This window comes from Nothobranchius furzeri, chromosome 14, assembly GCF_043380555.1.
Source record: "Nothobranchius furzeri strain GRZ-AD chromosome 14, NfurGRZ-RIMD1, whole genome shotgun sequence".
Taxonomy (NCBI): domain Eukaryota; kingdom Metazoa; phylum Chordata; class Actinopteri; order Cyprinodontiformes; family Nothobranchiidae; genus Nothobranchius; species Nothobranchius furzeri.
The window spans coordinates 55,307,108-55,378,614 of record NC_091754.1 but is presented as its reverse complement, the minus strand read 5'-3'; the positions used below and the strand labels follow the sequence as shown (position 1 = coordinate 55,378,614).

The following is a 71,507-nucleotide window of genomic DNA, read 5'->3' as shown; positions in this document are numbered from 1 at the left end:
GATACTATTCAGATCACCTTCAACACTCAGTCACACACCCAGGGCCGTTTCAAGACATTTTGGGGGCCAAGGCAAACTGCCACCCCCCCCCCCCTCCCCCCATCACGGGGCTCCCCAGAAGCCTCAGTGTAATTCCTACCCTCTCCAGGAGTATTAGTTATACAGTGTTTATAAAAGCCCCTCAGGCATTACTGACATGTTCTAATATTATCAGATGAAAAACTAAATTATCAGACATGCTGTCTCATCTGCTGCTTTTCTAAACTTGCAAAAAGTAACAAAACTATTTGAAAGCCACTATTTGTGGATTCTCTGAAAGTTTCCATGGAGTGTGTGACAACTTATTTTTTCAGTCATTTTTGGAAATAGTGATCAATTTTGATTAATTCACAGCCTATGTTTAATTACATTTAAAAATTAGTTGTTTGACATCCCCAGTTATAATAAATGTCTACAGATGAGATCAAACAAAACAGATGAGAATTGCCCTTAAGCTGTTTAACTGGACCAAGCATTTTTGGTCAAAGATAGATGTAGCTTAGGGTCTCTGTCTATACACCTTATAAGACAATTTAGGTGATGGCATGTTGTTTTTCTGCTATTGAACTGTTTTCTAATAATGTTGTGTTAAATAAAGTGAAGGAAGGAGAGAAATAACATTTCCCTAGCAGCTTTTAAAAATTTCCCCATGTAATCCGATTAATCGATTAATCGTGTCGAGACCCCATCCGATTAATCGATTATCCAAATAATCGTTTGTTGCAGCCCTAGAGGAGAGTGCTGTAGCCTTTTAGCTGGAAGCTAACCGGAGCCTGGGGCTAACACTAGCGACATGAAGGTGGGTTGGTTCACCGGCACGTGTCGGAGTCGGCCCGGTAAAAATGATTAACGACACAGAGCGGAGTCACGTTCACATTTGAAAGCAGCGCTGATTCCAGAAACCTCAGCACAAAGTGCGTTCGTTGCTCTGAGCCAGCATGACGAACAAGGGAACGGCGCCATTAACTCTGGGTGTTGCTTTCCATCCTAAGGGTCTATGTAGGGGGCGGGCGTATTACGTGAACGGGACCATCTGATTGGCTGCATATCAGAAGGACTACATTTGATTGGTCAAATAATACTTCCGTGTAAAAAACAGAGCTGGTATACAAAAAGCTGATGTATGACACGGATGGAAATGTTTGAACCAAACATTTATCGCCGTTTTTGACGTGCTTTGCGATGGGCCTATCGCACGTCCTGTTATCGCGATGAAGATAATTTTTCGATATATTGTGCAGCACTACAACAAAGTATATGAAGTTACATTCCTAAAGAATCTGTCCCCTCTTGAGCTCCATAATGCTTTCTGGAAGATGCAGCTCCAGAGCATTTTTGGTGAGCTTTGTATTGCTTTGAGAATTTTCAGCACTCTCCCAGCAACAGTTGCTGGGGGTGAACGGGCTTTCAGCAAGTTGAAGCTGGTTAAAAACTACCTGAGATCAACAATGGCCCAGGACAGACTGAACAGCCTTGCCATATTTACATGTTCTGTACATCTTCTGTTCTTAAGGCTGCCTATATAATAAGAACCAGAAGCCAGTGTCAACTTTATTTTCATTTTGCATAAAAACAACAATTATTTTCGTTTCCAATGTGCCTTCTCGTTACAGAAGTAATGTAGCCTATTTGAATTCATTCTGAGTGTAAAGTTGTCTCCTGTTAAAGAATAAATATTTTGAAATCAAATTTGCACGTGTCAGGGTTCAAATTGTTACTTCATGAACTAGATGTACCTTAAAGGGATATTCCACCCCTAAGTACAATTGTGTCTGTCATGTTACCCAGAGGTATATAAGTGATAAAAAGCATTTTGTAACCAGCCCAGTCGTTCTCCTGATCTGGCAACTGTCAGTTGGCTTTAGTTTAGCTTAAAAAATGTAAGTGAATGGGAACAACAAGCCTTTTGTAGATCAGTAGAATGATCAAGTTCAAGTCCATGTGTTTAAACCCGTCATTTCTTTTATTTATCTGCCCATAAACCACCATTCTGTAAGGAAGCACACGGATAAGAAACAAGTCTGCCTTTACAAAGAGCATTAAAAAAATTCTTAAAGATCTTTCCAAAGGTACAATTGAGGAGACCGTGTGTAATTAATTTTTCTGCCACCTATTGAACTACTCAGGAACTGACACGGGAATGGATCGGTAGAATCAACAATGGCATTGATATAGATGCAAACTTATCAGTTCACACCCCTTGTGCATAGTGAGGCACCTTCATGGGCATGCCTAGCCTGTAGGTGGCAGTAGATCAACAAATCATCCACATGTTTGTGGAAAAACCTTCTCTGGATATGCAATAGCTAGGTGGCGGGAAATAACCAACCTTAACGTTGTCCTTCGACTGTGATCTTGTGGAGAAGTAATCGCTCGTAAAGACAAGCACATGACTGCTAACACAGGTAGTGCATGTGATGTCAGAACATTTTTGTTGTGGGCAGTGACGTTACGAAGCCTTAAACCAAGAATATTTATGTGCCTGAGCAAATGCTGACAATAGAGAATTCGCCACTTTGGTCGAAGTGTTTTGAAAAAAAATCGTTTTTGGTGGCGTATCGTATCTCTATCGTATGGAGGACAGAAAAATATCCGTTTTGTGGGATCCTCCGCTACATGTCAACAGCTTTTCTAAGCCAACTCGGAATATTTGCAGGTCTTTTACTTGATTCAAAGTTAATTCAGCGTAACTTGAGCTGTGTTATTGCAGCTTTGACCAAAACAATCACAACTGAATTCAACCTGAAGGTGACCAATTCCAAAGAAAACTAATTATGACAGTTGGGCACAAGCTTAAACAATGATTAAAACTTTATTTTGGAGCGATTTCAGCTGATTTAAATCAACATAGTTGCTTTAGTCTGAAATCTCTACCGACCAATTTTTGAAGAGTGTTGTTGCATCACAGTGAGCTCAGCTAACTTAAACACTTCATCTCTTCTTTAACTTCCTGTCATGATGCGTTTGTGGAAGTGAAGAAAAAGGAACTCGTTACGTCAGTTCCTTCTTTTCTCAGATGTATTCAGCTGATTAATGGAAGATTGGTACCAATAAAGCCGTCACTTCTACACTTTTTTAATTTTTTATAGCAATTTTAAGAATCTTGGTCATGCACAAGAGAAGACGCTTTGAATGCACCGTCTCTCTCAAACACTTTCAATGTGAACCTCCAGATTATCTCAATCATAAACATTTAATTTATTTAAAATTTAGATTTCGTAAGCAATGCAAAATGGGGAATTTACGCATTTCTTGTATCTAAGTAAGTAGTCTTTATATTTTTGTTAATTTATTTATTATTTACCGTATTTATGTAAAAATAAATGACATTTAAGAAATGTTGATTCTAGGGGAAAATCAGGACATTTATATTAAAAGATATTTTTTTTCAATTATACAACCTTTTAAAATTTCCATATAAGTTTGACTTCATAAAAGATCAAATAGCTTACCATTAAAAATGTATGCAAGTTTCATAAAAAGGTCTAGAACTTCACATTTTGGTTTTAGGTTTTCTCAAATTATTGTAAAATATGAATCCAATGAAAGATCCAGACTTTTACATTTATGTTAGACGTTTATTAAACAAAAAGAAAATAAATCTCAAGTCTTACATTTGGGTGAATTTGGCCTTTAAATTAAGTTTTTCATTCAAAAACATAAATTTAAGTAATACATTCAGTAGTAACTCAGGAAAAGGTATGGTGGTGTTGCCTCATTGACTCATGTTCATCGAAAATGAGACTATTCAGATTATTTACCTGTGAAAGGACATTCACTAATCAGATTTAACAAGATCAAGCTGTTAACACTTCCTGCTGCCGGTCCAACAGCTCAGTGACCTCCCTTGACCCTGGGAGTTCTAGGTCAAACATCTGACCTCCTAAACAAGCCGCCCAGGCACCTCCACCAGAGTCCTCTTCGCCAGCGTGTCCTCCTAATGGAGCAAAGTCCTGAGAGGAGGGACTGCTCCCTGTAGGAACTGCCTCAGCACTTTTTAGACACACACCAAACGTGCTTAATATCACACTGTCACCAAAAAGCTGGAGGGGCAGGGCAGACATTTGCTTTTGAGCTTTATTCTAGTTTTCTATCGAAGCTGAAACACTAAAGAGATAAAACACAAGTCCGTTTGAGGTCATTTTGTGAAAAAAAATGACGATTTCTCTCAGTCTTTGTTTGAATCTTGACCTCATGTCTGTAGACATCAAGGTAATCACGCAAGACGCCCTCACCCCCCTCTCTTTTATTACCGTACATGTAAATAGGAGAACTTGGTTGCAGCTGTAAATAAAGTCTGCTCTGCAATCACGGCCGTCCTCAGACCGGCACCAACATGCCACAACATGACAAGCAACCAGAAGGCCACCCACATCACGACCGGCATGTTGGAAGCATGCTCGCTGACAAGCGTGGGTAGGAACTGCAGATGAAGTGCTGAAGCTAGCCACAACAAACCCCCCCACCCCCCCATCTTCTGTCACCACAAGCCTTTAGAGCAACACAAGAGCAGAGCAGCAGAAAAGGAACGCATGAGGCGCGTCCCAACAGAAAACGCTCTACGTAAGAGTGCCTTTCCTTTAGCTGACATCTACAAAATAAGGGCAGCATTAAGGGCGGGGGGCCGTTACACAACCGTGCAAACATACTGATACCAAGAGGGCCTGGGAGGCTCTTTTTTGAACTGAACATACTAAATCCCTGAACTGCTGCACTTTGTATCTGATTCTAAACACTTTGCCCGAAAGCAGCAAAATCCTAATTCTGGTTTTAATTCTTAAAGCAGATTAAACCCTAGAAAAGCCTTAACCCTCTCAGGCTCAAAATACGTATTGATAAAAAAGACGAACGACTAAGTCCTTCAGGGGTACTTCCGAGTTAAAAAATGCCCATGAAATACGTATGTGGAGTAACCAGGTAGGTGGGTTTTAACGTTGCAAATCTGCAACGCCGGCCTCCAGAGGGTTAAAAAGCATCAGAAGATGCTCAAAAACCTGGAAAAATGTTCCAAAACATGCCCGCGGTTTAGAAGGACAGGCATTTACGAGTGTAGCAGGTTAAACCAGATTCCACTGGCTGACTCAGCTTCACGTAAAGTCCAATAACGTTCTCTGGGAGTGGATTAGGACTACAACGCAGGTGGCTGTGATTTTCCAAAAGCAACAAAATGTGTCTTAGGATCGAAACGGCCTCTAATTCAATCAGAACGTTGAATAGAAGAGAGAGGTAGGAGGCGAGACAACCACAAACTAGCTTAAAAATGTAGCGTTAATGTTAGTTACCGCGGGGGCGTTTTAGGCTAAAGTCATCAAATTAAAAAAGCTTAATTTAGATATAAAAATTCAATTCAATTCAAAAATACTTTACTAATCCCAGAGGGAAATTGATTTCTGTAGTAGCTCAGAATAATAATAATAATCAAGTCATTGTAGCTTAGTTACTACATACTAGAATCAACACTGTTTGCCATCAGCTTTGTTAGATTCTGAGAAAAGATCCAAACAAGCTAACAATGAAGCTTCTACCATATATAACAGGGATGTGTATTTTTGAAATTCTGGCAACACGATACATATCACGATACAGGGGAGACGATAAGATATATCACGATATATTGCGATACATTCAGTCAGACGTTACAAGCAATTTTTGTTACTGAATTTATTGTAAGAATGTTCAATAAACAGTCCAAACTGATAGGTAACATGTTTAACATGAGGTATCTGAACCATGATGGAGGGATTTACAGTTCAATGGTGGAAACAAAACCCGTTGCACACTGCTGCCAACTAGCGGGTGGTGATTGAATTGCACAAAACGAAAAGAAAATACACAAAAGTTTGCATGTTAATTATTTCAAGAATTAGATACACGGCTTTTGAATATCGATGTAATAATCGCAGGAAAAAATATCACAATATATTGCCATATCGATATTTCCGATATACGGCTGTTGAATATCGATATAATATTTTTGGGAAAAAATCACGATACATTGCCATATCGATATTTTCTTACATCCCTAATATATAAATATCTAGGATATTATATATTCGATAGAAGTTCATATGCCAACGAGCTTGGTCTATTTTTAATCCAAAGATTAATGTTTAAGATAATTAAATTTAATAGCAAAACTGTATTTATTGAATCAGAAGTTTAAAGGAATCTTTGCTTTTTCAATAACCAAAAGTATACACCATTCTGTGTTTCATTTCAAAGAAGAGTCAGGTTTTTTTTAAGTTAAGAATTTATTACTAACACTTTTAAAAATATGACAATTTGAAATGACAATTTGATATTAAAACTTGATATTAAAGCAAACCTGTGACTGAATGGAAGCTAAAATGAAAATGCGAGTTTTTGGATGCGTGAATGAATATCAGAAGGTTTCTTTCAGTGAGAGAAGCATTTCTGGGTGGAAAGTTGGTTTTGCAGCTAACTGAGTCGCTTCTTAGGAAGAACAGCATACAGACGCAATCTGTCAAAAGGGTCTACCTCACCCAGATCAGGAGACCCTCTTCTGGATCCAAGATGTCAGGTGGAGATGGTTTCCTCCGGGCACAAGGTTGGTAGAAGGACCTTAGTGCGACCAAATCGGTCCTGAGATGTCTCCATGGGTCACTCGACTGGTGAAACTATTTGCGTCTCAAAATCAATAACTCTGAAGGAGTTTTGCGTCAGCTGGTTACAGGTGCGTTTATTCAAAGCAAGTCTATCGGCGTGACAGAATGCTTAGTGAGGCTAAGGGGCCGACCCTCTTCCTCTGGTGGGTTCAAGAACTGAACTTTTGCTGCGGGATTCGGTTTTAACAAAACCCTCAGAACACGCCCTCTCAGCGTCAGAAAGCTTGGTCATGAGGTAATGTGAGATGGTTTTACCCTTTACCCTGGATCCCTTCTGAATGAGGCTGGTTAACGTGCAAGATGACCTTCTGGTTTACTGAACACACATTACGGATCATCAACAATAATCATTATTATACCCAAAGCATAATAAGTCATTTCAGTAATTAAAATACATTTATACTGAATCAAGAGATTATTTATGATGGTTGCAATAACAGTAATAAAGCCAAAAGTTTATTAAAATTATTACTTAAAATTATTATTGTGAAGCTTGAAGTGTCCTTCATCTTGGGACGGAAAAGCAGCAGATAAAGATGGTTTCAGCAGACATCACGGCTCCTGGTGTGGTTAATCTGTGTGGCAAAGTTACAGAACGACCCAGCGTGACCCAGCTGGGAAAATGTGACCTTTGTCACAAATTAGAGGCCATTCATGAAGCTACATCATCAAAGAGTTGTTGTATATTACAATGGCTGTTGGCAGGAAGGATCTCCAGTAGCGGTCAGTGTTGCAGTCAAACTGAAGAAGCCTCTGACTGAAGACACTCTTCCGTTGTCGGACAGTCTTGTGAAGAGAATGCTCAGGGTTGTCCATCATTTTCTTGATTTTCTGGAGAATCCTTCTTTGCATTATCTCCTCCAGCGGTTCCGAAACTGCCGATACTCTGGCTGAGTCCTTGAAAGAGCTTGGAGCTCCTCCATCTTGTTGGCCAGTGATCTCACATTGCCCATTATGATCGATGGAAGAGATGGTTTGAATTTCCTCTTTCTCTGTCTCCATTTTGCTCCCACTCTTCACCCATGCTTCTTGAATTTTAGCTCATTTGGGATTTGTGGCTTCAGTTGAGGTATTATTTCAGCCTTTCCAATGTTAATCAACTGCTCCCGATTGTAAACCAGCTTGTTGCCATGGTTACACATCACAACAAATGCTCAAAAAGTGAAAATAGCTAAAAAATAGTAAAAATCCTCCAAGCTTCACAGCACCAGAAACAGAAAAGTCAAGTGTCCAAAAAAATAGTTTTTCTTGAGAAACTAGAAGAAAAAATGCCCAAGAAAAAAAATGCAAAACTTACATATAGTCAACAGAGCTACTCCAACAAGCAGCCGCCCAGAGTAGCGCAGTTCCGAAAAAAAAAATCTGATTAGATTTTTCTCAGAAGAAATTGACCACATTTTATGTTATTGTCATGGTATTACAAAAATATGCTACAATTAAGCAAAAAATGACACTTACAAACTGATTAACGGTAGTATCATAGCTGTTGTATGTGTTCACTGTTGTCAATTTGTACTGGTAATATTAACATTACTTAGTAGCAGTATTTATTCATTATTTTACTCATCTTTTTGAAAGTCGTGAACACCGAGTTCATCACCTGCCGTTTATTAGTCTTCTTTAAAGAGCAAGTCAACCCCTACCAGAGTCTAACTCCACTCCCACTTCATGTTTGAAAAATGCAACAAATGCTGTTGCCTGGCAGACCGAGAGGGCGGAGCCGCTAACAAATACACACACACACAGGCTCACGACAGCATTGTGACATCATAATGTACCAGTTTACATCATAGCATACTTCTTAGCCAATAGCGGTGGCAGATTTAAGTAAAAATACAGTGCAGAGTTTTTACCTGACAACGGCACAACAATGCCAGTTTTAGGCAGAATATTTAAATTTGAACTAAGATGCACTGAAGTGCCAAATTATTGACGACACGTGTCTGCAGCACGATTAGACACTCGTTTATTTAGTTTATCAGCAAAAAAAAGTCTATTTGGGGGTGACTTGCTCTTTAAAGTTTGGGCGTTTTGACGACTTTATCGACCATCGACGATAGCTGAGCTCTTGTTCAATGCCACTGAATTTTTCTTGCAAATAGAACACTTTCAGGTCAAATCCATACCGTACCATACCATAGTTTATTTATATAGCGCATTTAAAACGCAGCATGGGAGCTGCCCAAAGTGCTGCAGAGGCTGGACCAAATCACGACCAATCAAAGCAACAAAAACAGAGGATAAACATACCGATCAATAACAAATGAGCATCTTTATGCAACTCCAAGTACAAATACATATTACCACAAGGTGTGCACCAGCACCAAAGATTGGACATGAACAAGATGATAAGTGTAAAACTAGGGGGGTCTGGAAAATTGTGCGCAGAGGAGTGGGTTTCAATTAGCAACAGGAGGGGGAGAGGGACAACACAGCAAGAGAAACACAGAGGGACCGGACTGACAGTTTTGAGCTAAACTGCGGGAAAAGTGTGGGTGTTTAACCTCCTCATTACACCCACATCACCCAGGGGTGCAGTGCCCATGGTGTTTCATTCACGGACCGTTTCACCATGAGAGCGAGGAAGGGGGTAATAGTGCACGGAACGTTGATTTCATAGCTGTGGCGCTACAATTTATACAAACTTAGGCTACATCAGCCTATGTAGGGAAACACTGATGTCATCTGGAAGAAGAAATCGGCCATCGTCATTTGTTGGATTGACACATATTGGTTGGAAAGCTTCCAACCCCAGTCTGCTGGATAAAAACACGATGCTCCTAATGAATTAATGTTTATGTCCTGGCTGAGTGGGCGGGGCAAACAAGTATTTTAATTGTAGAGTTTTACTATGGGGTTGTGCGGCCATTTATTAAGATTCTAGGGCCAATTTGAGCCCCAAGAAAGTCTCATACGCTATATAGACTCAATGAATGAACATTTTCTACTCTACCCAAATAAATATTTGTTCTAGGTCCCCTTTAAAAACAAATAGTGACTCTAGAAGTATAAAACCCTCCAGTGTTTTCTCACTGCCATCGCCTACCATCTGGGACAATTGTAAACTAGCTGCAACATTTAAATAGCCCTGAATATAAATTTCACAACCTGAGAAAAAAAAGTTATATTGTCCATTAACGCTGACTTTATGCCAAACCTCTTCGCCTTACGATCAGCCTGAGTTTTAAACCAATGAGAGAAGAGAGGCGAGTGTGTGTGTGACGCTGCTCTGAGAACAGGAGCCCTTTAATCACGAGCATTCCACTTACCCACATGGCACCCGTCGCCACGGCTTAGACCCCCACCCCGACCCCTCCGTCTTCAAACCCTTCACTGAATCTGTTGGCTTCCAACCAGAGTCCACCAGTGTCTCCCCCACAACCACCACCACCACCACCCCTCACACCAACACTCAACGGTTCCTCGCCAGTGAAGCATGCCACCAAAGCACAGCTCCCTTTCCCCAGGATTTATAATCCCAAAGGCCCCGGCAAAAAAAAAAAAAAAAAAAAAAATGCAGTTGAAAGAGCTCTTTATAAAGCCGAGGGCAGTCAGAGGCTCACCTCTGGATGCTCACCGTTAGCCTTCAGCCATCAGAAGCAGGATGAAAACATCTCAACAAGCTACTTGCCAAAACTACACATTTGCATCCACTGTGATTAGGACAAGGGACGCATTCATTATGATCAAATTATTATGTCATAACCTGATTACACGAGGCTACAGACGGCACAAACCGAACATTACTGACGCCGAGTGCTTCTACAACAAGCTAGAAAGCCAAATTACAACAATTCTGTCAATTTAGTGCAGCCTTCTACCAGGTTGTCCACTAAATAGGTATTAAGCGGGATGAAAGGGACTAATATAATCTTAGTTCACATCAAGTTTGTAGTTCATTTACGATCTGGCGGCTATAGCCTCTACAATTATTGCCCATTTTATTTTTAAACAACCGCATGTTAAAATGTTCATTTAACTCAACACCTTAAACCAAAAGGTCAAAGGTAAACATAAAAATGTATTGCCAATTTTTATAAATAAATAAATAAATATATTAATAGTCTATTTGTAATGAAAATTTGTTCTTTTTAAGTGATATTTCACATAAATCTGGAATTGTTCCAATATAAGCTCAATCACAATGCTAAAAATGTGACTTTTTACATTTTAATTTTGGTCAAGCAGAATACAATCTGACATTTTTCCTGGTCAGTTACCTTTCTATAGCTAATCGATGCTAACAACAACAGAACTTCGTAAATGATTGCTTCCAAATTCATGATTTTCTCTTAGAATAAATGCTTTTCCTTAAATTTTTTAGAAATTAATTGATCTCAGATTTAGATCGGTATCGGCTACTGAAACGTAGAAGTCCCACCCATGTAAAATAAAATTAAAGATATATAACTTCATAACGTGATCATTTAATTGTTCTAACAACATAATTTTCACTTGTGAGCAATATAACATCACATTCTTATGATATACACATGTATCACATCAATATGATTATACTGCATGTACGTGACATCATGATATATCATGAAAATTATAATGTTAGAACAATAAAGATATTAAGTCATTACATGACAAGGTGAAACTTTTTGTTTTGTGCGGGTGGCAGCTCACCTCAGAAGGTGAAAATCGGTAATCGTATTGGTCCTTCAAAAACAGAATCGGTGCATTTACAACTGGAATTTACACAGAATGTTAACTGTTTATAGATTAACTCCTTCACTGTAATTGTATTATATAAAATCTGAGAATGGATTCAAGTTCCACAGTTTGTCAAATGAAACTGTAGCGGAATAAAGAGCTCGGACATGTTTGTGTAGAACCGGGGAAGTGGAGAGCTGTCGGCGAGGAAGAAGGTCGTCAGTCACGGACATGGCGACATGTTAACGACCCTCTCTCCACCTCAATGAAACCCCCGTTTCAAAGACGAGAGCGTTTTGGTTTAGAGGTTATTGTAATAAAAACAAAACAAACTCAAGGCTAACCAGTCAGTTCTCCTTCAACAACCTGTTCCTACACAAATTCTCCTCAGAGACAGCCTGTCCTCTTATATTGTCCCTTCATCACAGCTACTTTCATTAAAAGCTAGCAAGGAGTAACAATGGGACCCTCGGTCGGTCGCGCGCTGCAGCGTCCACATTCAGCTAGCATTAGCTTTCCGGATCCAGAGCTTCACATGTCACGGTCAACTGCCGTCCCTCAACCGCGCTGCTGAGCTCGACCACCGACAAAAACATCTCCGCAATGACAAATCGCCCACTCTCTCTCACAAACACATACACACACACTGCGCCTTCCTCTCAATAGCTGCCTCGTTTTCTGATCCCGCGGAGCCCCAAAACGAGCTCCGTCGCTGTAAAGGTGACATGAACCGGCCTTACCTTAGTTACGGTAGCCCGTCGGTGGTGTTAGGAGGCAGCACAACGACTTCCAACCCGGCGGAGGACCGATCGAAGCGGACCGAAGGTTGAATTCCAGGCAGGCTCGCCACCTTCTGCGCTCGCTCAGCTCTCAGCGAGAGACACGGTTAGGGACCGTGTGCGTGTTATCAACCCTCACGAAAACGTACACCAACACAACGTCGTCGTCATGGTGCTGAAGACAGAGGCGGATCTAACAAGAAATTTTTAGGGTGGTACACCAAATTGGTCCCCATGGTAATTGTGTGAGAGTTTAGCGTGTGACTGCGCAATATGTTGCTCCTTCATTTCTTTTATTAACAACAATGTGTGTGTGTGTGTGTGTGTGTGTGTGTGTGTGTGTGTGTGTGTGTGTGTGTGTGTGTGTGTGTGTGTGTGTGTGTGTGTGTGTGTGTCTGCTGCTCACCATTAAAAAGAAAAGATTATATCTCCAGTTTTTTGTGAATACAGCAGCAGGGGAATTAACCTAGAAAATAAAATTTTAAAATAAATTTTGAAAAAGCATTTCAAATCACTGAAGTGTATTTTTCAGAAACGTTAGTGTTTATCAAATTTGAGTCAATTTTTACACATTGTTTTCTATTTTAAAAAGAATAAAGGAGCAATTCAATGGATTTTGTGTTGCAAAACCTATAACGCATTTAAAATATTGCATGTACAGTTGATAATTGTATCACAACATTGATCTTTTTACTTCTATATATCAGTAGAAACAGTTTTACCGTCACCCAAATAAGCTTTCAACAAATCTAAATTCAATAAATTATCAATCATGATCAAGAATTATCAAAATAAATCAATGCAGATCACACTTTTCTTTTGATTAACCTCTACTCTAGATCTAATAAATATAAATAATAGCATATAGTTACCAGAAACCACTAATTAAATAAATAGTAAAATATGGGTAAAAGAGAACAGGAGACGGGGAGATCCCTAACTGGACACCTTCATTTGGAAACAAAAACCTTGTGTTTACTGCCACCTGCTGGTCGGCACGTGAACACTTCCACAGAATCTGAAGAAGTCAGCTTTTGCTGCCCTATTCCAGTCATGACTGTAATGAATGGTGTGTGTTTTTATGCAGAGACCCTGAATTAATTTAAACATCAGAACCAAGAATCACGATGATAAAGTATTGATTTGTGTTAGTTTAGGTATAAATAGACACAATTGTTAATCAGCATTAACCAATCACGATGAAGCTTTTTAAGACTCCTTTGTGTAATATTTTGCCAACACAGTGGAAAGCTAAACGCTGTTTGTTTACAGAATTAGCCCTCATCCTCCCTTGGAGGTGGCCGTCCCTCTCTCTTGCGTATGAACACACATTTTATTTTTGTATGAGGCAATTTCCAGAAAAACAAACCATGCAACACCTATTCTGAGAAAATATGTTTTATTACAAATAAGGAAAACAGTATACACAGTGGTTTGTGGTATAAATATACAGTTGTTTTTGATGATTTACAGACATATTTTTAGCAGAGTCTTTTTAATCACATAATATATTACATATTATCATTATTGCACGCAGTCATAAAGAACAGGAAAAAATACTTAACATGGAAAAAAATACCACTGACAATAAATGAATAAACACATATTTCACTGTAGAAATGAAAATAAAGTTAAGGTGAGTTTGATTCCCACTAAGGCACTCATGATCAGAGGACCTCTCTTCCATCAGTGTGCACAATACCAAAAAATAAAATAAAGTAAGAGAGTTGGTTCTTTTAGGGGCGCTCAAGATTTACCTTTTATTTTTAAGTTGATTTATCAGATTAAAGCTGCATCGAGTAATGATGACATCTTGTGGTTAAATTTGAGTACTGCAGTCTATGTATAAAAACAAAGGAGCCCACTCCCCTTCCTGTGGCCATGGCTGTTGCTGGTTAGGGCTCAGCGCCGGAAGACTCTATATGATGAAGAGTCATGCGCAGTAAGCTGATAAGTAGATAAATAAATAGCTCTGCGTTAACTCTAGTCTTCTTTATTTGATGTGAGAATAAAAGTAAAATACTGATTCTTAGGGTTAGAAGAAATAACTTCTGGGTCATTCCTTTTACTGGCTAGCATCCTGTCCACAAGTCTGATGCTGATTGCTGGCCAGTGTTGAATTACAAAACACCAGAGCAGTGGTTGTGTTGACGACTTGGCAACCCCATGGGCTCACATGATTGGCTCTGGAACCAGGATGTATAGAGGCAAGGCAGATAGTAAACAAAGGGTGTTTCTCAATGCCAAGTAACCTTGCCTTGATGTCTTGGTCCCGCCCCGGTTGCCTAGGAGATAGGTCATCAGGAAGGCCTGTTCCAATGTTCATGTTCTACTGAGGCGTCTGTTCTCCGTTTGTTAGCCGTTTAGCTAGCTGGGCAAGGATACACGTGAGGTGTCTTGTAGCCTAGCCTTGGTCAAAAATTTCCCAGAATACATCGCAGTATTTTAAAAAGGATGGTGGATCAGAAGCCGGCATCTACTTCGGCGGCAAATTTCAAGTTTAAATGTAAGTCAACTAATTTAAAATGTTTATTAGATCTAAGAAGTTATCTATGGTTGGTTAGTTAGCTTAGTAGTTGCAGTTTCGGTGGCTAGCAGGTAGTAACTCGCTTATGTATTTAATTTAACAAATATACACACAATTTAAAAAGTAAAAGACTCGTTACATATTTATATTGAAACTTATACGTATAATACATAACGCTATCTCCCATGTCACTTGACGTTACGTGACTGCCACAAAAGCCACGGTCACGTGATGCAAGTCTGTTCCATTTAACCTTTTCTTTGACCAGGGAAGGACAGTGTTCTTGTAAGCAAGGAGCCTAGCCTCGCAAGACATCGCCTTGCGAGGCTAGTAGGCGCCTTGACATTAAGAAACACCCACAGACTACGTCTACGTCCCTCTTCAGCATTTTTAAAGGTAGAAAAGCTGACAACCCCCCATCTAGCTTCATAGGAAGTCTGTTTCAAAAGAACCTTTCCTCCAACTTGATTGAGACATTAGACTGTTTTGTGATTATTTCACTGCAGAATTTGTACTAATTAAACGTTTAATTGTGTGATATTTTATATCCAATATGTAATAACTGCTGATTTTGATGATATCAACATCAGCTATAAACTGTAGTTTAACAAATTAATCCTGTAATCCCAATGGGACCAATTCAAGATGTTAATCCAATGTGTCAAAATACAACAAAAGGGCCAAAGGTCAAACTAGTTTGTCTGAAACAGATTCTCATCATTTCATTAACAATAACAGCAAACAGAACAAACCCTTCAATGACAATGGACAAAAGAAAACACAGTAAAGCTAAATAGTCAAGCCTCACATTACACATGGCAGTATTAACAGCACTCTACCAAAGGATTGTTTTGTTCCCTCTAAGGGGGTTTGCTTTTACAAAATGAAATAATTTTTCTGGCATTTTACAGAATTAGCCCTGGCATTTTAAATATATCTTATCTTATCAAATTTCTTCTTCTAAATATGAACTCAAAATAGTCTAAAAATACATATTAAATATGAGGCGATAAATATTTTATTCTCACTGTGATTCCAATTAAAATAAAATTTCTGCCAGTCTACAAACGGTTTAGCTCGCTTTAACTGCCATATTTATGAGCCCCTCATGGCGATGCACCTAAAATTATGTCATGAGAAAGATTTAAAATAGCCTCCCTGCAAAAGTAGTTAGCTTGCTGTTTATTTTAGCTTTAGCAACAACACTGGATTAGTGAACATTTGGAAATTAGCTAGATATATATACTGTATATAGACATATGTTACTATAAACATTGTTTAAAGTCAATAAATATAATTTAATTACACTATTTTGGATAGATTGGTGTTTTAAAAGCAACGCTTGCCTTGCTAGCTTAAACCCGTGTCTTTATTACTAAAAAAGAACAAATGTTTTAAGATTTTCCATAATATTTTCTGAAAAATACTGTCATTAAAACTGTTTTGAGGACTCTGCTATTGTACAACACATTTAAAATGGATTAATTCTGTTATTAATCACTGCTATTCCGCCTGGTTTAAGCCTATTTAGCACATTAGCGTTACAAACATCATATCAAGTGTGAAGAGTGTATTTACTGTACTTTTAAAAGATGATTTATTACAAATCAAAGAAAAACAGATGCTGTTCTTGCCGGTATGTTCAGCTCATTTGCCAAGTCTCTTAGCCACATCTTTGTAAGCTAGCTCGATTTCCACATCGGCTGCGCTCGTGTTGGAGAACTCGTCGCGGTTGTAGGCGTTACCAAGGTATCGCCACACCCCTCTGAATTCAGATGGGATGTCGTAGTTTCTGAATTTCTTTGCAACCACCTGCCAACACAAGTTAAGAGCTCTGAAGGCCAAATTTGAAGATCAGACCAAAATAAACCAATAAGAGGCGGTGTACCTTGACAACATGAAGTTTAGGGAGAAGGTTGCAATCAGCCAGCGTCAGCTCGTCACCATCCAGGTATTTACGGATGGATTCTCCCTCACCACTGAGGCATCCTGACTGAACTTCATCAGGGAGAGGAGTCTTCAAGTACTCATCCAACTTAGCCAAAGCTTTGTTTAGTGTTTTCTCCAATGCTGGAACACATGGATTATTTACAGCTCACAAGACCATAATCCAACAGGTTACAAACATTTTGTTCTCACCTCGATTTTTTTCTGGCCTCGTATTTTTGACGTAAGCAGAGAATTTGGCGAATATATCATTCCCTGCTATGTTAGACTCACGGTTCTTTGCTGCAAGTCTGGGATACCTGAAAAAACAGAATTCAGGATCAGGATTTGGTCCAGTCCACCTGATTTTTTTAAGTATGTGTGCTAGGGATGCATGATTAATGATCAACTATCAGTATTGGATGATTTTAGTAATTTTTTAACATATTGGTGTTGGTCCGATATGTGAAACTGGGCCGATATTAACAAACAATATTTTTTTTCCATCGAGTAGCCATTTGTGTATCAGTTTCAGAAGAGGGTGATAATGCATAATTGTTTGGTTATATGACGGGGACAGTAATCATCTCAGAAGTGTACATCTGTGTAGTGTTAGTTTACGATAATAATATGTTATCGTCTCGTCTCGTCTTCCTCCGCTTATCCGGGTCCGGGTCGCGGGGGCAGCATCCCAACTAGGGAGCTCCAGGCCGTCCTCTCCCCGGCCTTGTCCACCAGCTCCTCCGGCAGGACCCCAAGGCGTTCCCGGACCAGATTGGAGATGTAACCTCTCCAACGTGTCCTGGGTCGACCCGGGGGCCTTCTGCCGGCAGGACATGCCCGAAACACCTCCCCAGGGAGGCGTCCAGGAGGCATCCTGACCAGATGCCCAAACCACCTCAACTGGCTCCTTTCGATCCGGAGGAGCAGCGGTTCTACTCCGAGTCCCTCCCGAATGTCCGAGCTCCTCACCCTATCTCTAAGGCTGAGCCCGGCCACCCTACGGAGGAAACTCATTTCGGCCGCTTGTATCCGCGATCTCGTTCTTTCAGTCATTACCCAAAGCTCATGACCATAGGTGAGGATTGGGACGTAGATCGACCGGTAAATCGAGAGCCTGGCTTTCTGGCTCAGCTCCCTCTTCCCCACGACAGATCGGCTCAGCGTCCGCATCACTGCAGACGCCGATCCAATCCGCCTGTCGATCTCCCGATCCCTCCTACCCTCACTCGTGAACAAGACCCCGAGATACTTAAACTCCTCCACTTGAGATAGGACCTCTCCCCCGACCCGGAGGTGGCACGCCACCCTTTATAAATAAAAAATCTTTCTTAAACTTGGGTCTTTATTGGCAATAATCTGGCCAAATATCTTGCGACAGCTTAAGTCAGACAATATTTGTGACATTTTTGACTGAACATAATTGAAAAACAGGCCGGATGCCTCCAAGTGTTATCGCACAAAAAAATGTATAGCAAATGTTTGCGTGGAAATAAAAAAAAGCATGTGCTGCTTTTAAATATCGATTCAGTGTCATTACACAAAATATCACAATATTTCAGTGAATTGAAATTTTCTTACATTCCTTCTTATATTAATGTAATATTGGTAAATATAGGCTGTCGGGTTTAACAGCGATATTATTATTGGATATCAATATCGGCCCATATTTTCATATAGGTGCATCCCTAATGTGTGCTCATGTGCTCATGGCCTACTTTGGTGGAGCCAGCATCTCCTCTAGGTATTCCTCTATTTTGTTGACATCAGTGAGAACGTTGCCCTGGAAGGTGAGGAATGGCGGATGTGTCCCTGGAGCCAGATTGTGAAGATCAGCTGGTTTTCTGTTCAGATACAAAACATTTTCTAAATACGCAATCAATGATAAACTCAATAAATTAAAATTTCTGGCATTATTACACGCAGAATGTAGATATTTTTAGGCCGTAACTCAACCACTATTTTTTGAAAGTCGCTTCTGGTCCAAAACATGCATTTAAAAAAACAGTTTTAATCAGATTTAAATTAGCAATTTTATATTCATCATTATAATTTTGGTATATTATTATACAGAGTTCAGAGTAGAATTTTTTTTTTTGGGTGTGCTCCATCTAGCTAACATTACTTCGATCTTAAGACCTCCTTCCTTATTGTTTTCGAACTGGTTTCAGTGGTTCTTTAGCCATGAACTTGAGCATCTCCGCATCTGCTGACCAGAAACTACACTGAATAGTTTTGAGGCTCAGGTAGGTTCAACAAGCAGTAGGAAGGAGAAGTGGATGGTTTGAATGTTATAAACCAGCTCAGTGGCCTAGTGTTATGAGTCCCTCCTGAGACTGGGAGATTGTGGGTTCAAATCCACGGTCGGGTCATATCAAAAACTTGACAAATGTAACCCAATGCCCTCCCCGCTTGACGCTCAGCTTTAAGAGGTTGGATTGGGGGGTTAAACCATCAAATAGGTCCAGAGCGCAGCCTTGTCTGCAGCTCACCGCTCGCCCAGGGGATGGGTCAAACGCGGAGAAATGCATTCACCAGTGTGTGATAACTAATGGGACTGTAACTTTTAATGCAATACAGAATTTGACAAATACATTTGCTTTTAACCATTGAACAAAGTTTATCTTTAAGTCTAGGCAAAGTTGAGAAACAATTGGTCTCTAAATTAAAAAAAGTTTCTTCGATATTTGTTTAGATGAAATGTAAAGTCTAGAATGAAAGCTCTAGGTAGGACAGGTCATCATTACCGTTTGAGGTCAACGGTAGTCACGTTAAAGACCACGCCTTTCAGCCAAAGGATCATGAAGAGGCGCTGGGAGAAAGGACAGTTTCCAATGCTTTCACCATCACTTCCAGCCTGTAGACACACACACACACACACACACACACACACACACACACACACGTCACAGTTACGGTTTAGAATTAGGGACACTGAAGATAAAAGAAAGCAGCAGCAGAACATAAGGCTTCTACAATAGATATAAGACCATTATAATCATGTTCTGGTCAATGTGGTTTGTGGGGACATGTGACCTTAATGCACATCAATGGGGCATTCAGAAACAGAGAGTTTCATGTAGGTGCTGAGAATATAAATCTAAAGCTTTGCCAGATGCGATTACAAGTCAGAGTTAGTGGCTTGCTTGTTTGTGTGTCTGCATGTGTGAAGCTGCAACAGGACACTGTAATGAGACACCAGTTCAACATGAATAATACACAGAGCTTCCATTAGCCGCTTCACTGCACATTTGAACCTCTGGTTCTGAAACGGTAAACGTGTGTATGAGCTTAAAAAATAATGTAACTTTCTATTTTGCAGCTACAATCACTCTAAGGAAACATGCTAATTTTACATAAAGCAGTTTTCAAATCAAGTTTTTTTTTTTCATTTAGGGATCGGAGCCTATCTATGAAATTCCTAAAGAAGCTAACATTGATTTCTTTTGCATGGAAAAAAAAGTAAAGAATTTTATGCATAATTTTAGTCATTTTGATACAAATTTATAGCTGCAATCTGGAGTTTTCCCCGTTTCAGGAATTTCCTATAAATGTTAATTCAGCTAGAGTTCTAAATCTATATAAAATTTGCAAAAACAACACAGACGACATACTCTTTAAACGGAGTGTCAACGACCAACCTCACTCCTGTTGTTAATATATTTGCTTTGGTTTCTAGTAGAAATGAATGCCTTGTCAGTCGCACACTGGGGAATAAAAGTTCCGGTGCACCCGTTTCAGCATGGAGAAGTCAGCTGAAGGAAAAAGTGGCAGAAGACGGTAGGCTTAGGACTCCTATTGCCTGAAAAATGAACATCTCTCCTCCGATTGGCTAACAGTAATCAGTCAACTCTACCACTGATTCTGTTTGCTCTGATGTTTTATTTCCACAAATATCACAAGTCTGAAGGAGTTCTGCTGTGTGGTGGAGTTACAAATGCAAACGGTTAGCTTCTACTAGCCAAGACGTTCTCTGCTGTTTTCTGAACGCTAAACCAACCTCAGCCTTCCTTGTCGTGAGCCAAGATGGGTGAATCCATGAATGTTAAGTGACAGTGTGATGTAGATCTGTCAGGATTTTCAGATCCTAGCGTTTTACCGTCAATTTTCTATCAGAAGCTAATGCGGGAGAGAGGCGTAGGAGACTATTTTCATGTTCAGCCTGCACGATGAACTCATTGACCAATTAAATTAATAAAAATCTTGTTTTTCAGCCAAGTTGACCTTTTAAGTCAGGTTTTCCAAACAGCCCTTAACTCACCCGATCCAGTCATGTACCCTTTAACTTCCACAGTAAGAAAAACACATTTCTAATATTAAATCAAGGCTAATGCAGCTTGTAGTACAATGTAAGTCAGTATTCCTATAAAAATAACAAGATTAACAGGTGAACTTCACATGTCTTTTTAAAACAAACATAACATAAAAACTGAAATATTTACCGTAGTACAAATTTCAATAAAGCTCCTGCTGAAAATGACAAAATGGTTTCAAATGGAGTCAAAACTGAGATGTTTTCCATATTTCTACATCTCATTTTATCTGCACATATAAGCATCACGTTTTGCCCAGCAAACTAATGCACACGTTCAAAGTTTGCTCATTAATAAGCAACATGTTTCTACATAATTTAGACAATCAATAAATAACTATTTTAAGATGCTGCTCTTAATACTGAAGGGACCCCAGAAATAATTCAGTGGGAAAGAGAAGGGGAGAGATTGCCAGTACACGTGGGTATCAGGTTATCACACGGAAAATCTGCACCCAACAACAACAACAACAAGGCATGCACGCTCTTAAAGGAGCCGCTCTGGACACACGCCGCTTGCTGATCATTTCAGAGGTTTGAGCCACCTTTTCCACTTGCAAACATCAAAGCAACATTTCTAGACAACACGCATGACTTTAAAATAAAAACAGTCATGCAGAGTTTTGAAAGTAAACAAGACCTTGTGATCAGTACATACAAAAATACCTCAAAAGCTCACCTTGACAAATAGTTCAATATCAGGGTCCTTGTCCTCCTCAGCAGCAGAATCCGTCATGGTTGGAGGAACAACCCTCTGCTCGTCAGCGTGTGTTTGAACCAGTTCAGATGTGAGCTTGTGTCTCGTGTGAGCTGTCTCAGTTTGCAGCTGATTCTCGTCCAGATCCAATCGGCTCCGTCCCAAAGCAGCTCTGAGGGTGAATGCCAGGGGGTGGAGTGGACCATGTGAGGGGTGCCTAAGTAGTAATGTGGACGCAATCACTGGTCACCTAAGGTGGCTTTGCCCTTCTCACCTTTTACAACTCTGACTCGTGTCTGAATGATTTTACATCACAAAGTCATTTTCACCATCTTAGACTGACCAAAACCCAAGGATCCCATGTTTGCTGGGTATTGCACACCATATTTATTTGGAGTTGTATTAATCGATAATTCTCCTTGAAGAAAGACCATAATCAGCATTTCTTTGTAGTCTGTAGTTGCAGTTTTGGCTGTAACACAGCACTTCTAAAGTCAAAACTACGTCCATGGTTGCACATGACAGCAGGACGTATTGCATGTTCTCTTGCCACCCAACCACTTGTGCATGTGCACAAAGATGTCAACAGAGATCCTCCTGTAGCAGCACAGTAGTGGTAAACAGCGGCGAGAGAAAAGCAGGAGTAAAGGCAGGTTGTGCCCAATGGCTGAATCACTGGATGACAACAATGCGGCAGCACAGTACATTTTGTTTGTACTCTACTCTTTGATGGTGTTACACGTCAGAGTCTTGTTGAGGCCTGTGGCAATTATTTTATCAGAAGACCGCATCCACGGTTTTGGCGACTCTGGAAGGGGGATTGCCCAGGTTGGTCACAGCTCAGCTAAGCTGGGATGTCGTTTACACGTAGAGAATTCGGTTTTCTAAACGCATTATGTGGGTACGTTATCTCGATTAGGACTAATCCAGTTTGGTTCAACTTCAGCCGGAATAAGGTGTTCACATGTGCAGCGCACCAGGCTAAAGACCAGAAGTGACAGATCATCTGGTGCTGTGGCCCCCCAGACTCTGGAACTCTCTCCCCCTGAGCCTGAGATCAGTGGACTCAGTGGTCTCCTTTAAAAAGCAGCTGAAAACTCACCTGATCAGACTGGCTTGGTGTGACCTTCATCATCACCCTCTCCTTGTCCTGCTCTTTCTACCAAATCCACCGTTCCCGAGATCCATTGATTTCCTTCTTTTCTATTCATGTTCTGTAATTTTTCTTTAATTTTTCACCTTCCTTACATCAGTAGGTCCCTTTTTAATGATTAATTTTATTTATAATTTTGTTTTCTTCTAACTTTAACCATGTTTTTGAATAATTTTTTGAAGGTATTTTTTTTTGTATTTAGAATTTTTTTTGTTCTTGTGAAGCGCTTTCTGATTTTTAACTGGAGAGGCGCTATATAAAAGATCCTTTTCGTTCTTACATGCATTTCAAAAGTGTTGTATTGCTATACGCTAACCAGAAAAATGCCTAAATGAAAGGGTGCATGTCGCCCCCTACTGCACAGGAGTGGAACAATCTTTATTTGAGAGGTTGGTTTCTAATGCACATGTAAACTAGGATAAAGACTCCCAGCTTATTACAGTAAGACCAACCTGGATCAATCGTTGGTCAGTATGCATGTAACAGCCATAACTGTAGCTTATATCAACCAGTTTGGGAAAGTGTGTGTGAATTTTTAAATGACGGACTGCAGTGTTAAGCTTGGTTTATGCTTGACGCATTCACTTTCCGCGCGGTGATGCGGCTCGCGGCTGGAACGCGCTTCACAACTCGCAGCGTTTATGGTTTGTGCGGCTTGTCTCTGCGGTGAGCCAATATTCTCCCAAACTGAACGGGGCAGCATGGAGCTCTACAGCATGCATCCAACACTACACCATAGTAGAAGTAGAAATTACTGTTTATAACATGTTATTTCAGCATTTTTAACAGCGTTCTCGTCTTTTCCGACAGTGCGAGCTATTTCTCTCCAAGAATTATTAACAACATGTTGATCACGGTGATCTCTGAGAGCTGAATCATACAAATGTCTGTATTTATGAACCTCTGCCGTGCTGGTCCGCCATGTTTTTCCGCGTCCGTCCGTCCGCGTGGTTAGAAATTTTCCGAGGTGCGCGTTGCGGAAATCTTGGGCCTTGCGGAGACGCGGTGGAGGGGCGTGGTTGTTAAAATGACGCAAAATGACGCAACTTTTCCGCGCGGACCTCGCGGACGCGTCAAGCATAAACCAACCTTTAATCGCTTTGGAGTCCTCTGACTAACAATGCCTTACACAAATACAGGGGTTTAGAGAAGAACCTGTTAAAGACCATCCACTTCCTGGCAGATGTTTCAATTTCTAGTAGAGTCGACATCCGGTCCAACGAATATAAGTCTACTTCTCAACTTATTTTCACCAGTTATTTAGAAAAGTAATAAAATAAAAAAAAATAAAGTCACATGGAACTGGCCTGATTCTTCATCAAGTGAAGATATTAATATACTATCATTGTGTTGACCAAGATTTTACAACTCTGTGCCCCCGGGCTAGCTATTCTTAGCTAGCAATTTTCAGCGGGTAGTAAAGTTCAGTTTAGCAGTAAATGTGTAAGAATCATGTGAAATTATTACTTTTGTCCTGTGAACAATGATGTCTTTAATTCCACTGCAATGTCCAATGCTTGAATGTTTGTGTCAAAGTTCGAGCTTCGTTGTCCCTCATTGGAACTGGACAATAGAGATGAATTTGTAGACTATGCCTACTTATCTTATCTATAAATGGACAGATCGTTGGATAAGTCAGTTTTACAAGGCCACGCGACAGCAGCCGCCTTCCAACCATCTGAGTGAGAACATTCTTGCCAGCTCAACTCCACTTATATTTAGAAACAGTGACTACCCACTCCACCATCAGCTCATCCCATCAACAACACAAACACAGCAGCTGCATGAAACAAAGAACAACAGATTAGAAGTCCAGAGTTTTTTCACTCACCAAAAGGTGGTTTATTGACAAGTGGATTTCTTCTAAAGCGTGACTTTAGGTCAATCATCCTCAGGTGATTGCCTTCTCAGAGGCTGATGATGAAGATGAGGATGTGTTTATCTACGAATTTTACAGTATATATTGTATGTTTAGATTTCTCTCTTCTTTTATTTTATTTTTTTTTTGCTAATGTCTGATTGTTTTTACTTCATTTTTAACTCAGGAGATGCAGTGATGTTGATGGGTTTACATTAAAGGTAACAACTTTTTCATATTTTTAAATAATTTTATAAATGAACCTTTACAGAGTTAATGAAACATCCCTCAGACCCCCACCGCCCTCTGTGGCCAGAATACCGCATTTGCAACTTCAGAGTGGCGGTCCGGTCTGTTGGACAAGCGCTACAGCGCTAGCGCTGCAGTCTGCTTCCAGGACATTTCCTACATGGTTTAGATCATGAACACAGCTGATTTGTTTAATTTAGTGATGAACGACTCCTGTAGACACTAATAAAGGTTTGGGAGACATTTAGGCTTTTAGATTAAGGTGTTAAAAAATGAAGTGAGTAGATAGGTTTTGATTTTGGTTCTAAAAGCAAGCAAAGCTGCCTAGTCTTCTGTTTAAAGAGCATGTCACCCGCAAATCAACTATTTTTTGCTGATAAACCATACAAATAACTGTCTGATCATGCTGTGGACACGTGTAGTCAATAATGTTGCACTTTAGCTCGTAGTTAAAATTTAAATATTCTGCCTAAAACTGTCAGTACTGCGCCCTCTTCAGGTAAAAACTGCATTGCATTTGAACTTAAATCTGCCATTGCTATTGGCTAAGAGGTACACTATGACATTCCTTGGAACATTATGATGTCACAATGTTGTTGTGAGCCTGTGTGTGTGTGTGTGTATTTTTTAGCAGCTCCGCCCTCTCCTTCTGCCAGGCAACAACATTTGTTGCACTTTTTCAAACAGGAAGTGGGAGTGGAGTAAGACTGGCTGGGGTGACTTTTTGACCATTTCGTCTGCATGATGAGTTTCTATTCTCTACTTTCACCTCTGAAACCTCATACCCCAATTCATTTCTTTGGTCTTCACTATGATCTCATTAGGTGCAGAGAAATCTGGGCTCCTCATAAAGCACCCCACTGACCCAGTAACTGGCTTCTGTGGGAAAATGTTGGTTCTTCAAATTTGTTCTCAACTTTATCTGGGGGTTCATTACCACGCACTTTGAAGAGACCAATTCTGGGAGACGAGGTCAGGCAGTGGGTGCCAAGGTACACAGCAGATCGGTTTGATGCCAAGAAAGGACTACCTAATCAAAGCGTACCATTACGTACATTCATCATTAGATGAATGAAACGACAAGTCATTAAAGGAGAATACAACTAAAGTACACAACCTTTCACTGCTGCTTTTATGTAATTACAAAATCTGGATTGATTTACCGCTGATTGTGAAGCAACTGGGATTAAGATCCACATGCCCAAGTCTGGGTCCATCCGTGTTGGTAATGAGTTCCTACTCCAGGTGTTATAGGGTCTCAGTGTCTTGTTCACAACTGAGATAGATTGAAGCAGATATAAAAGGGAGATGAGGGTGTCCTTATTGATAGAAGCCAGCCAAGATGGTTCAAGCATCTGATAAAGTAATCTCTGGATGCCTTCCGTAAGAGGTGTTTCTGAGTTTTCCCACCAAGAAGAGGTGGAATCTTGCAGTTACTCTGAAAGCCTCAGTCAGTGTGTTCACATGTGCATCAGAAAACCGAAGGATTCCCCTCAAAAGACTCATGTCTGTTTTTTCACACGCATGTAAACACGTTAGTCTGGCTGAAGGCAAACTGGTTCTAATCGAGCTGAAGCACCCAGATAATGCGTTAGTAATCTGAATACGTTCCGCATGTAATCGGGTCAGCCGAACTAAACTGGTAGGACGCTCGCGTTGTGGAAGTGACGAGAACGCAGACAAGACCATCGTCACAAAGCAACATGCGTAACACCATAAAGGAGAACAGTACGTACCAAACAAGCTGTGCTGCAGCGTTGTTGTGCATTCCTTCAGCAATTGTGCATATCCTATTTCAACTCTGTCTGCTTCACTTCCCACCAGCCTCTGTGTACTGCTTGTGCTGCTATAAGCTAACCGATAGAATGCCGACATGAAAAGAGGGATGTCGCCACCTACTGTACCGGAGTGGAAAGAACCTTATTTGAGAGGCCGGTGTTCTAATTTGCATGTAAACTAGGATAAAGACTCCCAGCTTATTACAATAAGATCGACCTGGATCGACTTGGATGTCGGTCAGTGCACATGTGACCGCCCTGAGACCCTCTGGATTAAAATATTCAGATTGAGGTCTAGGGATCTATCTAGGCCTCGTAATTTGGCCTTGTAACCTGGTTTTGGTTAAGAAGCAGATGTACAAATGAATGAACGAATTAACAAACAAACAAACAAACTTATGAAAAGTGTATTGAATGGCCAGTTTGGCTTGATCTGTTTCTGCAAAATTTGTTTTATCGAGCAAGTCAATTCATTGAGCTTACAAATAAACTCAAGACATCCAAAGCCAACATTTGCCAAAAGGAAAGTGATTTGTGAAACTCTTCTGCCATCTGCTACCATTGTTTCACTTCCAGGTTCAAATGTATTCATGCAACAGAAAGCCCACAAGCTTAGCATGTTCTGCTTTCAAAGGGAGATACATTATGTCTGTTGTGTGTGTGTGTGTGTGTGTGTGTGTAGATAGATAGATAGATAGATAGATAGATAGATAGATAGATAGATAGATAGATAGATAGATAGATAGATAGATAGATAGATAGATAGATAGATAGATAGATAGATAGATAGATAGATAGATGGATGGATGGATGGATGGATGGATGGATGGATGGATGGATGGATGGATGGATGGATGGATGGATGGATGGATGGATGGATGGATGGATGGATGGATGGATGGATGGATGGATAGATAGATAGATAGATAGATAGATAGATAGATAGATGGATGGATGGATGGATGGATGGATGGATGGATGGATGGATGGATAGATAGATAGATAGATAGATAGATAGATAGATAGATAGATAGATAGATAGATAGATGATAGATGGATGGATGGATGGATGGATGGATGGATGGATGGATGGATGGATGGATGGATGGATGGATGGATGGATAGATAGATAGATAGATAGATAGATAGATAGATAGATAGATATTTCATTTAGAAATATAATTTAGATTTATCTTAATGACAGATTTTGCACCAAAACAAATATATTTGGGTTTTCAAAATATTTTTTATCTATAACGACAAATTGAAGAACTCAGTATATATATGTATATATATATATATATATATATATATATATAGAGAGAGATAGATAGATAGATAGATAGATAGATGTATACATATATATAAATATGTATGGCCGTGTTCGAGTTGAGCTGCGCCTCGCCTGGAAAACAGACGAGAGCAGATGGAAGCAGCAGGTGGCTGAAAGACACAATTTCCAGCGTGTAGCTCGCGGGTGACGATGGATGAAGATATCGCGTTAGCGTTCTCACTTGTTTAATTTTCGATTTTAATTCTGGTGCCTGTTAGCAGCTGAAACACATCCTCACGTGCTTGTGGATATCATATATTGTATATGAAGACATGACTGTAATAATAAGTAAAGGTTATCAGCTGTAGGTTTAGTGTGCTCATAGGAAACGTGACAAAAGAACACAAATCACATTTCTCTTTATGGCCTATAATGTTCAACTAACATTTCATGTTCTACCACCGGATGTTTGGATCAAAATATGAACCAATCAGATCTTAGATCGGGTGAGAGCCAGGCGTTTCCCGTCATCCCCTAGGTTTTGCAGCCGGTGGAGAGAAACTGCAGCGCCTTGCTCCAAAATCTGCGGCCGCCTTGATCTCATGAGGTTATCGTTGCCTACGTATGCATGACGTCAGAGCAAGTCGGCGTCAAGTCGGACACAAATCTAACCGGCAAGCACTGCTTGCCGATCACCGCTGATCCAATCTGCGCAGAACTGGCTCATCTCGAACACAGCCAATAAGTAAACAACTTTATCCCGCCCTAGGGATCAGAGCTTGATGCTGGTTGGCTGTTTAAACTGTCAATCTTTTTACGCCCTCTTCGGTGGAATTTACGTTCTGAGATGACGCTGATTACGTCAAGTTTGTTGTATTGAAACCAATTTAAACCACCACTGTTGATGTTACCTTCAAATTAAAAGTAGTGTTTTTCATAATTCAGCAACAAAACCGCTTTAAAAAAATCTCAATTGTTTTTGTCACTTTCTGCAGGTTTTAAACTTAAACCAAGCGAAACTGTAAAACATTTTCTGTTTCTATGAAGACTTTCAAAAAGGTGTTTTTTTTACTTTGAAATGTAAGACCGGAAATTAGTTATAAATAGCTCAGATCTGTTTCGACAACACTTAAATGTTTGTGGATTTTTGGAGGCTGAGAGGATGTTGGTTGGAAAATATTGAGCGGAAGAGAAGTTCTTCACCAGAACCGTGAGGGCACGGCTGTCTGTGGGTCTGCTAACAGGTAACGTGATTAAAACAGCGTGAAACGAGGAAGCTAGCCAAATAAAATTCAGCCAGTTTTACTTTGCCTATGTTATCATTGAATTGTAGATTCATTTTTGCTTTTATTTTTTCCTCCACTAATATAACTCCAAATGGCTGTTCAGATAGATTGAAGTGTGAGCAGCGACTTCCTGGTTGTGGTTTCCAGCTTTCCTGTGCATTTACAAAGCTACTGTTGGTTTATGCAGAAATGTTAGAAACGGGACACACATGATTTTGGAGGCCTGAATAATTTATTCCTGAAGAAAACCTGAATTATTTTAGTCAAGGTTTCTTATAATTCAAGCGGTTAAGTTTGTGTTTTTGCTGCATTTTCATTCTGACAAGCAGCTGCTGTCTCTATGACGCTGATCAGAAATGGTGAATCACAATGTGACACAACTGTCACCAGTTTTGGTAAAACACCACCGGCTGACACGCAGCCCCGAATCATGATGAAGCTGCCACCATGTTTCAGACAAGGATTTAACCTCATCACACGCCACCGTTGTTCGCCCCTCTAGATTATAATCTTTTAGGGAGAATAAAGCAAAAATACTTTTAGTTTAGCAAATTAATCTTGGACATCCAGGCTCCCGTAGCAGCTCTTCTCTGTTTTCTATCCATGTTTTCTTTTATTGTGAGCGATTGACCAAGGAAAATATAAATATATATAATATAAACACAAATAGTTGGTCTAAAGCCTATACATTTTTTTTATTTACTTTTAGCGTAAATAGCATTCATGTGAGGTATTTTTGGTAGTTTAAATTGTTTCTATTGTGATACAAAAAATAATTTTTGTCTTAGAAGTTTTAATTGCCACTAAGTAGCACAATTTTGCCACCTGCTGGCTTAAATCAGTAACTGCAATCTCCTTAAAATGTAAACTCTAGATATTTTACGTTTATTAGTGGTGAAAAATATTCTCATGAAGAAAATGTAAGTATAAACAGATTTAGAACTGGGAAAGGGAACACAGATCATGATATATGGTCTCGTGCTCCCGCAGAGCGCTGTTTGGGAACCACTCGGTGCTCTTATTTTGACAATATTCTGATGTGTTGGGTGTTTTTTGACCTCAGTGAGTCATTGTAAGTTGATCTAAATAATCATGAATATGACCCCACCTCATTACGCAGCTTCTATCTTCTTTGAAACAAATACATTTTTCACTTGCGTGCTCCAAAGACCACATAGAAATAGTACCACGTAGGGCTGGGCAATAAATCGAAAATTTATCGTTATCAAAATTTCTGACACTTATCGGGATAATTTTTCCCATGTCAATAAATTTGATGATAAAAAAATCAAAAGATGTGTGTAGGTTAGCAACATCCATGCCTCTTTAAGAAGCTGTACCACCTTGAGTTACGTAAAAATGTGACTCAACGTAATCCATCTAGTGGACAACTTTTGTTTCTGCACATACCTGTAATTATCGTCCATTTATCGTTATTGATGTTAAATCCTCAATATATCGTGATATTGATTTTAGGCCATTTCGCCCAGCCCTAGTACCACGTCACATTTGAAGAGTGTCTGTTTGAGTTTACTAGCAGTTGAACCAATTAAACAAGAAGCCATACTCATGATCTCACTCTGATTCATATACATACTCACTTTTCTTTACCTGGAAGTCCCAGTTTCCAAAAATACAGAATCAAATCGTAGCCATGCTTTAATAATCCAGAAACATTTGCGCCTTCCTAGAAGGGTTTTCCTTCCAATGACGGATTTGAGCCTTGTAGCTCTGTCCACAAACCAGATGCCAGGCTTTTGTCTTATTTTTCTTGGAAGGAGCCCGAGGTGGTCTTTGACCAGCGTGTTTGGCCAGTTTGTCTTTGACATTCCTAAACATGTAGTTTACACGGTTTTCCCCCAGCAGCCTTAATCTACATGGGTTAATCTGGATTTTTAGATGAAACCCGATAGGATGAAACACCAGAAAGTCTGTGGTTTTTGTTTGAGGGTTTGAATTAATTTTTTAGAGAAATGCATTAAAGTCACAATGTGTAGTTTTTACTGTTACTCTCTGGAAACATCCATTAAAATGTTGTTGAAAATGAATTAAATGATGCCCATTTGTTGAAAAATATTGGTTGCTTCAGAACATATAACCATAAAAATCAGGTCTAAAATACATGGGAGCAGGTCTAAGTCGCCATCTTAGGCCCAATCTCAATATTCGCACTTCCACCATTGTGCCCTTCAATTGCGCGATCCCCACCAGGGTTGCGAGTGCGATGGGCGTCCTGATTCTCAAGTGCGGAAGGTGATCACGCCCCTTTTGTCAGAAGATATGTGGAATGTGCTGTCGCTATGGCAACTCAACTCCGTCTCCTTTCCCAGCCTGGGCGGGACTGCGGGAAGGCCGCTGAAACGTTCCAGGGTCACTGCAACCCTCCAAACCTCAATGCTCCTCCCCCTATCCACACTGAGGTGACATGCGCTGCTTATCGTGGCTGCAGGAACTGAAATGGGGATAGTCCCAACCCACCACCCCAGTGGACACTTATGTTGTGTTGTCTGAAGCCTGTTGCATATCTGTTGAGGTGTTTTTTTGCAGAGCAAAGCTGCCCTCCCGGTGGAGGGTAACTCTGAAGTGCCTTTTTTTCCCTCCACCTGAACCAATCCTCATATAAACCCCTCTTATCTCTATTAAGGTAGCGCGACTCAGGGTTGCGAATGACCACAGTCACCAATTCTTGTCATGTGTCTTTGCCTATGTATGTCTGATCTCAGAATTGTGTGTACTGAAACTCTAATTTCCCTCTGGGATTAATAAAGTATCTTTGATTGATTGATTGTTTCGCACTTGCGACTTGGGTGAAGTGCGTGTTTTCCCAAAACCGATGACGATTGTGAAGTGCAGAAATAATTGTTTGGTTGCTTGTTTGAAAGTTGTTAATAAAGGTTTTTAAGAAAGGTATCACATCACCCAGCATCCCGACATGTGTTACTACCCACTGGAAGCCTTTCTTCAAGTGCACTTTGCTGAAGACCGCGAGTATTGAGATTGGGCCTTAGATGCAATGTTTCCTTCTACGGACAAAATGCATTTACAAAACTTTCTCCATATATAAATGTTGTTTTACACATTTACCTCGTCAGACACATGAAAAGGAGTCTGATGTGCTTGTCATTTTGCTGGAGGTTGAACGACCTGTAGTCGTTCGAAAACTGCACTCCCAGGGATCTTTGACCCTAATGGCGGCGGTGGCACAGGAGTTAAGTGCTCGCCCCGTAATTGAAAGGTTGCAGGTTCGATCCCCGCTCAGTCTGTCACTGTCGTTGTGTCCTTGGGCAAGACACTTAACCCACCTTGCCTGCTGGTGGTGGTCGGAAAGGACCAGTGGCGCCAGTGCTCGGCAGCCTCGCCTCTGTCAGTGCGCCCCAGGGCAGCTGTGGCTACATTGTAGCTCATCCCCACCAGTGTATGAATGTGTGTGTGAATGGGTGAATGACTGATTGTGTTGTAAAGCGCCTTGGGGGGTTCCAGGACTTTAGAAGGCGCTATATCAAATACAGGCCATTTACCATCTAATGGCCATCCATTGGTAAGGTCTTACTCGAAGACAAAAATACTGCTTGCTTGCAATGATTTAGGAATGTACTGCCCCATATTACCAGGGAAAATACACATAGTCACTTTATTTTTTTAAGCAAACGTGAAAAGTGGTTAGCTTGCGGATGTGAAACTGAAACTGTCCACCAACTCCTTTTCAGAATGTTTCTTCAAATCCTGCTGGGCTTTCTGTTTGGCGTCAGCGCTTCAGCCTCAGATAAAGATGCCTCCCAGCAGGGTCCGCCTCCTCTGCTGCTGGTCTCCTTTGATGGCTTCAGGGCTGACTACCTGCAGAGGTTTTCCATGCCGAACCTGAAGCTCCTTTACAGCCAGGGGGTCCTGGTGGAGCAGCTTACGAATGTCTTCATCACCAAGACGTTTCCCAACCACTACAGCCTGGTAAACTTAATTAATCCAGCCAGCATGCATAGGTGGGCTGCATATGGGCAAACTGTATGGGTGCCAAGGGGGTTTGTTAGCGGTTTCCACGGTGACCCAAGAGATTTGACCCCACATCGATTTTAAGGAGCCCATGTATGAATCAAACCATCTGGGTCCCTCTAAAAATCCATGCGGGGCCCGTTAAATTCTATGTGGGCAAACCCTTGTGGGGCCACCATGGACACAGCAGACAAACCCAGCTGGGTCCTACAGTTGGCTTTTCTATATCCATATGGAGCCCACTTATGCATGCTGGCTGGGTTATTACCATTTTTCTTCATGAAAGATGGATAGATAACTGTTGGTCACCTTTAGGTGACCGGGTTGTACGCAGAGTCTCACGGTATCCTGGCCAGTAGCATGTACGACCCGATCAGCCACAAACACTTCAGCCCCCGGAATGACAGCGACCCCATGTGGTGGAACGGGGCAGAACCCCTGTGGCTTACGGCGCTGGACACCGGCTACAAGACGGCAGCTGTGATGTGGCCCGGCTCTGACGTAACCATTGGCAACAGGACCCCGACACACTTCTTCCCCTACAACCCCGGGATGACGTTCAGGCAGCGGCTAGAGAACATAACGAACTGGATGACGGGGAACGGACAGGTGGACAAAAATTACAGATAACGTTCTTTTTCAATCTGGGAAATCTCATTTGGTGTTTCTATCATCGTCTGAAATGTTTGTGTTTCTCTGGTAGGAGCAAGGGGTGAAGTTTGCTGCTCTTTACTGGGAGGAACCAGACCGATCGGGCCACGCTTTTGGACCAGACAACACTACAGAAATGGAAAAAGCCATGAAGGAGGTGCAGTTCAACCCATCACATACTTTTTTGTTATTCGTGTCTGTTATAGACCATGAGCTTGGTGAATCTGTCCAACCAGGTCGACGATGACATCGGCCTGCTGGTTTCTGAGCTGAACAGAACCGGTCTCTGGGGTCGCGTCAACCTCTTGGTGACCAGCGATCACGGCATGGCTCAGTGCTCGGCTGATCGCCTCATACGGCTAGACGACTGCCTCCACCCGGACAACTACACTCTGGTGGACCTCACGCCTGTCGCTGCCCTCATCCCCAACAGAGGTACCCAAGAAACTTTAGCCACGCTCCCTTCCTGATGTTTTATTCTCTAATTTAACGTGTTTTACTTCGCAGACCCAGAAAAGATCTTTAAACTATTGAGTAAGTGCCACGCCAACATGATGGCGTACTTGAAGAAGGAAATCCCCGATAGGCTTCACTACCGGAACAATGAGCGCATCCAGCCAATCATTCTGATTGCTGACGAGGGTTGGACCATAGTGAAGACGGGGAACAAGCTGCCCAGATGTGTGTACCAACTACAACAAACGCCTCATAAATAAGCCCACATGGTGATATTTGACCATTTCTAAGTGTTTTTGTGTAAATGTTGGGAATAATTACCTTCCGTAGCTTCCTAAACACCTCCTCTGCCATCGTCCCCGCCAAAGCTAAAAGGTAGACACAGTTCTGATTGGTATCAGCGTGTGTACCACACTGAACTTAGACAACAGGAAGTTGAGGACCGTTATTGCCCTGCATATAGTAGGTGAAGACCATTTCCAAACAGCTGAAAGGCTGGAAGACCATGTCCAAACAGAAAATTCCTTTTGTTCCTTAGATGTTGAGGTCTGGGCCACGCCCAAAGGTCTGTGGCAGATGTTGGAGCCTGGGCCTTTCCTAGCCGCTGGAGCATGGACGTAATTTTGGGGGGGACAGGGGGGACATGTCCCCCCCCCCCCACTTTTTCCAAAGTCAAGTTTTGACCCCTGCACTTTTTACCACCCCAAAACAAAAGTACGCTATATTAAATTGACACTGGCTGAGCTCTAGGACCAAGCGGAAAACAACCGTTTGTTTTGAAGCCTGTTTCCCATTAGAGCATACTGTAAAGATACTCCCCCCACTTCTAAAGTGAAAATTACGTCCATGCGCTGGAGCCTGGTGGCTGGCTCTGAAGTCCTACAGAAGGAAGAAGCTGCCAGTTGTTTTGTGCATGAGGATCACAACGCCACTTTGGTTTTACTGGGTGAAAGCTTCTTGAAGGTCTGCTTCAAGCAGTAGAGCAGCTGGCCTCCAAGCCTTCAGAGAAGAGGAGCTTCAGTGTTGCAGTAGCTTAGTCAGACTTTCTGGGCCACCCCATTTGAAAGGCCTGAACACACCACTGCTGGTAAGCCAGTAGAACTCTCGGTGGAACGTCTGATTGATGCCAGTCGGGTTCTGGTTCTCTGCTTGGGTATGTGCCCCCCCCCCCCCCCCACCTCGTGCTAAAACAGTTAAAAGGCTAGAAGACCATCCCAGAGCAGCTGAAACACTAGAAGACCAAATATCTCGATGTTCCTCTGATTAGTGTTGGACAGATTATTCAGAGGTTTAAGGTCTACAGGACCAGGAAACGTCAAAATTTTACCCAAATCCATGCTGAGGAGCCACAAGCTTCTAGAACATCTTTTGGACATTGACTCCCTTATTTTCCTTCCTCAGTGGGAGATCACGGCTATGACAACTCCCTACCCAGCATGCACCCCTTCCTGGCAGCGACAGGGCCAAGCTTCCGTCAAGGCTATCGGATGAAGAGTTTGCAGAGCGTGGACGTTTACCCGTTGATGTGCCACCTGCTGTCGGTCCCACCGCGGCCCAACAACGGCTCTCTGAGCCAGGCTCGGTGTCTTCTGTCCAGTGAGACTTGCTGGAACGTCCCTTTGGTGGCGGGCCTGGTGATCAGCGTCCTAAGTTTGCTCACGGTCTTCACCCGTAAGTCTGGACACACAAAAGAATTTTCTGATTTCTAAAACAATGTTTTTTGGATACTAACAGAGCTCGATGCTCCTCAGTTCTTTTCGTTTTGATGCGGTCCCGCCAGTCCTCGGACCCCCGACCCTTCCGGAGGCTGGAAATCCTCGACGACGATGATGATGAACCCTTATTGGGGTAAAACCCCTCACGTGTAGCACTTTACTTGTTGACTTCATGCACACCGCAGCAGGAGAAGCCAGTTATGTTAAAAACCCTCAGGTCTGCTCTCTCCTGCTGTGGACCCGTCCTCCAATCTGGACCAAGTCTTCCCATGGACACCAGGTCCTGGTCTCCATAATAAGACAGAAGTGGTTCACTGTGGTGACTCCTTTTGAGGTGAGGAGATGAATCATTTTCATGGAGACAAAAATAAATACAGTGTGTTTTATATTTTTTGTAATTTTCTGTTGTTTTATCTGTTTGTTCTGCCAGCAGATGGCGCCAAAATACTGAGTTTATGTGGCATGGATGTTGTTATGCTGCTTCTGCATCACTTACGCTGGAAGCTTACTATGCAGTCTTTTATTGTTGGGTCTACTTTTTAAATCCGAGTTCCTTTATCGCACCAACAAATTCCTTAATTCAAGCTAATAACTGCTAATTGCTCACAGAGGGGGAAGACATGTTTGAAAAAAAAAAGATTTCTATGCAGGTTAATGTCTATATCAGCCATACTTCGTCTAAGTGATGCCAGAGACAAACGACAATCATCAAAGAGGGGAGATTAGTAGGAATTTACAGAAATAGGTTGAATCTTTCCAGTCAGTGGATATTTAGCGTTTAAAAACACAGTTTGGATTGAACGATCAGACATCCTAAATTGGGTAGACGTCTGATTTTCAGGGATTAAAAACTGTGAATAGTTGCTGCAAAAAGATCAAATGTTTAATATTTATTTCATTACTGACATTTTAAGTTAAAGGGACTTTTCAGACTTTTGTATTTTTATGCTCGTGATTGCCCCCTCAGGCTAAAAGCGTAACAGCAGCTTCAATAGGAGGCTCGTGCACGAGGCACGCATGCTGTACGTGCACACTCCTTCACGAAAATAACAGCTGAGACCGTCCCGTGTGTGTGTGTGGCCTAGAGGACAGGAGAACGCGCAGCTAATTAATTAAATAATTTGGTTCTGTACCTTTCTCTTCAGCACAGCCGACAAAGGTTTAAGATGGGTCAGTCCTCCTGCATGCTCAGATCATTCCCTTCCCTTGCTTGAAAAATTGTTCCAAAATGAAAGTTGAACCCACATCTTTTTTATCTGTGAATTCAATGCTGTTTGGCGAGTCTCAAATAAAAATTTGGGCGTCTTAATGTAAAAAAATATATTATTAATGTAAAAAAGAAACTCTAAATGAACTATGTTCACATCCAGAATCAAACCCAGGTCTTCTGCATGGGAGTCAGACATCTTACAAGGTGAACTACAATCTAGTAACATTCACAGTATCTGTAACTTTTATATCCTTGATGACAGCCGAAACAACGTCAGACCAAAAAACGGTTCGAAGCGAAAATGGCTATTTTGTTTCTAATTTGCAGGAAATATCTAGAAGAAAGTTCTACAGAAAGTAGCTAAGGGTCCTCAGAAATGTAGCTAGGTTCATCACTAGGCGTTAGGAACAGCGACAAAGTCGCTGAGTTGCCACTGCCTCACTCTCTGCTGCTAAAGCTACGGATAGCAAATGCTACGGGCGATGCCTGAGCGTGAACACGCATGAAGCAGCCTGCTCGACCCGAGCATCTCTCTTTTTCTGTGATTTTACAGAAAAACAGGCAATCACAGTAAAAATGCCAGGGCTCATTCTACAGGACCAGGGCATTGCAGGAGAATGTATGAAGAAGACATTTATTATTTCTATACATGTTTTGGCTGTCACACTTCCATAACGTCCCTTTAACAAACCAACAAAAAAATGCAACCAAAAGTCTAGATAATAATTTCAGTTCTAAGAGTGTACAATAGTGAATGTGAGCATTTGCCAAAACAGAGAAAAAAAAAGTTGGTTTTAATTTATTGACCTCAAAATACAAATTAGCTTTATTTTATTTTATTTTTTAGAAAATGTTTGAGTTGGCTTAAATAAATCAGTTATTTATTTTTAATTTCAAATAAACTGTCGTGGAACTAGCTGTTAGTCTTCTAGACACACTTCATTCACGGACAAGTTCATGATTTGTAAAGAAAATGGATCCACCTTTGGAAAATGGTCACATGGACTAAACATTTTTAGATGCTTCAAAGAAAATGGGAAAAAAAAGTCAGTGCAAAATGTGCAAGGAAAAATGATCAGGCAGCATACAGACCACCTTTCATCGAACTTTACGGTGCGCCATTTGGGACAAATTAGGTGGGTTTTCCAAATGATGAGGGGACAGTATCTTGGCAGGAAGAATCCCTTAAACATTTATTTATGGACTTATGAGTATTTTAGGTTGCTTTTGATTTTTTTTCTTCAAATTGAAGTTAATTTGAATTTGAATAAAACACAAGCTATTTTAAAAAAAATCGGACACCGATAGTCCTGATTTCTAAAAATTTGCATTGGTTGAAAAAAAAACTTTGGTGTACAGTATATTTTTTAAATATATATTCATAGAATAGCACAAAGGTCACCTTTCTATGTTGCACTGCTTGCATACATATCCAATAATGTTTATAATGAATGTTATTTGTTTGCATTTTATTAAGTGAATTTTCTGTACACACACACACACACACACACACACACACACACACACACACACACACACACACACACACACACACACACACACACGGTGCTATTCTCCTTAATTCTTTTATTTTCCAAATTAAATGACAAAAGAGAATTAGGATATGGTCTTTTTTGCATATATGTTGGTCTGAGGTAGAGGTCAGCCAATATGTAGGAGACATGGTCAGCCAATGGCCAATACTACTGCTGATTATTATGGGCCGATTTTCATGACCTACATCCAGATGTTTTCCACCTTTTTTCAGGCTAAAATATCACTAATAACATCGGTTGATGGAAAAACATTTCTGAAGCTGAATCGGTTTTTGAACTCTGAATTGAACCAACTGTTACATCTTAACTTTGGCCACTGCTCAGTGTTGAAGTCAGACACCTAAATAAAGTTAAGTTAGAGTATTTATTATGCAGATGTTCTTAGTGAACGTAAAAATACATAAAAATTAAATTCTGCAACAGCACCGGGCTGCCCGAGGATGTGCCTGTCTATAAATCGGCTTTATTAAGGACAAATGTCGGCCAATGCCGATTATATAAAAAAGCGGTAAATATCTGCCCAATATATTGGTCTACCCCAATTCTGATTTGTCTGTTCTACCATCTTTGTGGGAAAAAAATTAATTATTTTGGGAATTCTTCCAAACAAGCCATATTGTTGCACTGTGATGAATTTTAATGGGACGCTAACTGAATTTTTTTTGTATTTAATTTTTTTTATAAATCAAGGTTCAGTTGTCCAGTTCCTAGTAATGATGCCTTATCTTTATGGCTATGTGTTTAAAAATCAGGTTGCATCTTTGCACTGCTCTTGTTCTTTTGCTTAAGAAGCGGGTAACATGCTGTAGGTTTTTATGCTTTAACAAAATGCTTAGGAACAATAAAGTGGATTTATTGCCAAAGTCTTCGTGTCGTCATTTATTTTTATTTTTTTTTTAAAGAAAAATCTCAAATCTCGACACATTCGTAAAAAGAAAAAGACGCATACTTTGGAAAAAATCATTTATATTCCTTTGTTTTTTTTCCTCTCCATTGCAGTCACAACATTACAACGTAATAAAATGACAAATATATAAAACCAAACGTAATACTGACACATTTCTGTATCGTGTTCAAATCAACTACAAGTTTTCTTTAATATCTGTTGTACATCGTTTAAAATCTCATTTCTATGCAGTCGTCTGTATTTTCATTTAGTAAATCTCACAGATAAATAGACTCTATTTGCAGGAGTTATTGTAACAAAAATAACACATTTCCTAATGCTGGCCCAATGGAGCCATCAAAAATATCATTCATCTCTTCTCCCAGAATGCCTTGTAACACTTAAGTAGACGCAGAAAACACAGACCAGGAACCGAGATGCTTCTCTCCTGTCTCGTTTGTGATTGGTCTAAAATATTTGGTGTAAATTAGAGGCACCCACTCACCCTGCCCCAACACATAAACTCATAAGAAAATGGTAAATACCTGAACGATGTTCTGATACGCTAACGCAAGAGCGGTGTGAACAGATTTGATGACGGCGGTCATCGTTTCTACAGCTAAGTCAGGAGATGGTGGCCAGACAGCCTAGCATTAGCATGAGTCAAAAATATCCTCATCGCTTACGTAAAGCATTCTTTGATTGGCTTAGCTAACACTCAGAGAAACACCCTGTTATTTTTCACCAATTAAAAGTCGACTAATTGATCTATCAAATGATTTTCAATAGTAGCAAAGCTCACTAAGATGATCGAAAGCTGGGCACATGAGTGAGCTACACATAAACTTGTTTTACTGTCATGTTAGTGGGCCTTTAACTAGGTGGGGTGCTTTAGATGGCAGAGGTGCTTTTTTTCTGCACAACACCAAGAGAAGATTAGAACTTTATACAATTTTTTTAAAAGAAGGGTATTCTCTCTGTTAGTCAAAATGGTGCTACCGTGTTTTTTAACTGTACTTTTCCAGAGCTTTTTGTATTCAGTTAGTTATATAGAAACACCCTAACTCTGGAGTTCAGCACTGGTATCAATTTACGATAGCAAAAAATAAAAAGTAACAGCCTGAAATACCTGGCCTAGAAATCTAGAAAGACTGTAGGCAAAGCAAAATTATTGTTTCCCCTGCAGATTGGTCTAGCCAAGCTTCACGAGAGCCTCAGCAGGCCTGAACAGTCCTGTGTTATGCCAATCGCAGCAATCTATTGGTTTGGTGGGCCAATCGCAGCAATCTATTGGTTTGGTGGGCCAATCGCAGCAATCTATTGGTTTGGTGGGCCAATCGCAGCAATCTATTGGTTTGGTGGGCCAATCGCAGCAATCTATTGGTTTGGTGGGCCAATCACAGCGCTCTATCGGTTTGGTGGGTGGGATGATGCGACAGAGCGAAACAAAGATGGCTATGGCTCATTTGAAACTGCTTTAGCATCAACTTTGGACTATTTAGACGGGCTTTTCATTGAGTAAATAGAAAATATAGGTTCTTAAGTCCTTTATTTAGAAAAAGGATGTATTTGTGTCATCAGTATATTGTGGACTGCCCCGTTGACTGACATCTGTAGCGGTGAGTATGCCACGTTGTGCGTTCACCAATAGCATGCGGAGACAGTTGGAAGAATATACCCCCTTGACAGATCTGTATTTGGGTCGTAGCCAGACTATATAATCACATGTATAGGACGGCTTGCCAGGCTACGAAATACCAGTTTACTGCTGATTGATCCTATATAGAACTACAATTACCAATGAAGTTTTTCCTTTCGTCTATCGCAAATTTGCACTTGGTGATGATAAGTTGACAATCTGGGAAAAATGTCGGATACTGTTTGCTTGATTGACGCTTATTGATGTATTCATGAACGGAATAAAAAGTTCAGCTGAGTCGATTATCCATTAAACTGATTCTGGTGAATAATGGTCGATTCCAGAGCTTAGATCTAAGCTAATATTGCCAGCTAATCACTGCTTCGGTTTGGAAAATGTGCTTATCTTAATACTTTCGTGGATCCAAACCTTGCTTAAGGCTGTCTGACCGATCATTTCCAAAAACTTCATCTATCAGTGTGCTTATACGCAAGACAACACGATGGCACAGATTCCTACGAAACCAGTTTCATGTGGAGCTGTAATTTTTTCTCCTCCTTACATTCTAGATATTAATAAAGAACATTTACCATCAGTACATTTGAAAGGACCATCTACGCAAACCTGTGGAACATAGATCCGACTGAGAAGTTACAACAAAAGGGTATTTACAATCAAAATGCCAACCACAGGAAAATTAAAAAGCTACGTTTGCACATCATTACTAAAACTACTTTTTAAAACTTTTTTCTTCTCCACGCTGACAATAGAAAAGCGTGATTTTGACAAAATAAAAGCTTATGGTATAGATACATCCAAGTTGATGTTTAGTTTGACCCTGCCCCGTCTGTAGGATACAAATCTGAGTCAAACATCTGAAATCTTTTTCACTCAATTTATGATTTTTTTAAAGAAAAATATTCCAGTGGCTGTTGGACTCAAGCCTGACAGAAACTGGTCTGAGATCAGAAACAACCGGCTTTGAGCTCTTTAAAATAAAAAATGAGCAGTCATTCTTTTGCAGCTGTAGACCAAACAAAAACACTAGCTTGTACACACGTGCATACAGCCATACCGTAGGCTTCATATGATTTATACACCCTGATAGTGGAGCAAGTAGTCAGGGGTGGACTGGTCCATCTGGCATTGTCCTGGTGGGCGAATTGTGGCCCCAGTCCACCCCTACAAGTAGTCCAAAAGAAGATAAAACAATCAGATTTTTGTTTTAACAATAAGAGACACATTCCTCAGTCAGGAGGTGGAATTCAACTTTCTCAAAGAGGAAGTTGCATCATCATCTTCCCACTCCTGACTTATCAATCTTGACGGTATAATGACTTCATAAAAATGATGGTAAATATCTAAAGCAAATGCAAAAACCTTTAAAACAATTCACTGTCATGTACATTTGTGTGAGTTCACAATCTTTCAGTTCTAAAGGTTTTGCCAATCAGGACATTAAAAATGATCATTTGGTTCTTCCCAGAGGTTTAACAGTATGTACATAAAGCCTTAGACATGGTTATATTTGCTATTTAGAAACAACTTGAAGCCAGAATTCAGAAAGTGTGAAGACTTGTTAAGAAACAGGTCAGGTTTTCAGAACAAGTTCTGGACTTTGAAACATTGAAAACCCTTGATTTCCTTTTTTTCAGCCATTCTGTTCTATTGTGATTTTGATCATCTTTCAATTTCCTGACTCAATTAGGACCAGACTTTGGATAGGTGACCCAACATTCAACTCAAGTTTATGGTCAAGTCAATGTCTCAAAAAAGTTCCAACCATACTGTTGGTATGAGGTGTTTGCGCCAATGCAATTTTACGAACACAGTTTTTGCTGCCAACCCCTTCAAACAAGTCAAACTTCTTTCAAAATCTTCTGCTGTGAATTCAATATTTTACCTTTTGACTTGGGTCTCTTGAATCTACAACCGATTTCTAGGGTTTGTTTCATTTTGGTGTTCCTACTCTTGGGAACTCTAATGTAAGGCCACCTTTGTACAGGGTTATGACCTCACCAAAGATGCCATAGGTTGCACAACCTAACCCTAACTCTTTACAATGTGGCTGAATCATAACAAATGTAGATATTCTCCAAATACTTCTTTCCCTGCTGTATCCTCTATCCCTGATACACGTTCCAGTGCCCTCACCACTCAATCCATCTGCCTTTTATTCCAATAAAGACTCTTCAGCGTGTTGCTGAAGTCGCCCCACCTCTTAGGCCTCATCATGGCACAACTCTCTAACTGAGATGCAACTATGTGCTAAAAAGTTGAGGCCAAATCTGACTGAGGCTTCGAAATCTGATTAAAGGTTGGTTTATGCTTGACGCGTCCGCGAGGTTCGCACGGCTCCGCACGGAAAAGTTGCGTCATTTTGCGTCATTTTAACAACCACGCCCCTCCACCGTGTCTCCGCACGGCCCAAGATTTCCGCAACGCGCACCTCGGAAAATTTCTAACCACGCGGACGGACGGACGCGGAAAAACATGGCGGACCGGCAAGAACTAGTATGGCAGAGGTTCGTAAATACAGACATTTGTATGATTCAGCTCTCAGAGATCACCGTGATCAACATGTTGTTAATAATTCTTGGAGAGAAATAGCTCGCACTGTCGGAAAAGACGAGGACGCTGTTAAAAATGCTGGAATGCCATGTTGTAAACAGTAGTTTCTACTTCTACTATGGTGTAGTGTTGGATGCATGCTGTAGAGCTCCATGCTGCCCCGTTCAGTTTGGGAGAATATTGGCTCACCGCAGAGACAAGCCGCACGAACCGTAAACGCTGCGAGTTGTGAAGCGCGTTCCATCCGCGAGCCGCATCACCGCGCGGAAAGTAAATGCGTCAAGCATAAACTAAGCTTAAGCCATTCTGATGTCTTCAGGATTCTTGTCTTGAATACGCTAGCACCATTCTAAGGCTCCTCGATGGTTGTGTCTGAAGACTTTGTCAAGACCTACAGTGGACTTCCACTTTCTGGCTGACAGGTTATTTGTGTTGGTGGTATAACACTTTTTTTCTTTTTTTGCTTTTTATTGTGTCCTAATTCATTAAAAAAATTAGAGCCCCCCAAGTCTTCTTTTAAAAAAACAGCAAAAATACTGAAACAACAGTGATGTGGTATATTTGTAAAGGTTGTCTAAGCCCAGAGCCATCCTGCTTTTTGTTACTTTGCATAGCCGTAGATGCGTGGCCATACAAAAGCGAGAGAGCACTAGCTGGATTTCATGTTCTCAAAGAGTGGGCCTAGCTAAGGCTCTGGTTTTCTAGGTGAAGGAGGAAGCTTTTCAACTGTAGACAACCTACTCGACTGTAGATACAGCCTTTTCTACTTTGTGATCCAACAATGACCGAAATGATGCCTTCCCTTTGATTGTGTCTTATGTCGAGTTTTAAACCTACACGTGAAAGCTTCCTTGTTATAAAAAGAAACTATAGTATTTGGTTGTTTCTGACCTGATTTGGCTGTATTAAACCAGATCTCTGATTGGCTGAAGCTCTGGTTGCAACGGGGAATGTGGTTTTGGGAAGAGTTATACATTGGAAAAATCCACTGGGATCAACGGCTAGGAAGCTCAAAATGAGCCCCCTTTCATAAACCCAGAAGCACCTGTGGTGCTTGAAACCTTGATGCCTCTGGGGTAAAACTTTATTTGTGCCTTCAAATCTACAACATTCATGCAAAAAATCCACAAGCACTAACAAGAAATGGCTGACTGTGTTCTCTACATGGCACATCATTGGTTCGTAGTGCGGACACAGTGTGGTTTTCCTTTGATTTTTGACACATGTACAGTGCAACGTCCTGATCCAAGAGTACCAAAGCAGTAGTATCACTCTGCGTCGAGCATCGCCACCAAATGTTGCTTTTAGCTTGAACTGAAAAGTGTTTTCATCCTAAACATATTTGGCTAAATTCTTCACAACTTTACAAAAAACCTTTCTGCAATAGCACCATATGAATATTGTTCCCAACATATAAAGGGGTAAGGGATTATTAGACATTGGGTGTGTCTGTTCTAGTGTAAGTGTGTTAAACATATCTCCCTGCTGCAGAGGAAAACCCTGTGTTTATGTGTTTGTATGAGTGTTTGTGCATGTACACTAAGCACATCTCCCTGCACGGAGACTTGCATAGCTTCTGCAGGACAGGAAGAGCAGTTGTCGGTTTGGAAGGAGCCTTTGGCACAGCCTTGGCCGATAACTGAAGGCAGTACTCGAGTCGCACCAGAGAATTCAAAGAGACAATCTGCCCTTATTGCACCATAAGTACACGTGTGTTTCATGTTCGCACCATATGAAGTGGGATTAGCAGCCAATTGGCTCTCGTACCATATGCAGCTGCTTTTGTTTGCACCAAATGACTCTGTTTGCCAGATCGCAGCAAATGATTTGTCTGTTTTTTAAATTAGCTAGCACCACAGGAAATAAAGCAAGCTCACTCCTCATTTGCATCGATCAAAGCTAAGTGGTAGCTTTAGCATTTTCTGGTGTTTTGCTGTATTTTTTGATTATCTATGATACTAATTAGAGCTGCACGATATTAGGAAAACCTGCGATATGCAATAACAGTGATAAATATTGCAATGACAATATTACTTGCGATAAACAAAATTTTAACTCGGGAATAAAAATAATCAAAAACAAAGAAATTAAAAAATATATGACAAAAACATCATGAAAATGAGAAAAGCAAAAGATGTGAGGAAAGGGACAAAGAAAATGAACAAGAAAAGCAGAATCAGCAGAAAGAGCAGAACAAAGCTAACTCAGGTGTTTGCTAACCATCAAAATTAAGTGCCCTCCGCTTCGGGGGCGGGCATCTAACCTATGAGAACCCACCCAATTGGCCAAATGGGTGAAGAACTCTATTTGATTTGTTAAAAAAAACATCAAGCTTCCATTTGACAAAATGCTTTATGTGTAGCAAACATTTGAGCTGACCATTCATTGCGATATTTATCTGTTCTTTGCGATATGCATATTGCGCATGCTGATATCACAATAACGATATATTTGCGATATATTGTGCAGCCCTAATACTAATACTGTGTTAATGTTGGTCCATAACATTTAGCCCTAGGTCCCAACATGGAGGGCGAAGTAACCACTTAGTCGTGGTCTAGTTGTGGACAGCTGTTACCCTAAACTACTCCAATCTCAGAAATGTATTTAGACCCCTACACTGCTTTTACTTGTGCTTTACACAGATATTGTGTGCCCCAAACTGCACTGGAAGTGCTACGGCTAGCTGATGCTGTTTGCACTTGCGAATATCCATAGAAATCAAAGGATTCAACCATGCAACAGTGTAAAGGGTTTTGTGTTTGCTTTTGTATGAACTGCTTTAAAATATTTAGAGGTTGGAGTTGTGTTTCGATGGTGTAAATTATCTTTGATCGTGGCCGGTTCCACATCATGCTATTTTAAACCTTTGAGAACAAAGGTAGGCACAGTATATGATAAAGTATTACCATTGGCGCTATTGAGATGTTATTTGTCTTAAATACAAGTTATTTTCATTAGCCTGAATTTATACCCAGAATTAAGGAGCTTCATTTCGGTGAAACTCTGTGCATGCCAGTGCTGACAAAACGTGTCCACTACAGCGTCTTAGGCAAGCTGGTTACTTTGTTGACTATGGTAGTCCCGTGGTAAAGGCGCCTCCTGCCATCTCAGTTTTGACACAGGGCACCTAATCCGCACTGGAGGCATCAGCGTCGTGGAACGTCTATGGGGTTGATTTGAACCGGCCACTGCGCAGAACGTTTCAGTTCAGGAATGGTTATCTGCACTGCGTCGCTAAAGATAATACATTTTATTTGTATGCACCTTTCAAGACTCTTAAGGTCGTAGGATTGTGCTGATGTGGGTTTGAATCCCAGTAGTGTCGGCAGTAATTTATTTAGCCAGCTGAAGCAGATTTCATGTATTTATATTTTAGTGTTACTGATTAGTTTCTGCAAAATATTTTGTGTCTATAAACATCTTTGAATTTGGTCATTTCTAAGCATTTTGATTGGTTTAGTCTGCTCACCTCACATGGACTCACACTGGCTAAATAAACGAAGTAGAAAAAACCCATATTATTCCTTATATTCTAAACTGTTTATCAATAAAGGGTTGAAAACATAATACTGGCAAGTGAAGCTAAAATAGAAGAAAAAAGTTACTGCTGAGACCGGGATGTGAATCTGCACAAAACTGAATCCCTGCCCATCGTACCTACGACTAGACTAGACGACTAGACCAAGTCTGTCACATGACACTTGTCGCCTCTGCCACATGTCCTAACCTGGCCGGGGAGACCGGTTTCAGACCAGACTAATTTCTGGGGAAGGTGCAGGGCCTGATGTTGGGAGCAGGAAGATAGATTGATGTACATCTTATACATTAAGCTGTTTCAGGATTTTCAAAATAAAATTCAAAATTTGCGACTGAAACAGGAAAATGCATGAATGCAGCCAAACAAGGGTTTGAGGGTTTCATGCTGGAATGCACCAAAAAGTGGATTTTCCATGACATGGCCCCTTTTAAGACAAGTTTATCGACTTGGCCAGAACTAAGTCCTGTTTCTCTAAACCGAGTTTGTTCTAACACCTAACAGGTACGATATCAACTGTTCATAACTTGACTGCAGAAGCACAGTTTAAAAGATGTGAAATGTCCCTTTAAGATAGCTAGTCAAAGGCTGTACGTTGGGGTAATACTTTCAAAATTCCTCATCCAGAGTTGTTTTACGGTTTAAAGAATCAGAAGTTGGGGTATGGGCAGAGTCAAAATGAGTCTCCAGGTCCTAGCTTTGACATAATGTTTTATGTTTTGACAGGTAACCTGTCTAGGGTGTGCCCTGTCTCACACTCAGTGACTGTTGGAGACAGACAATAGCTCATGGTGACTAAACAGAACCAAGATTGCGTGGCCGATCCTATCTTTGGCGCCGCGGTGTGGTGCTTCTGCGCCTGAAAGTTGTTGCATCGCGGCTGGTTTGAATCACCCCCATAGACTCTGATGGATTCTATTTGAAGCGGTGACATTCCGCTGCCATTCCGCGCCGCTGACGCTTCCAGTGAGCAGTAGGCTTTAAGCAACGGCAGACATCTACAGTTTATAAGCTTGACCCTGCCATATTACAGTCAGAATTGACAAAGCTCCTCGAATGAGAAGCGAAACGTCTTCATGAAACCAAAGAAGTCCAGTTTCCGGCAGACACCACCCTAATCCATCTGTCCATCTCCACTTCCAACCTTCCTTCAATCTTGAACATGACTTACAGATACTTGAGGTAGGATCTCGCCCTCTTCAACCTGGAGTGGGCCATCCAGTTTTGTGAAATGTCAAAACAAAAATTTGGTTCACTTTGTGGTTATTAGCTACATATACTAGTACTAATAATACTACTACTAGCATGCACTCGAAAAACACAAATATTTCCATCTTCTTCATAAATACTCCTCTAATCGTCAACACAACTACATGTATTTATCTTTTCTAACTTCTTTACGTGCGGCGACTCCGTTTCATCAACTATTTTGCTGACGCCACAAGGTTTTAGGAGTTGGACAGTAAACAACTCTTCCAACTTGCCCCCCCACAGAGCGAGAGGGACCCCCTGTTGGCGTGTCATCCCTGCAACATTCCCGCAGACAGGCCCGTGACTGATGCGTTGGCCCGTTTGTTGTCACCCGCCACCCTAACAGCTTGGATATCATGGATAAACAAACAGAATGAAATAAATTATGAGCCATCCATCACAGCTCAGCCGTGGGTGGCCTTGGAGGAGTTGATGTTGGATGTGATACGGGTTGTGACGATGACACGGGTTTGCTCTCAGCGTTGGACCAGCATGATTAAGATATTAGTCACGAATCAGGAATAATTCGTCTCACATTCGCTCTGTTAGAAATAAGGATATTTGTTATTTTTGTTATTGTATAGCACCTACTGTATGTAAGCCTGTTTAGTGGGCATTAGCAATTATGCAAAACTTCTCACCATCCTGGGAATTATTGTTGGAACTGTTACTGTCAAGTAACAGTTTCACGAACCAATTGATCTCTTTACCCAACAGTTTTGCTAATATGCTAACTAACATGTGCAAGTTTTACAATTTGTAAATATTTAGAAAAATTAGGCATTACCGGGGCTTTTTACCTGATGAGTAAGTGGCGCGTAGCATAATAGACGCAATTACATCGCAGTCTCAGAGACACGCTTCGGACGAGCAGCGGCTGCGGATGCCTTCTCCACAGCCGGTCCCACGACATCACTAAATCCCCGTGGAATCGAAAGATCAAGCTTGATTTTGCCATTTGACACAGTAACAAGCTAGGAAAAATATGGCAGCATGTATCCAGAAGGTCTGTGGTTTATTTTCACCTTGGAGGTCACATGTAATCATGTATTATGTTTTACTATTTCTAGGCCAAGTTCACGGAGAAACCGGTTTTTACTTGTTCTTTTTTAAAATACGATCGATCAAGCTAAGTTTCACATGCAGGCTAAATGTGAAAATGGTCTACCCCCATTAACTAGATTAGCAGCCGATACAAAATAGACGTGGAGACGCTCGGATTAGAAAAACACTCAGGTCTTTGTCACGCTGAAAATCAGCATTCATAAACTCACCCATCCTGGCTCTAGACAGGAAGGCTGTTGTTGGTTTAGCGTCCAGGAAACAGCAGAGCGTCTCGGCTAATAGAAGCTAACCATTAGCATTAGCAACTCCACAACACATCAGAACTCCTCCAGGCTTGTATTATTTGTGAAGATGAAACATCAATGTTGCAGAGCAAATAAGGAGCCTAAGTCTCCTTCCTTTCCGGTCGGCTCATGGGTCCCCGGAAGAACGAAAAAATGAGTGCAAGTCAACGGGGCTAAAACGCTATTTTCTAATTCCATTTTTGGTTATTTTTTAAACACAGATAAGGTTTTTCTTTACCTTGCTGACGTTTCGTTTGCGGCTGCAAACATCCTCAGAGCTGACGTCAGAAGTTTGGGAGGTTTGAAGAACTTTCCCTCAGTTTTCTCTGTGTCTGGTCCGATGACGTCATTTTCGTGAAGCGCATTTGTAGACCTGGAATTATTTTCACACAAAACCTAAAATATCGTCCCCCCGTTCGAAAATAAGCGTTCTTGGTATCAAAATGTGTCTTTAAAATTCACGGACATCATATGTGAAATCCATGGCACATAACAAGCGGAATTAAAAAATAGCGTTTTTAGCCCCGTTGACTTGCATTCAGTTCTTCGTTCTTCCAGGGACCCGTGGTGCGGAAGTAGATGGACGTGACTTAGGCTCCCTGTAGAGTCAGTGGTAGAGATGTATTGCTGTTAGCCAATCAGAGGGGAGATATCCGAGTGTCAGGGAATAAGAGTTCTGCTCCCCTCTGCTCTGGCTTACTTCTAATTCTTGAAATTGGAGCACCAAGGGAACTTGGTCTTTAAGCAATAATAAATCTGCATGTGTCTTTTATTTTGAAAGTTGTAGGCTGCTTTACTCTGCTCCAGTGTTTGACTTTTAGCATGGCCTGATTTGAACTGCTGAGCTTGGCGTGTTCTGGAAATGTGGCGTGTAAAAATGCATACATTTACCCAGCGCTGTCACACTATGCTTCTGGGATGCGTTCAAGACGCCACCCCACTCCCGCTGGAAACACACCCATTGACTATAATGGTGGCTATTAGCTGCGTATTATACTTGCATCTTACGCTACACATCAGGTGGAGAGCCGGGGTTAGGCTTGTTTTTCTTTGGGTTACCATAAGAACATTTTTAGTGTCTAATAAAATTGGTGGAGAATACGTGTTTCCTTGTAATTATAGACAAACCCGAATGTTTCCATTGAACTTTAGTTAATAAAAAGTAAACCAAGTTAATTGTCCTTTCACTACACCCTTTTGTACTTTCATAAATCTAGATTTTTGCCTAAAACGATTTGGGCGTCCCATTTTTAAAGGGATCTTTTTAAAAAATAACCAGCTAGCATTGTTTTGTCCGCTGTCCTTACAGACTTGCTTAACTGCTGTTGTTGTGTCATTAAACTACTTCAGTGTCGTGTCCATTTTTCTACGATCACGCATTTAAATCTTGAGAAAGAAGAGTTCTTACTGCGCTTCTCTTCCTGGCGTCCTTAACAACCAAAGAAATTGTGTTGAAGTGAATCTTCCATCCACAATATAATAGTACATATCTAGTACAAACATGTGTTTTTACGTAGAAAATATATGTATATATATTTTATTATTATACTAAACTACCAGCGACATTTACAACTCCTTTTATGAAAAGTTGTGTTTTTTCTGTCTTTAACTCATCTTGCTTTCTTCTTCTGAAACCTATGAACTTATTTATTTATGATTGCAACATAAACAAGTGCAGCTGAAAAGCTCTGCTAGCTTTTGAAACAACTCGGCAAAATGTGTGAAATTCATAAGAACGGGACCAAGATGGGAGCGATCGGACGAGCTGAACAGAGAGAAAGAAGTGAGAATGGAGGAAATGACAGTAGCTTGCTGAGTCATGGCCGTGGGACTCACAGGTTTTAGGTGCATGCAAGGAGAGTGTGTGTGCGCGTGTGTGTGAATGTATAATAAAAATGTGAGATTGCTTTAGTGAGCGTGTGCTTCTATCGAGTCACCTTAAACACACGAACATTTTTCTAATAGTCTTCTCTAAATCTGAACATCCACATACACGTACATTTGTTACGGTGCTGTATGTGCTCAAGTGTACGTGTGTGTGTGTGTGTGTGTGTGTGTGTGTGTGTGTGTGTCAGAGTGAGGACTCGTACTGCAAAAGTTCATACAGCAAAGGTCCATCACGGTAGCGGATGCCCACAGCGCCAGGCGTTATGTACTGCAGGATGTTTATAGTCCTCCGCAGGCGACGGTCAACGTAATGGGCATCCCACGCCGGGTAACGCTTCCTGGGCATGTCAATTTTTATTAGCGGGCCCTCTGGCCTGGTGGTTGGGGGGGCAGACCTCACCTGGAAGACTGGAAGACACGTCTCGGCCACATCCTCTTCCGTCTGGGACTTGGTCATGTGGGCTGGAGTGGGTGGGGCAGTGGGCGGGGCTGAGGGGGGAAGAGGGAGACCCCACAGCAGCTGGGCGCAGCAGGATGAGGCGGGGCTCGGCTGGAGGTGGACAGTGGCAGGGTGCAGGAAACCGTAGTACAGGAGCATGACCAGGACGCCTCCAGCAAATGTCAGGTAGACGCCGCACAGCATTGGGAAGGCATACTGGTCGGTCAGCACTGGATCCCGGTAAGCATACCTTCAGGATATAGGAAAAATGTGAGCCAATCAGAATGCACATTTGTAGCTGAGAACAAGACATGTACAGCCTATTTGTAACTTGTGAGCTAAAGCAAAAGGAAACAGTGGTCTTTCTGAGTTTCCATTCTTGGCTGGTGTCTCGTTGCCATGGTCTTGGTCTCCTTTTTGCCTCTAAGAATAACCAAATTCAAACATTGTGTAACAAATCCGTCAAGTCAAGATAATTCAGTTATAACTCACCACAGGCCAGTAAGGATGGAGTTCTCAGCCAACACTACAATGTAATACGCTATCATTCGATAACGTGTGTGTCCCTCCTTCACATTAAACCAGCAGAAGATGTAGACGATCCCAACCACCATGTTGAAGAGCACCTCTTCCCACTTGGACATACAGAAGTCAGTGCCTCCGTGGACCACCCAGAAGGCCATGGCGCACCAGTGGATTACCACAAAGATGCCGAAGTAGATGTGGAAGAGGGAGGCGAAGAGGGCGAGGGAGAGGACACGAGATGAGATGGTGAAAAGACGCCAGAACAGGTGTAACAGCGCCCCGCGGTAGCTCATGCTGCGTTTGTCATCACGAGAGTCACGTAGCAGCTTGTGGTAGGAGGCCAGAACCCAAGAAAGGGAGAGGAGGGAGGCTAAGGAAGAGACACCTACAAAGGTAGAGCAAAGAGGCAGGAGTCACCCACTTTTAAATCTAATTTACGGAAAATTAACTTTGCATAAATTTGTGACTATGTTTGGGTCCTACAATATCTGCTGTTCCTTAAGATCAGACCAAAGACGTGTATTTGCTTTGGGCAAACCTTTCAGGAATCAGTAGTTTTCTCAGGACATTATATAACTCTCTATTTCTACTATACATACTGGGGTCAAAACAGATTCCCACGGTAGAAATTTACCCCAGAATATGACCTTGGGTTAGCCTAGAATCTATACCGTCATTTGCCGAAGCAACATAAATTTGCTTGGCATTTCAGTCGAGGCACACTTCATTGGAACCTTTGCAAGCCTGGCCAGGCATGTTGCCGACCAATCACAGCACATTATTTAGACAAACAATGTATTGATTTACATGTTTTAATGTTTTATGTAGTTCTTGCACGATGTAACGGCAGACTGCCTTGCTGACTGACATCCGTGGCAATCCAATCACAGCGCCCTTTGGTTTGGTGGGCCAATCACATCGCACTATCACCCAGGTGGTCAGGATGTTATTAACTAATCAAGATGGCCCCATCTCCATAGCAGTCTAGTCATAGTGCACTATTGGTTTGGTGGGCCAATCACAACACTTAGTGGGTGGGATGCTACTGAAAATACAAAGATGGCGAGTCAGCGACTTCTCGTTTGAAACGAGTTTGGCTTCAACTTTGGACTATTTTGATTTAGGCTTTTCTTTGAGTCAAGAGCAGATAGAGATACTTAAGTTTATTTAGAAAAAGGATGTATTTGCATCTTGTTTGATGGAGGTTGGCGGACTGCCTCGTTGACTGACATCTGAAGCAGTGAGTACGTCACTGTTTGTTGTCCAATAGCATGCGGGGACAGTTTGAAAACCAACGTAGATCATGCCTCATGACTGAGAGCCGTTATTGGACCAAAGCTAGACTATATATCAAACATATATCGGATGGCTTGCCGGGCTAACCTTGGCTAGTATTGTTAGAAATTAGCAGAAACTTTCAGGGTGGTGAACTACCGGGTGGTTGTTTCCCCAGTACTTACATCGGCCGTGCTTTAGAAATGAAATAATTGAGGCAATTATCTCATCTGACTGAAAGCAACACTCATCAATGACCTAAGGCCTGATCTACCTCGTTTGGTGATTGGTCTCGTGAAAATGTTCAATGGGAAAGGTGAATGACCTGCACTTGTACAGCGCCTTTCTGAGTCAGAGGACTCCAAATCACTATACAAGTCATTCATCCATTCACACGCTGATGGTGATAAGCTACAATGTAGCCACAGCTGCCCTGGGGTACACTGACACAAGTAAGGCTGCCACACTTGGCACCACCACCGGTCTCTCCGATCACCACCGACAGGCAGGGAGGGTGAAGTGGCAGCAGCAGTAGCAGTAGGGCAGCAGTATCTCAAGAGGCTGAGTCCAGTAATCGGAAGGTTGCAGGTTCGGTACCAGCTCCGGACAAAAAATGCTACTGTTGTGTCCTTGGGCGGGACACTTAACCTACCTTGCCTGCTGGTGGTGGTCAGAAGGACCGGTGGCGCCTGTGTTCGGCAGCCTCGCCTCTGTCAGTGTACCCCACCTGACTCTGAAAGGTGCAATACAAGTGCCAGTCATTTATCATTAAGTGTCTTGCCCAAGGACACGAGGACTGATCTAGATGAACCAACCCATTACAGGATAAACTCCTAACCCCTGAGCCACTGTGACCTGTGTAGACAGCCAAAGCACAACTTTTTGATAATAATCATCACGGCCAAGGCCGAGGGATGACTGGGTAGTCCCCATGGCCAGTCCGCCACCGTCCTAGGCCTACCTCTAAACTGACCTATGACCCCAAAGATATCAACAATGAGTTTATATGTTTGTATTGTGCTGCATTGTGCAAACACAGCACATACTAGACTTGCCACCAATCAACAAGAGACTGGGAACCAGTAAAGGTTTAACGTGTTTTTCGTCATAATTTGTCCACAAACTCAGCTTTTGCAGTTTTATTTGTTGTGTTTACACTAATAGAACTTTGTTTTCTTTTTCTGGGACACGAACTCTGGTGCATTTATCGCCACATTCTACAAGTCTATAAAACTCAGCATGCCCAACACTTTTTTCCTTCTATAGGTGTATTTTACTGGAGTCGTCAGTGTGTTGCTAACAGGCCTGGGAGAGTTCCTAGTGTTTTGGGTCATGACCTGTGGCTTTTTAGAACGTTTTCCTAGTGCTTGTGATTTTTGCTGTGATACGAGCAAATAAGCTTTTCTTCTTTCTTCGTTTTTGTGTGTATGAAGAATTTTAGATAGATCTCAAGATCGACTCTGGTCTACAATTTGATAGTCAGGTGAACTCTGTTGTTCGTTCGTGTTTTTATCAGTTAAGGCACTTATCCAATATCGTCGATCTTATCAAAACAGGAGTTCAAAACTGTAGCCAATGCTTTTATCATCTCTAGGCTCGAGTACTGCAACCCCTTCTATGCTGGCTTGAGCCAGTCCTTAATGACTCGGCTCCAGCTGGCCTAAAACGCTGTTGCCAGATTTCTTTATGGAGCACGTAAGTGGGAGCATGTCACTCCTCTCCTGACAGCTTTGGACTAGCTACCAGTAAAGAGTAGCATCTTGTTCAAAATCCTGGTCTTTGTTTTTCAATCCCTGTCTGGATCAGCGCCACCATATTTAGCCACCCTGCTGACCCGTTATGTCCCTGTAAGATGGCTACGTTTGGGTCAGAGTGACCTTTTGGCGGTACTGCGATCAAAGCGTAAGTCTAGCGGTGATCGTACCTTTGCAGTTCGGTGTCCTCGGCTTTGGAACCAACTCCCACAAGAAATCAAACCGTCCACATCGCTGCCCGCTTTTAGAGCAAGGCTTAAGCTGTGTTTTAGATCTGTTTCTTAATTGTTTCTATTCACATTTGAATGTTTTTGATCACTATTCTTATTGTTTTCAGCCTTTTTTTCTTGTTTTTAAATGTTTTTCTCTATTTTATTATAGAGCTGTTTTATTGTGCTGCTTCTTTGCACTATGTTCAGCACCTTGGGCCACCTTGATTGGGGTGGGAATGGTCTGTATTTGATATAGCGCCTTCTAGAGTCCTGGAACCCCTCAAGGCGCTTTACAACACAATCAGTCACACACCCATTCACACACTGATGGGGATGAGCTACGATGTAGCCACAGCTGCCCTGGGGCGCATTGACAGAGGCGAGGCTGCCGAGCACAGGCGCCACCGGTCCCTCCGACCACCACCAGCAGGCAACGTGGGTTAAGTGTCTTGCCCAAGGGCACAACGACAGCGACAGACTGAGCGGCCTGTGCCACCGTCGCCCCAAGGGAAGGGGCTTTATAAATAAAACGAACTAGAACATTTGCAGAAGCGCTTCCTTATTTAAAGTATGATTTTACAATGGACAAGTGTTTTAATGGCTTCTATTTGTAAAGCACTTTTCTATGTCGAAGGACTCCACAGTCCTTCACACCACAATCACCACTTCACACACTGGGGGTGGTGGGCTACATTGTAGCCACAGCTGCCCTAGGGCACACAATTAGCGCTACTGGTCCCTCTGACCTCAACCAGCAGGAAAGGAGGGTGAAGTGTCATTTACAAGGACACTAATGGAGCCGGGGGTTCAAACCACAATCCAACAATTACAGGACTAACCCCTGAGCCGCCACTGTGTGGACACGGTCTCAGACTTTAGTAGAACAAGCTACAGATGAAAAACACTGATGGTTTAGGGTATAAATAAGGATTCTCCGTCATATGATGGAAACGCACCCTAGAATGATCAGAACTCACTGGGGTGTTTAATGTAACGTATCATTAAAGAGCAAGTCACCCCCTACCAGAGTCTAACTCCACTCCCACTTCATGTGTGAAAAATGCAACAAATGCTGTTGCCTGGCAGACCGAGAGGGCGGAGCCGCTAACAAATACACACATTCAGGCTCACGGCAGCATTGTGACATCATAATGTACCAGTTTACATCATAGCATACTTCTTAGCCAATAGCGGTGGCAGATTTAAATTAAAATACAGTGCAGAGTTTTTACCTGACAACGGCACAACACTGCCAGTTTTAGGCAGAATATTTAAACTTTAACTAAGATGCACTGAAGTGCCAAATTATTGACGACACGTGTCTGCAGCACGATTAGACACTCGTTTATTTAGTTTATCAGCAAAAAAAAGTTTATTTGGGGGTGACTTGCTCTTTAAGTAAGAGGTGGTGCGTAGCACGACAGAAGATTTTGGCAGTTGCAAAGATGAAGATATTTTAAGTCCCACGGCAATCGTGTCCATCCACGTGCTAGTCACACATCCGAATAAAAGTGTCACAAAAACTCTCAAGTGATATGGATGAATAATGCCAGTGGGAGGCCATCTGCCCTGGATGATGCACATCCTGGGTGAATAAGGAAGAGGAGGGTGAAGGAGCTCTTTTATATGACAAACACAAACCTGCAAGGAAATCCAAAGAAGCACCATCTGCAGCCGCACATTACCGAGTGAGCACGATGTGTGCACACTGCTAATTACTGCTTATGCAGCTGCTAGATTACGAGTGCTTTGTTGGCTATGTGAAAACATAGAATTAATGCAGCTAAATACTAGCGTTGACGTTCTCCTGTTTAGTGTGGCCTGAGCTGCACGTACACTGCAGCGTCTCGGCTCTGTTCTCCTGGATCATGATGCAGAGCTGCAGGACCAGCTGAGGAGCGGACTCGAGGAAGGTCTCCAACAGACGCAGCATGTTGACGTCGGCATACTCAAACATCATGGCCCAGTACCACTGGCGCTGGTGCTCCTTCTGTCGGCGAGACATGACGCCGAGGTACAGTGTCCGGATATACCTGCAGCGGGTTCAAACACAGCTTATTAGTTTTCTTTCTTGCGTTTCACTGCTTTTAAAGACCATGCTCGTTCATTTTGCCATATTTCCAAACACCTTCTAGACAAAACAACTGACTTATCGGGAAGACAATGACATGATGACTCAGGACTGCAAAGAACAATCGTCTAGTGGAAGCAGTAAAGTGACACATGCCTCAATGGAGAAGGCTCTCTGTCTGGACTGCTGTTGAAGCATCACGTCAGTCAACAACACCAAAACACCAAACCAAACACATCTTTTGGTGTTAAATGAGCCGTTTTGTGTTTTTCTAACAATCATTGTTCAAGTGCATCGTTAACCCTGCACCTCCGTGCTTAACACACCATGTTGTACAGTTGTTGACCTAGGGGCGGGCCGAATGGAAAAAAAAAATCATAGCACGATTTATTTTTATTTCGATAATTCAGATGTTTTGGAAGTTATTTACCAGTAAAAAAAAAGAACATCAGTTTAAAAACTGTTTACCGACTACGCGGGGGGGGGGGGGGGGGGGGGGGGGGTTCGGCCCGTTTCTCTACACAGATGTGATAAGCAAAGCTTCGGTCGGCAGCTGTGGTGAAAAGGCCCGCTAAAACACGAACGGACGTCCCCAAATAATAAAAGCCACAAAGCTAAATGCAAAGTTTAGAGCAGAAAATTGACCCAGAGGTTTCCTAATGGAGCCAACATGTGACAATGCATGTAATGACTGCAAGCTAGTGGCTAGTGCTAGCCGCCATAATAGTATGGTGTGCTTCTTCAACGATTCCCAATAGTTTATGTCCACATCTTAACGCATCGATTATTAGATTATTTTCCTCAGCTCTACCGAGAACTAGGGATGCACCGATGGATCGGCATTTGATCCCAATCGGACGATAGCGCCCCTATCGGTTTTGATCGGAGTTTTCAAAATAGATCAAAGCAGACTGATCAGGTAGGGTTGTAGCGGTAAACCCCGGTAAAAAGGATGACAATAATAATAACCGTCTTGTTTTTAAAAAACTATATTATCTCGGTGGATTACCGTGGCTGCGGTGTAGGCGCGGTGACCCTTACCAGCCACCGTATCATCTGCTGAAGTTGCCGGCGGCACACATGCGCACTTTGTTGTTTACAACCAAAACTTTCTTGAAGCTAAAGCTGAAATAATGGCCAAAGGAGGAGACGGCAGCGCTCAGGACATTTATTATCCCTCAAAGAAGACAACGTGGGAAGTACGGGCATTTTTTGGATATTTGAAGAATGCCGAGGGAGTTTATAGAAGACGGCTATCCTGCTTGCAGTACGTGCAGAAAAAGTATCTGTGAAAGGCAACAACGCTTCAAATCTCATGACACATCTGCGTGACCATCACCCACAACTCTACAGTCAACGCAAGGCAAGCTAACGTTAGCGTTTTAGCTAAAATGCGTGATCCGAGGATTTGGGTTGAGGGAGAACGCAACGAGTCGCTATATAAAGCAGCCGCAGCGCAGCTACCTGTATATAAACCGTGTCGGGGACACCGCCATGTTGAAATGACGCTATGCATTACGGGGCTCCCAGGGGCAGATAAGAGTTGGTCTCTCTCCGAGAATAATTATGAATTTAACAATGATTACTGCCTGATGACATTTTCCCACATCTGCAAAGCTCACTGGAAGGACACAAATCGAGGACAATATTTTCCTGATATAGGGTTTAGTACTCAAGTAAGGGTAAAAAAGTATCTGATTAGAAGGCTACTTGATTACTGAGTATCATCTGATCTAATATTTTTAAAATGATGACATCAAAAGACAAAAAATAAGAAGTTATGGGCAATTATTGGTATTTTAAAGACTAAAGGGGAAAAATGTAAACAAATAAACAACATAATTACAAAATAACACATTTTAGGAAAAATTTAGACACAAACTGAGGACAATAATTCCTGACATACAGGGTTTATTTAATTGTGTGAAAATGTAGCACGTTTAAAAAAAATATCACGATAATACCGAAAACCGTTTTAATTTTGGTCACAATAACCGTGAGGTTAAACCAGACCATTTTAGATTAGGTTACATTTCCTTTATTCCCAGATTATGTAGTTTGTAGCACTCATTATAATGTTGTAGAAAATTTCTGGCCAATCCACGTGATCGGTATCGGTGATCAGCATTCTTTGATATCGGTATCGGTGATCGGCAGCAAAAAACCTGATCGGTGCATCCCTTCCGAGAACCCTAGATAAACAAACCAACACGCTGCCTAAAACTTGCTCTGATCGCTTCATCTGTGTGTTTGTTGGTAGATCGTCATCACATCATAATCCTTAATGACCTCCTATCGTCAGCTCTATCGGCTCTACGTTGGCTATCTCACAAATATTGAGTTGGACTTCAGAACCCCCTTAATTCTCTATATGATGGACTCAAAAGGGTGTTGGATACATCCGTTGGGAGGTTCTGGAGCATCACACAGTGATGTGAATCTCCGGTTCCGTCGGATCCCAAAGGTTCTGGACTGGATGGTTCGCAGCATGTGTGGGGATGTGACTCTCAGTGAGCAAGCCACTCAGAGTGTAGCCATGTATGTATTTTTATGAGTTCAAACACCCCCCACCACGTGTGTCCGTAGCTACAGTACATTATGTGTGGCAGCACAAGGTTGATTCATAAATGATGCAGCATCCGTAGGAAGATTCCCACCGTGCTCACACCTAAAGAGCTGCACAGCAGCTGTTAGAGATGTTTTAGCTCTAAAACGCTGATTGTCCTTGACTCGAGGAAGGATGTGGTTCTGAAATATACGAGCAGACCTTCCGCCCCTTCCAACCCCCACCACTTTCGCTTCTCCCTTTTCCTCTCCATTCCCATCCCTTCCCCTCTTCTCCCCTCCAACCGCACAGCCGCTCCGTCTCTGAAGTGATCCGTCCCAATCGGGTCGTACCACTTCCAAACTGCACCCAGTCTCCTTCTTCCTCCTCAGTCTCCTTGACTCCTTCCAGGTGAATCGGTCCATTCTGTGAGTGCGCGGGGTTGTGAGGCAGCACTGAGAGGTGGAGGGGGTTGGTTTAACCCTACAACTGAAGCAGAGGATGGCTTGGAGGCAGAAAGAGGGCTGGGATCACTACTACTACTACTACTGCTGTCTGAGTCACACACACTCAAACAAAAACTACAGCCCCTACAGAAAGATATGCTCGAGTGTGTGTGTGTGTGCGTGTGTGTGTGTGTGTGTATGTGTGTGTGTTCAGCAGACAAAATAAACACGTCTTTCTGTTCCCCCCAACAGCGCTTTTAGCACAACAATTAGCACCTAAGCCTTTCCAAATGTGTGTTTACGAGTGTGTGTGTTAGAGGAGGAGAGGGTAGTGTGTGTGTGTGTGTGTGTGTGTGTGTGTGTGTGTGTGTGTGTGTGTACTGCATGAAAATGTGTTGCCAGAAGCACAGATGCTTTTCGTTTTTGTACTCTCCATGCATGCTGACACTCACGGGAAGAGCCGTGACACCGTTTCTCCACTCTTTCTCTCTCTCTCTCTCTCACACACACACACACACACACACACACACACACACACACACACACACACACACACACACACACACACACACACACACACACACACACACACACACACACACACACACACGGAGGTCTGACCTCTGTTGTATAGCTGATCACAGGAAAAGCTTTGATGGGATTCAGCACCACGGAGAGCGCCTCAGCTACTTTGTTTATGCAGATTTTTGGCCATTTTAACACATTTCTGTCTGTTTTCTGCCAAACATGAACAAATAAAGCAATTCAAACATCAAAATGTGAGTTTAAATGTGTAAAAGTACAGTATGAGTTTCAGTAACGATATGGGGTACGATGTAGACATCCCCAAGGAAACAATGGGATTTTGGAAAACAAGTAGAATAAACCCCGCCCCTTTTATAGATAGCTCAGGTAGATTTCACGTTATTCAAAGTTTAAATGAGTCACTGAAAGGTTAGGCTTTATTGTACTGAACTGTTTTTTATTTGCTTTTTTACACAGTTACAATTTACGCTTTATGATTCTCGATGCAAAATGTTGAACTTAAATGTTTTTAATTTTTTGCAAATGAACTCTTTAACGTTTTTAAGCACTAAAACAAATTACACACCTACAAGTAGATGAGTTTGTCTGCTTTCTCCTAAATTTTCTCACTGCTTTAGGACTGAAAGTTCTCACTCAAGTCCCCTCAGAGAGCCGAGAGTGCACGCTCCCACATTTGACTATCAGATAGTGATGGGGACAATTGACCCTTTTGATGGGAGCCGATCATTCGGGGTCAGTTTGCCTCAAAGAGCCGTTCAAAACACTGGCTCCTTTTAACGAAGCGAATCAATTTGCGTGGGACAGCGTTCGCCACGCACGCACGCACATGTGTGCGGCGGTGCATTTGAGCCATGAGAGGGAGGAAAATGAAGAGTTCTCTACAAGGACTCAGCTCTCATTGTCAAAAAGATTTGACTCGTTCGTGAACGTTCCATCACTACTATCCGAGCCTTCCGTTCTTCCCTGTTTTAGATTTTTTTTGATTTGACAGAACTTTTTGCACAGGAATAGTTTGTTGTCAGAGACTCAGAAAAGCAGATTCATATGCTTAAAGCTTCTTTCCGGAGTATTTCTCTTATCCGATGGCACCATCTAGTGGCTGACAAGCAGATCACACAAAACCGCTGTTCCTTTGTTTTTTTTTAAGATGTCGACTTCACTCTTCTGTTTATAAATGTGCTTCTGTAGCCGACAAACAGAGCTAAAACACGTTGTTTTACGAGTATTATTCTCATGCCATGTTGTGTTTTCATATATTTATATTTTAGAGACTTACTTGTCCGTGAAAAGTTCATCAACTCTGAATCAGCCGAGGTATTCCTTAAATGTGAAGCGTCTAAGCGGTAGTCTAACGCTATTGGTTAGTTCTGGTCGGCGCTTCGTTTTCTATTGCATGGAGCTCTGCGGGGCAGGGGGCGAACTTAGCAACAAAAAAAAGAAGTATTGCTTACATTATATCACTGGACATGATAAGATAATCACTTTTACAGATTTCTGACAAATCATACATCATTTCTGAAGGAGGAAAACTCCGGAAAGCAGCTTTAAAAACTACTGGTGGTCACCAAAGTGACCTTGATGAGTCTCTTTCTGTTACCATGGTGACCCTAATGAGTCACTGGCAGCAGCGTAAACATTTCTTGGAACCATGGTTCTCTTTATACTTAATTTTGTCTGAGTTTATATTATAAAGTGGATGTTTGTTTGAATTTCTGTCACATTTAATCGTTTTGAGACGTTTTTTTTTTTACATGAACTTAAATGTCTGTTAAGGCTTGAAGTAAGAACCCATGCAAGGAGAAATCTGGTTCAGATAGTCTGCTGTGTGTGTGTGTGTGTGTGTGTGTGTGTGTGTGTGTGTGTGTGTGTGTGTGTGTGTGTGTGTGTTCTAGCTTCCTTGAGTCCCCTCACCTCCACACCTGGCCCAGCTGGAGGATGTGTATGGTGGCCTGCCACAGCCAGATGGTGACCAGCTGCAGGCGGTCCTTCCCGGGATACAGACACCCCAGAACCACCGTGCCCCGCTTCGTGAGCCCCTCCACCTCCCCGAGCCCCCCACCGGTGTAGTCCTGCACAAACCAGCGGAAGCTCAGGATCTGGACTAGCACCGACGGCACCAGCACGAAGAAGAGGGTGAGGCCGAACCAGAGGTAGTTCTGCCTCTGGTAGTAGTCCACCGCCAGGCACAGGTCCGTGCCGACGTCCCAGAAGAAGACCAGCAGGGCGAGGATGATCCAGAGGCAGTCCAGCCACAGCTGCTCGCGGGGAGGGCAGTGGGTCTCCCGGATCCCGATCCCCCCGATGGGCTGGCCCCCGCCGAGGGAGCCCAGGCAGGCGGAGCGGCAGCCCCAGTAGCAGGCGGAGGATCGGCAGCACTGGCAGATGTGGATCGCGGCGGAGTCCAGAGGCTCGTCCGCGTCGACGTCGTACAGCTGGGCGAACCCGACCCCGGCTTTGCCGCCGTCCGACTGCGCGGCCATGTTCCCCTTCCCGCTCCTGCCCTCCTGCGAAACGCACGACAACCGCACCGTGGTGCTCGCTGGCGGGGCGCGGACACCACGTCACTTCCCAGATACCTGCTGTCCTTCCCGCGCCGCGGCGACTGCTGTATCTCTTTCCCGCCCGGGGCGCGAGGAGCCATCAGAGCCGGCGGCCGCGCGACGGCGGCTCCTCTTCCTCTCCTCCTCCCTCAGATCGAGACAGCGCCCGCGGGAGCTCGCGCACGGCAGCAGTGTATTCTGGTCCTTTTCTAGTCCAGCAGCGCAGCAGCATCCCGTCCTGCGCGCACGGTCATCCAGGGCGATGGGAGGCTATGACGTAATGCACCTCCCGTTATTCTCAAGATGCCTGCGTGTGCGTGCGTGTGCGTGTCAGACCGAGGCCCCCCTCTGGACTCTAAACTTCTTCTCAAACGTCCCTCAGTGAAGCAGGGAGCCCCGACTCCTGCTCCTCATCCCACCTGCCTTCAGGCTAGGAACCCGACACCCCTCTCCGCAGCAGCCTCCGCAGCTCCAGTCCTGCCTCACCCCCTCACACACTGCCCCCCCCCCCCCACACACACTCCTCCCCTCTACCTCAACCACCGATACACATCTGCACGCTGAAAAATATCACATCTCCCATTCATTGTAGTAACAGTCATCCTCATTTCCCTTGAAAGCTCATCTCCCGCTGACAAGTCACTCTTTCTGGACACAGGGGCGCGTCCAGAAAATTTGGATGGGGTGGCCAGATGGGGCCAAAGACATTTTTGGGGTGGCACACCAAATTGGTCCTTGTGGTAACACTGGCAGAGTTTAGCCTGTGGCGATGTACTGCATTGCGCCTTTATTCGTTTTTGTTAAAATAACAGTACGTATAAATTTTACAAACACAAACATTTCAGAAATATACATTTCAGTTATTTAAATGTTATCCATTTTTTGGGTAAATTCACCAGTTGCTGTGTTAAAAAAACTATGGAGATAAAAACTTTTTTAAATAGTGAGCAGCAGAAACATATGTATTTTGTTTATTCTGATTATTTCCTTACTCATCAATTGTAATGTTTTATTTTGTTTTATAATTATGTCTTGAATAAACAAGATCAATTTATGGTTTGATTGAACATTAATATGATTTGTTAATACTGGCTTTTCTGGGGGTGGGGTGGGGTCAATTTTCTAGGGGTGGCCATGGACACCCCTGGCCACCGCTTGGGGACACCCTTGTCTGGACAGAGTCCAAGTCGTGCGTTCTCAAGTCAAGTCACAAGTCCCTTAAATGCTTACGTCCAGGACTCAAGAACACCATCCTCTTAGCGCTACACGTTAATGTAGCAGCATTCTTCTAATCGCTGAGGTACTCCTATAGACATAAACTAAAAAATGACTCAAAGTCTTTAGTTTCAGAATTGTTAAATGACCTGCACTTGTACAGCACCTTTCTGAGTCAGAGGACTCCAAAGTGCTTTACGCTACAGTGAGTCATTCACACACTGGTGGTGATGACCTACCATGTATTATTTTCATGGCTTGATCAAGTAGATGTTGTGTTTCTGAACGGAAACCTTTATGGAGTAAACTGTGTTCTCATTACCACTGGACAGTGTTAGGGTTCAGGAGGACCGCTACAGCTGACTCACTTTATACGTACATGGCTCCACCAGCGTGTGTGAACGGATGAACGATTCACTTAGTGTAAAGCATAATTATCTTCTCTCTCTTATTTAACTGTGAAGTAATTAGATGTTTCTTTACCTTTGGCTTTGGCCAGAACTTCCTCCTTGTCAGAGCCGCAGTGGCATCACTTCCGTTTATGGGCAGTAAAGGACGATGTCGCCCTCTGCTGCCCGCACCCTTCACGCTGATAACACAGACCCAACATGTAAACACCATCGTCTCTGTTAACGGTGTTGTGTCTGCGTCTCCTAATCTCCATCGCTTCCTTAATCCATCTTCTGTATTTTTGTTGTTCCGTATTTATGATCCGTGTGCTGTCCCAATCCATGATGTGATTTTCCTTTGTATGGTGGTCCGTTACCGCAGATTTTCTCACTGAACTTTCCACTTCCTGTTTAGCTGCTCTTGGATGCCTTTGTTTTGTTTCTTTCTCACTCTCTTTTTGATGTTCTGTTTTTCGTGTGTTGACTTGGCGTCCTGATTCGCCTTCGGATGTTTTACTGCAGAGTGTACAAGGTATTTCGTAGATGACACCGCATTTTGGTCCAGCTGGTATCTTGTCTTTTGGGTGTACCACTCTTTTCTTGACCGTCAGATGTGGTTTTGTTGGTGTGTTGATGTTGTGTCTTTTTATTACTGTCCTTTTGGTTGTTGTGCCTTAGATGTAAGGAAGGGTTGTTGCTGGTTCTGGTTCTCGTTGATGGTTTGTCTTTTCTTTCTGCTGTTGTTTTCCTTTCTTTAGTGCCCATATTGGCTATCGGCAGGTACTTAGTGCATTTTGTACGTGTTGGTTCTCTAGTTTGTGATCCTGTTCTTCTGTTATCATGCTAGCTCTGTGATATAGTGTTCTGATGACTGATCATTTGTGTATGCTGGGATGTTCTGATGTCCATAAAAGGTCTTGCTGTTCTCTTTTTCTTCTTCACATGTGAATTTTATGTTTGTGCCCTCGATACCGTTCCGATGTTAGCGTGTCTGTTTGTCCTTTAGGGATTTTTTCTAATATATCGTCCACGGATCTTTTCCATAACTTAATTTTGCGGTTTGTGTGTGGGGGGGGTGGGGGGTGGGGGGTCGGTTGTGATGGCTTCTTGTTCGAGGTTTTCCATGAAGAATTCACAGAGGGTGAATTAAAGCTGGTTTCCCATCACAAATCCTTCTAAATGTTTGTAAATAAGTCATTTGTATGTGAAGTAGGTGGAGTCTGCTACCAGTTCTATTAATTGTTTTGTCGTCGGCCTTCAGCTTTGTCCTTTTGTGTAACGTTCTGTGCTGTTTGATCCTGTTTATTACTATGATGATGGTTTTTTGGGTGGGAGTTTTTGTAAACAGAGAAGTGACGTCGTGAGAAAAGAGTACGTCGCCGTCCTCTATTGTAATCTTTTTGAGTTCGTTGGCTAGTTACGTGCCATTTTTGCAGTGTTGGTCTGTTTTGCCTAATGGTGGAATGATGATTCTGCATATTTCGTTAGCCATTTTGTATGCTGCCAACTGTTGGTCTCAGTGGAGTGTCCTGTTTATGTTTCTTGGGTGTTCCATATATTCTCGGTATAATGTTTGTTGTTGGGATCCTTTGTTTGCGCATGTTGTCTGTAATTTTTCTATTTTCCATTAAAGCTTCTTTCTGGAGTATTTGTCTTATCCGACGTCACCATCTAGTGGCTGACAAGCATATCACACAAAAAGTCTGTTCCTCTGTTTAAGATGGCGACTTCACGTTTCTGTTTATAAATGTGCTTCTGTAGCCGACAAACGGAGCTAAAACACGTTGTTTTACGAGTATTATGCTCGTGTCATGTTGTGTTTTCATATATTTATATTTTAGAGGCTTTCTTGTCCGTGAAAAGTTCATCAACTCTGCATCAGCCGAGAGGTTCCTTAAATTTGAAGCAAGTAAGCGGTAGTCTAACGCTATTGGTTAGTTCTCGTCGGCGCTCAGTTTCCTATTGCACGGAGCTCTGCGAGGCAGGGGGCGTGGTTAGCAAAAAAGAAAAAAGACATATTGCTACATTTTATCACAGTACATGACGAGATAATCACTTTTACGGATTTCTGAAAAATCATACATCGTTTGTGAAAGGGGAAATCTCCGTAAAGCTGCTTTAATGGCTTGAACGTTTTATTCATGTTCTTTTTGATTTCTTCTCTAGGGTCTTTTTTAAATGGTTTGTAACAAAATCACAGATGGCGACATCGTCCTTTGTTGCCCGCACATAAACGGAAGTGACGCCACGAACAGCTGGCGAAACATGTCAGCCGAAGGTATAGAAGCATCTAATTACTTCCCTGTGTTAAGTAAGAAAAGAGAAGATAATTGTGAATGAACACACAGAACGAATATACAGAAGAGTAGTGTAAAGCACTTTGGAGTCCTATGACTGAAAGGCACTATACACATGTGGGTCATTTATCATTTGAACTCAGCCCAGCTAAGGTTCGGTACCATGGTAGCTAAGTCGCCCCAATATCAGCTCAAGAACTACTTGATCCCAGATGATCATGGTTTCAAACTTTGACACAATAGATCACTTTTAGATGTCTACCAAATCAAGATGGCCGCCCAAGGTAATTGACTTTAGAAAACAGGAAAATGGCAAAACCTCTGTCAGTTTTACACAAGTAAACATCAAACATGGTATTGCAGTAGCTGAGAGCAAACTCAACACATACGTGAAACATTTATTTAACATGGAAGCTTAAAACTTTGCCATTAAGTTAGCCATTTGCCATTGGATCCAACCAAGAATATCTATTAGCAATATCTATTTTGTTACAACTTTTGGAGTCAGCCAAATTCAAGATGGCTCCCACAGCCCGGTCAACCATTGGGAACACAAAAGTGGCTACAACAGAGGTAGTTTTACAGACACTGAGCCAAAGTTTGGTGCCATAGAAGCTGAGAGTTGTTCTCAACACATGCTCTGTCAGGGTTTTCTCAGTGCTGACGGCGCTAGGTGGCAGACCAAGTGCCCTCCATGTAGGAATGCTGGGTCTTTTTACAGGCCTTCCATGCAACACGTCCCACACACTTTGCTGCACACACTCTATCTTCACATCCATCACACAAACACACTTGCTGCTCTCAGGAGCACGGTTCAGTCCACAGGAGATAAGCCTGTTGTCATGACAACGATGGCCGTGCGACCAAAGGACATGTGAGACGGAGTAGACGGTCGTACAGCTGTTGGCGTCCGAGTGACAGAAACGCTCAGGGTGTTTATCCACAGCCCGGTTACGTGTTGTCCCTGATGACCAGACTTGTAGGAAAAATGTACCAAATACTTGAGGAGAATAAATTTTTCTCAATTTACTGCTTCAGCTTCATTTTTGTTCCGCCGAAAAAAGGAAAACATCACACTTAGGTAGGGGTACAGAAGAGCACCGCAGCTACCACCCAACCTTCATCCTTTAATCATTTCTGCAGATGAATTAGTAAAAACGCCGGCGGGGTCTGGTGTGCAGATTTTATTTGCTTCTGCGCTTCACATAAGAGAAAAGAAGGCGTCGGCCACATCTGCAGCGAGGCTTGCATGATCCAAATGAGGACCTCGTTCTGAGACGAATCTCAAAGACGCTCTAATCAGGATGAGACGAAGGCAGATGAGGTAATCAAAGATGGAAGCTCCAATTACAGATGTTTTTAAAAAAATTCTGCCATCAAAAATCAGCATGTCTAACACAAATTGTCACATTTGTATCTGAATTTGGAAAATAAGAACTCTGATGTTTATCGACTGGAGTCAAAAGGTGAATATTTGACAGCAGAAGAGCTGCACTAATGATGCATGCACAGGCTGCAGAGAAAAGCAGAACAGGAAATAACTGGGTAGCAGAGAGGAATCAGTGTGTTGATGATAATGTGAGCTCAGTGGGGAGAATGGTGGGGGAGAGGGGGGGAGGGATGCTGACAGCTTTCAGCCAGTAAATAAAGTCTTAAAATAAAGCGGGAAAACAAGAATTCCCTCGTGTAATCTTAAGTTTTATGGTTAAAACCTAATGCTGAGACCAAAATGTTAAACGTCGGAGCAGAAAATCCACAAATTTGACAAACTTTTTAGCATTTCTTCCATTATAATCATTCTCTAGTAGCTCAAATGTACTTTCACATGTAACAGGTCTCAAAAAAGTACACTTAATTAACTATACATTTGTGTCTAATCACAGAGAGCAACAACGTGGAAGTTTTCAGCTCAAAACACAAAGATTAGATAAAAGGAATGATAGTTTTTTGTGGGGAGAGTAACCTATAAAAAAGGTAATCTGATTACTGACTGATCATTTAAAAACCAATTTAGTAACTTTACTAAGGACTTGATTTTAAAAGTAGTAAAGTTAGATTACAAGTTACTTTATTAGTTACATACATCAGCTGCTGACACCCCACCCCCTCAACAATGTCAACATGAAAATGACAACTGCCCATCAGTTCATCTTCATCTGCTTATTCGGAGTCGGGTTGGCGGGGCGGTCGCCTAAGCATGGAGGCACAGACTTCCTTCTCCTCAGCCACTTGGGCCAGCTCCTCCAGAGGAATCCTGAGGCGTTGCCTGGCCAGCCGAGAAACATAGTCCCTCCAGTGTGTCCTGGGTCGTTGTCTTTTAGGCCTCCTCCCAGTTGAACATGCCCAGAAAACCTCACCAGGGAGGCATCCTAAATAGATGCCTGAACCACCTCAACTCGCTCCTCTTGAAAATGAAAACCGTTTTTGCCAAAACTCACTTTATTGGAAGTAGCCTACGTTTTTTTACAGTATCATCCACATCTCCCGACAATTTAAGTAAAATTTAGAAAATATGTACTTAAAAAATTATCTATTTTAAAGGTTCAATATGTAAGAGTGAAGTAAAAATTACATCCTGTGGTCAAATTGGGGTACTGCAGTCTATTTTTAATAACTTTCTCACTGCTGTTCTGAGTTTCATAGCCATTTCATGTCAGTGCCAGAATATTCTAGATGGCAAGCGAAGATGAGTCACGCACAGTAAGTTGATAAGTAGATAAATACATTGTCATATCTAGTGTTACAACTCTTGGGTGTTTTACAGTAGGGAGGACTTACTACACTTATTATGGTAAAATTTCTCCAGCATTACAGGAAGTGCAGTTGTTTCCTGTCTTTCTGTTAGCTCGCTGTTATAATTCTGAACGACTCTTTTAAGTAAGTAAGATGCCATTGGTGTTTCTCAATGTTAAGGAAACTCACCTTGATGTCTTGGCCCTGCCCTGGTAGCCTAGGAGATACGTCATCAGGAACCACCAAGGCGTGTTCCAATGTTCATGTTCTACCGAGGCGTGTATTCTCCGTTTGTTAGCCCTTTAGCTAGCTGAGCAAGGATACACGGGAGGTGTCTTGTAGCCTAGCCTTGGTCAAAGATTTCCCAGAATACACCACGGTATTTTCAAAAGGATGGCGGATCAGAAGCCGGCAGCTAATTTCAAGTTTAAATGTAAGTCAACCAAATGTAGCTATCAGGCTGAAATCTGAAATGTTCTTTTATGGTTGGTTAGTTGCTTGGTAGCTGCAGCTTCGGTGGCTAGCGGGTAGTAACTAACTTACATGTTTAATGTAACAAATATATACACAATTTAAAAAGTAAAAAGCTCGTTATATATTTATATTGAAACGTTTACTTGTAAAATATAACGTCATCTCCCATGTCACGTGGTGTTACGTGA

General features: G+C 42.0%; 4 protein-coding genes across 7 annotated transcripts in view; 1 reads left to right on the top strand and 3 right to left on the bottom strand.

Moving 5' to 3' along the window:
• Window positions 1-12,359, bottom strand: part of mgat5 (alpha-1,6-mannosylglycoprotein 6-beta-N-acetylglucosaminyltransferase) — a 133,524-nt gene extending 121,165 nt beyond the window's left edge. The window contains exon 1 of the mRNA XM_015952524.3: window positions 12,065-12,359. The gene's annotated coding sequence lies outside the window, so the exon portion shown is untranslated. The remainder of the gene's footprint in view (window positions 1-12,064) is intronic.
• Window positions 12,360-16,210: 3,851 nt separating this feature from the next.
• clic5a (chloride intracellular channel 5a) lies at window positions 16,211-21,768 on the bottom strand. Its single transcript, XM_015952526.3, has 6 exons — window positions 21,548-21,768; window positions 19,304-19,413; window positions 18,275-18,400; window positions 16,770-16,876; window positions 16,519-16,700; window positions 16,211-16,442 (listed from the first exon to the last, which is right to left on the bottom strand). The coding sequence occupies exons 1-6, from the start codon at window positions 21,602-21,604 to the stop codon at window positions 16,278-16,280; spliced, it is 747 nt and encodes a 248-aa protein (XP_015808012.1). The 5' UTR covers window positions 21,605-21,768; the 3' UTR covers window positions 16,211-16,277.
• A 7,212-nt stretch (window positions 21,769-28,980) lies between these two features.
• enpp4 (ectonucleotide pyrophosphatase/phosphodiesterase 4) lies at window positions 28,981-37,108 on the top strand. 4 transcript variants are annotated; one of them, XM_070543874.1, is made up of 10 exons: window positions 28,981-29,120; window positions 32,870-33,107; window positions 33,465-33,758; window positions 33,853-33,957; window positions 34,037-34,235; window positions 34,308-34,481; window positions 35,658-35,927; window positions 36,008-36,104; window positions 36,189-36,305; window positions 36,405-37,108. In XM_070543874.1, exons 2-9 carry the CDS (start codon window positions 32,871-32,873, stop codon window positions 36,265-36,267), a joined length of 1,455 nt encoding a protein of 484 aa, XP_070399975.1. In that variant the 5' UTR covers window positions 28,981-29,120; window position 32,870; the 3' UTR covers window positions 36,268-36,305; window positions 36,405-37,108. The 4 variants fall into 4 exon arrangements, 3 of the variants coding, with proteins under 3 accessions (XP_070399975.1, XP_070399974.1, XP_015808013.3); XR_001572418.3 differs by having other exon boundaries at window positions 36,008-36,305; XM_070543873.1 differs by having other exon boundaries at window positions 36,189-37,108.
• A 2,578-nt stretch (window positions 37,109-39,686) lies between these two features.
• On the bottom strand, window positions 39,687-64,719 carry xkr6a (XK, Kell blood group complex subunit-related family, member 6a). Its single transcript, XM_015952528.3, has 4 exons — window positions 63,583-64,719; window positions 57,900-58,096; window positions 52,790-53,207; window positions 39,687-52,547 (listed from the first exon to the last, which is right to left on the bottom strand). Exons 1-4 carry the CDS (start codon window positions 64,149-64,151, stop codon window positions 52,043-52,045), a joined length of 1,689 nt encoding a protein of 562 aa, XP_015808014.3. The 5' UTR covers window positions 64,152-64,719; the 3' UTR covers window positions 39,687-52,042.
• Window positions 64,720-71,507: the final 6,788 nt, after the last annotated feature.

Excerpts from the sequence above, each read along its gene's own strand:
- enpp4 (XM_070543874.1), top strand. The coding sequence starts at position 32,871 with ATGTTTCTTCAAATCCTGCTGGGCTTTCTGTTTGGCGTCAGCGCTTCA. Across the intron at positions 34,236-34,307 it reads TGCCCTCATCCCCAACAGAG|ACCCAGAAAAGATCTTTAAA; the intron begins GTACCCAAGAAA and ends TTTACTTCGCAG. Across the intron at positions 36,105-36,188 it reads GATGATGAACCCTTATTGGG|GTCTGCTCTCTCCTGCTGTG; the intron begins GTAAAACCCCTC and ends AAAAACCCTCAG.
- xkr6a (XM_015952528.3), bottom strand. The coding sequence starts at position 64,151 with ATGGCCGCGCAGTCGGACGGCGGCAAAGCCGGGGTCGGGTTCGCCCAG. Across the intron at positions 58,097-63,582 it reads CAGCTGGGCCAGGTGTGGAG|GTATATCCGGACACTGTACC; the intron begins GTGAGGGGACTC and ends AACCCGCTGCAG. Across the intron at positions 52,548-52,789 it reads TCCATCCTTACTGGCCTGTG|GTATGCTTACCGGGATCCAG; the intron begins GTGAGTTATAAC and ends TATATCCTGAAG.
- clic5a (XM_015952526.3), bottom strand. The coding sequence starts at position 21,604 with ATGACGGATTCTGCTGCTGAGGAGGACAAGGACCCTGATATTGAACTA. Across the intron at positions 18,401-19,303 it reads ACTACCGTTGACCTCAAACG|AAAACCAGCTGATCTTCACA; the intron begins GTAATGATGACC and ends GTATCTGAACAG. Across the intron at positions 16,701-16,769 it reads GAGGCCAGAAAAAAATCGAG|CATTGGAGAAAACACTAAAC; the intron begins GTGAGAACAAAA and ends CATGTGTTCCAG.